This window comes from Gossypium hirsutum, chromosome A13 (assembly GCF_007990345.1).
Source record: "Gossypium hirsutum isolate 1008001.06 chromosome A13, Gossypium_hirsutum_v2.1, whole genome shotgun sequence".
Taxonomy (NCBI): Eukaryota; Viridiplantae; Streptophyta; class Magnoliopsida; order Malvales; family Malvaceae; genus Gossypium; species Gossypium hirsutum.
This window is the reverse complement of record NC_053436.1, coordinates 23,528,901-23,600,989: the sequence shown is the minus strand read 5'-3', so window position 1 is coordinate 23,600,989 and position 72,089 is coordinate 23,528,901. Positions and strand designations below refer to the sequence as shown.

At 34.8% G+C, this 72,089-nt stretch overlaps 4 protein-coding genes and 1 non-coding gene across 6 annotated transcripts; 3 read left to right on the top strand and 2 right to left on the bottom strand.

The window, feature by feature from the left end:
- Nucleotides 1-19,873: 19,873 nt before the first annotated feature.
- On the top strand, nucleotides 19,874-21,293 carry LOC107893800 (26S proteasome non-ATPase regulatory subunit 11 homolog). The gene has a single exon (XM_041086116.1). It carries the CDS (start codon nucleotides 19,874-19,876, stop codon nucleotides 20,360-20,362), a length of 489 nt encoding a protein of 162 aa, XP_040942050.1. The 3' UTR covers nucleotides 20,363-21,293.
- LOC121212731 (26S proteasome non-ATPase regulatory subunit 11 homolog) lies at nucleotides 20,648-21,293 on the top strand. Its single transcript, XM_041086118.1, has one exon. It carries the CDS (start codon nucleotides 20,648-20,650, stop codon nucleotides 21,020-21,022), a length of 375 nt encoding a protein of 124 aa, XP_040942052.1. The 3' UTR covers nucleotides 21,023-21,293.
- A 791-nt stretch (nucleotides 21,294-22,084) lies between these two features.
- On the top strand, nucleotides 22,085-31,650 carry LOC107893798 (integrin-linked protein kinase 1). Of its 2 annotated transcripts, XR_001682963.2 has the most exons (12): nucleotides 22,085-22,634; nucleotides 22,730-22,804; nucleotides 23,423-23,539; nucleotides 24,401-24,495; nucleotides 24,851-24,971; nucleotides 25,074-25,153; nucleotides 25,689-25,748; nucleotides 30,108-30,229; nucleotides 30,308-30,393; nucleotides 30,478-30,593; nucleotides 30,924-31,154; nucleotides 31,468-31,650. XR_001682963.2 is itself a non-coding variant. In XM_016818891.2 (11 exons), the coding sequence occupies exons 1-11, from the start codon at nucleotides 22,320-22,322 to the stop codon at nucleotides 31,003-31,005; spliced, it is 1,269 nt and encodes a 422-aa protein (XP_016674380.1). In that variant the 5' UTR covers nucleotides 22,085-22,319; the 3' UTR covers nucleotides 31,006-31,298. The 2 variants fall into 2 exon arrangements, 1 of the variants encoding a protein (XP_016674380.1); XM_016818891.2 differs by lacking the exon at nucleotides 31,468-31,650 and having other exon boundaries at nucleotides 30,924-31,298.
- Nucleotides 31,651-32,034: 384 nt separating this feature from the next.
- Nucleotides 32,035-34,452, bottom strand: LOC107893799 (transmembrane emp24 domain-containing protein p24delta9). The gene is made up of 4 exons (XM_016818892.2): nucleotides 33,962-34,452; nucleotides 33,646-33,855; nucleotides 32,539-32,615; nucleotides 32,035-32,413 (listed from the first exon to the last, which is right to left on the bottom strand). The coding sequence occupies exons 1-4, from the start codon at nucleotides 34,166-34,168 to the stop codon at nucleotides 32,269-32,271; spliced, it is 639 nt and encodes a 212-aa protein (XP_016674381.1). The 5' UTR covers nucleotides 34,169-34,452; the 3' UTR covers nucleotides 32,035-32,268.
- A 10,072-nt stretch (nucleotides 34,453-44,524) lies between these two features.
- Nucleotides 44,525-44,631, bottom strand: LOC121213106 (small nucleolar RNA R71). Its single transcript, XR_005908474.1, has one exon. It is a non-coding gene; the product is annotated as a small nucleolar RNA R71 (small nucleolar RNA).
- Between the last annotated feature and the right edge of the window lie 27,458 nt (nucleotides 44,632-72,089).

Sequence of the window (72,089 nt, the reverse complement as noted above, 5' to 3'; positions counted from 1 at the left end):
GGTTGTCATGCATGGTTGGTAATAAGTTGTTTAAGTTGTTTAATTGATGAATTAAGTTTAGTAACACTTTGTGCTTGACTCCGGCGATGGTCTCGGGTACGGGGGCATTACATTTAGTGGTATCAGAGCTATGGTTTAGTCGATTCTCGGACTAATCTAGCATGTGTAACGATACATGTCACCGATCCGTGCTAGTGTGATGTCTCCCGACGCGTATGAGAGCCATTTTGTTTGGACAAAGGTACTCTCCAGCCGAGCTATACCAATCATGTTGAATGTGATGCTAAAATATTCGAGTAAAGTATAGTCATGACGAACTGAAACTTGGAAAGGTGCGAATGAGGATTCATGAAATGTGTACATGGCGAAATAAGTTTATTTATGATTAATAGATAATTCCATGATGTATATGATCGATTTATTTGAACAAATGCATGTGTTTGAGTAACTTATCAAAAATATTGATAAGATGAATATTCATGTATATTGGTTGGGATGATTATGATTGGTAAGCTCGTATAACTTGAGTAATTGTATTAAATTGCTTGGATTGATATATATAATTGAATGATATGTATATGATGATGTGTAAGATAAAAGTTTAGATTGTGATATACTTATCCATGTTTGTTTGGCCCTTATATGATATTATGTGCTTGACATGTCTGATTTAATGAATGCATAAGTAATATTATCTAGGAAACATTGAAATACATGTATAAGTACACTTGTTTAAATAAGATAACTAAAAAGTGAGTGTAAAGTCAATATGAATGTTAGTTACTCCAAATGAATGACATGATTGAAATGTGATTGCTATGATGAAAACTGTGTTACATTTGTATATGAGAGTTGAGTCAGAGGCCCTACAACCCCTCCCCCTTACCAAAGTGGTGTTTTATAAGGGAATTCCTGAGATTTATGTTGAATGAGTTTCCAGGTGAGAAACCAAAGAGTTCAATGATGGAATGGTTATAAGCATGATTAGAGATTGAGAATAGGTTGATAAGTACAGACATGAACTAGAAAGATATCGGATTGATCGAAAGACTGTTTAATTTTTGCAACATCACAGTTAGCGGAAAAGTTAATTTTGGTAAAACGATCTATCCTGGTATGATGTCGAGAAATGTATTGATTGAAATTCCCCCATGAACTGGTTTTCTTAGTGAAAGGAATATTATGGAACTTGGGATGGTAGAAATAGTTAAAGGAATAATATTCGAAATAAGGAAATGTTCCTTGATCTTAACGTTAGATGAATGTGTTGTTAGTCTAATTGAATTATAATCTGCACGGTTCTGTTTTTCTCTGGTATTTTGTTATATTTCGCCTGTTGGGAATCAATGAGAAATTGTGTATGGTGCCATGATTCTATTTCTACTGATCATTGCTCTGATTGATTTTATATATATACGAGAAGCAGATAGTTCCAGTTGTATTTGTTGTCAGTGGTTTGGAATGATATTATTCTGGATTTCTTTTCTTTAAAAAAACTATTGGGGACTTTCATATTTTTATGAGTTTGGTTCTCGGTCTTCTGAAGCAGTGCTGTAAATTGGATTTTCGTATCATGGATTTCTTTATCTTGGATTTCTTTATTCTTGGCTTCTCTATTTCAGATTTCTCTATCTTGGTTTTTCTGGACATTTTATCTTGTAAATTGTTGATCATGGCTTGCATTTAGAGCATGACCTTCAGCTTGTGATTGATGTATATAAAGAACAAATATGACTATACCTCTGAATTGATCCTGATAATATGGTGAAATTTCAAGTCCCAATGTGTATGGTGAATTTCCTTTCTCAAGTAAGTTAATCAGAGTTAATGTATTCAGTTGAGGTATCAGTATTACTTATGCTAATGCATTTGTTATGGTCTTCGATTAGCATGATGAGTGAATTTGGAATGATTCATGTTGAATCGTTCTGTTGAATAGAAGAGAGAATTTCTTGAAATATCAATTACGGATGAATAAGGTCGACTTGATTGTTCAATCTGTATGGAGTATATGTCTAGAACTTAATGAGATGTGCATACTTGAGAATAAGAAGATCTGATATTGATAATATGAAGATAATCTGGGTATAAAAAAATGCTGAAACGATAATTGTTTATCTTTGAGTACAAATTCTTAAAATGTTGAAAGTTTAAAGATGTATAGCAAGAATCATCAGAATTATTTTTGTCGTCTAGGAATTAGAATGGAAATAGAAAAGGTTACTATGGATTTTCTTGTCTGAGTCATTCCTATCCTTGAAAGAGGAAAGTAATATGTAGTTTTGTTAAACGTTATGAGATATGCAAATTATGCTGGTATACCCAAATGTCTACTCAGCAGATTTATAGGATTTCATGTCTTTATGAATGTTAGATATCATGGAATTTTAATCTCCACCGATCGGATTGAGATCCGAGTTTCATATCATGATTTCTTTGGAAAGCCAGAAGAGGTTTGAAATAAAAAGTAAGTGAGGGTTGAATTGACAAATAATTGGACTGTGTGAAATTATAAAGAGTATGAGGCCGAAATGAATTGACTAGTTTTGCTATTTGAATCCAAAAAGATTCTGGTGCGAATGTATATGTAACATGATGGTATGGATCGGGCTTTTGAGTACATAAGCTTTTTAGTAGAGATTAAGTTTCAAAAAAAGTATTGTAAAGTGAATACCACTTACGATTTTTGTTTGTAAAATTTAAAGAGAGAGGTAGTAAAAGTTTAGCCTGAGTGAAAATTCTTTGACATCGATTATAGGATTGAGGAATCCATGTGACAGCCCGATTTTTACCCTAGTCGGAACGGTGGTTTCGGGACCACGAATCTGAGTAAAAAAAAAGTTATTATTTATTTATTATTTATCTATGTTTTGAATGCATGAATTTGGTTGGCGTGAAATTTTATTTTAAAATTTGCATCATTTGAATGCCGATTTATTGAATAGGGTCTAAATGCATAATATTAAAACTTAATGAGTTATTTGGTGATAACCAAATTATGAGGACTATTATTAGTGGAGGGATTTCATAGGAAATTTTGCCATTTCCAAGTGTAGTGGACGGCACTTGTTATTGTTATTAGTTTTATATAATGAATATATGCATTTTACCTATTAGTATTATTATATTATATGAAATGAAAGTAATAAAAATAAAAGAAAAGGAATAAAATAAAACCACTTGCCTTGTTCTTGTCGAAATAAAAAGAAGAAGAAAATAGAAAAGAAACAAGACATTCGGCCTTCCTTGATTCAAAATTTAGGTATGTGTTTAGCTTTAATTTGAAATTGGTTGCATTTTTGAGATGTTAGTTGTCTTTTGATCATAACCCATGAATTTATTTTCCTAATTATTGAACATTGAATGTTCGGTCATGAGGTTGATATGAAGAAATGTTTTAGTTCTTTGTTGAATGTGTTAGAAAATAAGAGTTGGTGTTTGATTATTGAGGTTTAAATTTAGATGTTAGGTGATTTTGTGTTTATGGTATGAAAATGAAATAAATTGTTAAATGGGAAGTTAATTGCAAAATGAAGATATGTAAGGATTCATATAGGCATATGGAGCATTCGGTTATGGTACATTGAAATAAAGAATTGATGTATTTTAATTATTAAATACTTTGGACTATTTAGCAAATGTTGAATACCATGAGGAGCGAATAAGTAAACTTATTAATTATGCATTAAGAATTGATTTGTTTATAAATTAAATTGAATGAGTTGAAATTGAAATTTTAATTAGATCAAGAAACGAGGAGATCAGAAGCGGATAAGAGAATAGCGAAATTAATTGAATAGCCGACAAACTTAATCCGTCGATAATCGAGGTAAGTTTTAAGCAATTGAGTTGATTGAATTTAATTATAATGTAATTCATGAATTCAATGGAAGTACATAATTATATATGTATAGTTTGGTATAATCAAAAGTGAATACATATGTATGGTTTGATATCACCGAAGGTGAATATATATATACATTTATTTGATCTAGCCGATTATGGTATAAGTATGTGTATATATATTCAAAATGGTAGTAAGCTTGAGATGAGCACTAAGTGTGCGAAGTGAAATTGGTAATGAGTACTAAGTGTAAAAAAATTGATCATTTGGCACTAAGTGTGCAAACTGAATTTATACCGAGTACTAAGTGTACGAGATCGGTTAATGAGCACTAAGTGTGCGAGTTTATCTTTACGTATCAAAGATGGATTAAGGTGAATAAATGTTTATTTGTTTGTTTGAATTAAGCCCAAGAGAAAAAGGAGCTAAATTCGGAAAGGGGGAAAGCAAAAGTAGTTGATTAATCAATCCGTAATTGTGCAATGACATTCAAGGTAAGTCCTTAAGCAATTAAATTTGATTTGCTGCGCGCTTAAGATTATATAATATGATAAGAAATTATTTTACCTTTACAAGTTCAATTTGCAATAAGTATATTGAATTTAGGCTATAAAGCCGAATATGAAATGGATGATTTATGTATATAATGTGGCCGAATGACTATTAAGTAATGATGTGAAAGTGTGTAATATGTGTGTACAATTTTACTGTACTTGTTTGTATAAAGTCGAATGTGAATTGAATGGTATATATGTGGTGACCGAATAGCTATTATGAAACAAAGTCAAAGAATGGGATATTTGTATAATTGATGAATTGTGACTATTGTTCCTACTTGATCGAGGTTGTGTGTGAAATAATTTGTGAATATGGCATATAGCCGAATGGTTATTAAAAGTGAAACTGGGATAGTGAAAAGATTATGTGTTCTTTATGTATGATTATTGAACCAAAAGTTAAAGGGTAGGTGTACATTTTGTGCTTATATTCGAATGAAGCAATTGAATTACTAATGTGATATGTTATGTGAAATGTGTTAACATGTGAAAAAAATATGCAAGATACTGGAAATGTATCTGGGCTAAAGTTCCACAGGCTTCGTGCTGGAAATGTATCCGGGCTAAAGTCTCGTAGGCTTCGTGCTGGAAATGTATCCGGGCTAAAGTCCCGTAGGCTTCGTGCAGGAAATGTATCCGAGCTAAAGTCACGCAGGCTTTGTGCTGATAATATAATTTCGGGTTTTATACCTAGCAGGCCAAGTGCTGATGAATTTGATAAAAGTATACAATTACAAGATCCTACACTAAGATGACAAATTGAAAGTGTATTACATATTAAGTTGGTCAGGTATGTATCATGTACTCGTATGCGATTTTGATTTGAATTAAATTATAAATGTATAAAGTGATGCATCTGTGAATAAGTGTTATGACTATAAATGTGATCATGATACATTCGGTAAATGTGTGAAGTTATGTGAAGTGATTCTATGTTTATATTCAAATATAAACACTTGGTCCTTGTGGAAAGGTTTGTAGAAGTATATGATTTTATTTTTAGGTGATTACGATCATGGAAAATTAAATGTGAATATGATATTGTATTTTATTCGTTTCAATTGAACTAAGTTGATAGTGAAGCATTTTAATGCCTATGTTATATGAGTTCGATCTTGAATGACATGATATACATGTTTAAATAATTTGAATGCAAGGAATGTGTGAAAGAGCAAATTTGTAATAAATCTGCTTGGGCGTGAATGTGAAAAATCACCATAAATTGTGGAAATTGAATTAGAAGCTGAATAAATTATGTAATTAAATCTTAATGAGTCTAGTTTCTTATAAAAGAAACCGTGTAAGCAAAAGAATTGTAGATAATGAGATATTTGAAGTGGCGTGACATAGAGTCAAAATGACTTCGAAATCCCCTGTTTTGTTTTTAGAAAATCATTGTAAATTGTATAATGATGATTATAAGATAAAATTTATATTCTTAGACTCCTTAATAGGTCTAGTTTCAAATGAAATAAACGAGAACATATTTTGAATTCTGTACAATGAGAAATCTGATTTATAGTGAAGAATGGTCAGAATATTCAAACAGTGAAACAGGGGAAAATTTAAGAAAAATCTGGTATTGATTGGTCAAACCAAAAATTCTGAAAATTTTAGATATATAAGATATATGAGTATATTTTCAGGGAAAATTAACAGTACATGATTTGGAGTTTTGTAGCTCCAGTTATAAATAATTTAGTGACTGCTGCTCAGCAAGATAGCTTGTAGTGATTATGTGATTATGTTGTGAACATTGAATAAACTTGGTCAGATGTATGTAGTCCATGTGAAAATGAGACGTGATAAATAATAGATAAATATACGCTATATGTGCTTGACATGTGACCTTGTGGTTCCATGAATCAAACATGGAAAAATATGACATGTTTTGGTTGGTATGTATTGGATATGTGCAAGTTTTGTTCATACGAATGAATTGACAGTTATCACACGAATTTAAAATCATAGTCATAAGTTATTTGTAAAAATAAATAAGTGCAGCTATTTAATAAGGTTATATGAACTTAAAAGTACTATGAATGTATATGCAATTGAGATTATTTTTCAATTTGGATTAGTGATATGGAATTTTCATAATCATTGAAATGATTTGTTTGCTTAAGGCTTACTAAGCTTTCAAAGCTTATTCTGTGTGTTTTTCCTATGTCTATAGGGCTTCAGAGAAATTGCTTGGGTTGGAAGTAGAGGAGATTTCATCACACTATCGAGTTATCATGTGAGTAGATAAAGTTTGTATATCATTAAGGTTTAAGGCATGTATAGAATAGACTAATAGTGGAAGGATATTTTGGTTAACGTATTTAAGCCATGCGAATATGGCATCTTTTGGATGTTTAATTTTATAAGTTAGAAATTCGATCACTGGTTGTGTCTAGCATTTATATAAAAAAAAATCTTTATTTCAAGAGAATGTTCAAAATTTTACTGTTAAGATCTGTTTTCTGATTTTCGGTAACGCCTTGTCTTATTCCGGCGACGGTTACGGGATAGGGGTGTTACAATCCAATTGAAAAACCAAAACCACTTTTCTGGTAAGATTTTCGGGGACGAAAATCCCTAAAGGGGGGGAGAAATGTAACATCCTGATTTTAGGCTTAGTCGGAACAGTGGTTTCGGGAACACAAATTCGACAAGGAAAATTTCATTTTTATTATATTTTTATGGTCTACGATTTCATGGAATGATTTCATGAAAATTTCGTTCAAAAATTTCGACGTTTGGGCACTCAATTTCGTCAAAAGGACTAAATTGTAAAAAGTGCAAAAGTTGAGTTTTACATGTTAGAAGTGTTTAATTGTTATGAGTTTTTAAATCAAAGGTCCTTAAATGGTAATTAGACCATTTTTAAGTTTGTGGACAAAAATTAGACATGGATGGAATTTTTTTGAAAGTTTAGTAGTAAGGGCATTTTGGTCATTTACATATGGAGGCCGAAATTAGCATGGGGGAAGCCACGGCTAGGGTTTTCAAGCTTTCCAAGCTCAATAGTATGTCCATTCTAGCCCCGTTTTTCAAGTTCTTTACGTTTTTGGAATCCCAGTAACTTGATTAAGCTTATGCTAGCAATAATTCAACCTAGGGTTCGTATTTGGAAAAATATCCATAGGTGAAATTTGTGTATTTTGGTATTTTATGATAGAATATGAGGTTTTAAATTATGTTAGACAACTTGTGCTACTCGGTGTTAAGTGAAAACGAGTAAAATGGCTTAATCGGTAAAAATACCTAATAGTCATAAGTGCATGTTAGAGTGAGAATTTGATGTTGTCATAGAAGGGAAAAATGATCAGCATGTCATAAAACATAAGAATAAGGGATGAAGTTAATTCCCGAGCCTAGGGGAAAAAGTGTAATTATGCAAAAGTTTAGGGGCAAAATGGTAATTTTGCCAAAGTTCGTATTAAAGGCTGTTTTGATGAATGTATGTATTAAATAAATTAATTTGGTATTATAGATTAAGAGAAACGAGATTTAAGTCGTGATCGAGGGAAAAACAAAGTTTACAAGGAATAGGCTCGATTGTTAATATTTTGTATCGAGGTAAGTTCGTATGATAATAATAATGCAATGTTATGTTTGAATTATATTTCTTACTATTATTCCATATATTGTATGATTTAATATATTGGAAAAGTTGATGGAATGGTGTTTATGATGTGGAAATATGACATGAAAGAATGTTACATTGAATGCAAGAAAATGATGATACATGACAAGTGATATATGAAATATGTGATTTATGTTATGTAAATTCTTAAAAGCTGATTTGCTATTTGAGTTGTGTCTTATTATACTATGAATGGACAATTGGTACTATGGATAGTGAGATCGACACTTCGAGTAAGTTCGTATATAAATAATCTATCGATTCTTTTTATGTCAATATATTTTGATATCATATGAAATGTGGTTGCCTATCAAATGGTTATTTGATGTAAATTATGAATTTAAATTGATTACGGACAATTTAATAAAATGTTGAAAAGTGAGGAATTTCTCGATTGAACCTTCGGAATAGAAACGATACAAATGAGCTATTGTGAGGTCACGTATGTAGTACTAAGTGCAGGCTACTACGTGTACCAGATTGTTGGTCGCATGTGTAGTACTAAGTGCAGGCTACTATGCGTACCTAATAACTTTGATCACGTGTGTAGTACTAAGTGCAGGCTACTACGTGTATCAGATGGTTAGGTCACGTGTGTAGTACTAAGTGCAGGCTACTATGTGTACCAGATAATTGGTCACATGTGTAGTACTAAGTGCAGGCTACTATGCGTACCAGATAGCTTCGGCTACAAGTGTGGAAATGAGAAAATGTACAGGCAATTGTGTATATGTTATTATTCAGATGAGTTCAACGGGAAATCAATTAAGTGAAAATAAATGTGAAAGTGATTATGTGATGAACAAATGCAAGTATATGTTTATTTAAATTTATGAGCAATATGCTCGATATTTAAGCGAACCTCGGTAAAATGGAATGGATAAAGTGAAATTGTGCAAAAGTGAACTTTAGTAGTAAAACAGTGTTGGACAGCAGTAGTGCATGAATTTGAAAATTTACAAAAAATTGTGGAAGTTGAATTAAATTTCAAATAAAATATTTAATTAAATTTTATTGAGTCTATTTTCACATAAAAGAAACAGAGAAAGCAAAAGAATTCCATATTATGTGATATTTGAATTCTTGTGAGACAGTGTCTGAATGAATTTGAGATCCCCTGTTCTGACTTGGAAAAATTGTTAAAAATTATATAAAAATAATTTTGGGGTATAATTTATATGCCTAGAATCTTGGATGAGTCTACTTTTAATAAAAACAAACGAAAACATCATCTGAGTTTTGTACTATGAGATAAATAAATTTTAGTAAAGAAAGGTCGAAGCTGTTAAACAGCGAAACAGGGGAGACTTTGAATAATAAACTGTACTTATTGGCTGGACCAAAAATTTTGAAAATTTTATTGTGGAAAGATATATGAGTCTAGTTTTTTGGAAAATTTACGGATCTTAATTTGGAGTTTCATAGCTCTAAATATAAATGATTTAGTGACTGTTACTCAAGAAAACAGCTTAACCAGAACATGTGTAAATGTACAAATAAGTTAGTTTTATTGTGGGAAGCATGTTAGTAAACTACTTATTATTATTTCATGTGAGCTTACTAAGCATAAAGCTTACCCCCTCCTTTCCATTTCTTTTAGTGTTGTCAGGTTAGCTCAGGGTTGGAGACCGTCAGAGGCAGCATCACACTATCAAGCCAACACCTTGACAGTATAAACACATATGTTAGAATTATCAAGTGAGTGGCATGTATAGGGACCTAATTTTATAACATGTGTTATTATAATTTTGCCAAATATATTGGTCTTTAGTGAGCTAATGATTCTGACTTATAAATCTAGTTATTTATGTTATGTTTGATATTGGTGATGTGCATATGCTTGGTTGTCATGCATAGCTGGTAATAAGTTGTTTAATTGATGAATTAAGTTTACTAACACTTCGTGCTCGACTCTGGCGATGGTCTCGAGTACGGGGGCGTTATAAATTTATTGTTTACAATGATGCGTCGCACATTGGCTTGGGTTGTGTGTTGATGCAAGAGGGTAAGGTGGTTGCTTATGCGTCTCATCAGCTCAAGCCTCACAAGACAAACTACCCCACTCATGACTTGGAATTAGCTGCGATGGTGTTTGCACTGAAGATTTAGAGACATTAGTTATACGGTGAAAAGACGATTATTTACACAGATCATAAAAGCCTCAAATATCTTCTTACTCAAAAGCAGTTGAATCTTAGGCAACGAAGGTGGATAGAGTTGCTTAAGGAGTATGATTGTTCAATTGAGTATCACCCTGGTAAAGCAAATGTGGTAGCTGGGCACTGATTCGTAGGGTTGTATCTGATTTGAGAGCAATGTTTGTTCGTCTCAGCCTGTTCGATGATGGTATCTTGTTAGCTAAACTGCAAGTGAGACCAACTTCGATTGATCAAATTAAGGAGAAACAGTTGCTAGATGAGTCGCTAGCTTCTCATTTTTGACAGGTTGAGAATGGTGAAACCACGGATTTTGGGCTAAATGAAAAAGAAGTATTATGCTTTCGTGGAAGAGTATGTATACCTAGGGATTCTGATCTGAGGCAGTCTATACTATAAGAGGCACATAGTAGTCCATATGCTATGCATCCTGGCGGAAACAAGTTATATCGAGATCTTCGTGAGCTGTACTGGTGGCCAGGGTTGAAACGCGAAGTTACTGAGTATGTGAGTAAGTGCCTGACATGCAAGCAAGTTAAGGCTGAGCATCAATTACCTTTTGGGTTACTACAACCAATTAAAATTCCACTCTAGAAGTGGGAGAGGGTAACCATGAATTTTGTGAGTGGGCTACCCTTGACACTGACTAAGAAGGATTCGATATGGGTGATTATGGACCAATTGACTAAATCTGCCCATTTTATACCGGTTCACACAGATTATTCATTATAGAAATTGGCCAAGTTGTATGTGGCTGAAATTGTGAGAATGCATGGTGTACCGGTTTCTATCATATCTAATAGAGATCCTAGATTCACATCTCGGTTCTAGAAAAAGTTACACGAGGCTTTGGGTACAAGGCAAGATTTCAGTACTGCATTCCACCCTCAGACGGATAGGCAGTCAGAGAGGGTGATTAAAATACTGGAAGACATGTTAAGAGGTTGTGTAATTGATTTCAGAGGCAGTTGGGAGGATTATTTGTCATTGGCAGAGTTTGCTTATAACAACAGCTACCAGTCCAGTATTTGAATGGCACCGTTCGAGGCATTGTATGGTCGTAGGTGTCATACTCCTACCTGTTGGACTAAGCTGGGTAGCGGCGAGTTCTAGGGGCAGAATTAATTTCTGATAAGAAGATAAGGTGAAACTGATTCGAGACCGGTTAAAGGAAGCATCTGATAGGCAGAAGTCTTATGCAGACTTGAAGCGTAAAGAGATCGAGTACACTGTGGGGGATTATGTCTTTCTCAAGGTCTCACCATGGAAGAAAATTTTGAGGCTTGGGCAGAAAGGCAAGCTTAGCCCTAGGTTTATTGGACCTTACTGAATACTTAGACGGGTAGGACCGATCGCGTATCAACTTGAGTTGCCTTTAGAGTTGAATAGGATTCATGACGTGTTTCATGTTTCAATGCTGAGGCGGTACCGTTCTGATCCCTCGCACATTGTATCAGTTGAGGAAATCGAGGTTAGACCTGATTGACTATTGAGGAGGAACCAGTGCAGATATTGGATCGTGATGTTAAGGTATTAAGAAAGAAATCTGTTCCACTGGTCAAACTGCTTTGGCATAATCACAGTTTAGAGGAAGCCACATGGGAGCCTGAGGAGGCGATGCGGTAGCAATACCCTCACTTATTCTGAACAGGCAAATTTTGAGGCCGAAATTTCTTAAAGGAGGTAGAGTTATAACGCCCCGAATTTGGGTCTAGAAGTATTGGGCCTTGAGTATGGGTTGATAGGGAGGTTGTATATAAGTAGTTAATTCTACAAGGAAATGATACAACTGTGTATCTGCTTCAGTGGTTAAGTGCTCTGTGAAGTGTCTGAGAAATCTTGGGTTCAAACCTGAGCTTTAGCAAAAATTTTAGTTTTAAGTGAATAAAACCCTGGATGCTTGGATGATGGCCTTTTAAATTATTGTGTTAAGTAAATGACGCAAGGAAGCATGTAGTCTAGTGGTTGTGGCGTCATTAAGGTTGCAAGGGAGCTTGGGTTCAAGTCTTGGCTCTTGCAATTTATTTTGGTTTTTCTTTTAAAGGAACCTGGACTTTGGCCTATAGACCTTATAATTAATTGAGGATATTTTGTGACACAAAAAGAGCCTGTGGTGGAGTGGCAATGTGGCGTGTTGTGTAACTGTGAGATCTAAGGTTCAAGTCCTGAGATGCGCAATGGAGTATTTATTTTGCTGTTTGAGCTATGTAGGAGGTGGAATTGGACTGGAACTCTGTGTTAAAGTGGTCATAAAAAAAGAAATTTTGGACTGGGCTATGTGGGTCATATAGCCGTAGCTAAATTTGGGCTAAGTGGGCCACAAGAGCTTGTGGGCCCACTTGGGCTAAATAATGGGTCTTAGGCCCATTTACACCGTTAGCTCTGTTTAGGTTACTTAAGTCGCTCAAGGAGACTGTGGACCTTCCGAGAAATCGATTATCTATACTGAGACCTCAGAGGATAAAATGACCAAAATACCCCTGAGGGGTAAAAATTACTACCTAATGGGCAGAAATGATTGTTATACCTTAGAGGTAGGTTAATTGATGAGTGTATGATATATGCATAGTCGTATCTAAGTATGAAACTATAACAATCTAGTTTTGACCCCAGTCAGAATAGTGGTTTCGGGACCACAAATTCGAGTCTAAAAAATATTTTAATATTATTTTCTGTGCCTGTGATATGTGAATTTACATCTGTGAAATTTCTGTGATTTAATTTGTATGTTTCTATGTTTAAATATGAAAAAGGATTAAATAGCGTATAGTGTAAAAGTTGAGTGCTAGATGCTAAAGCACCTATTTGGCTTGGCTTTTAAAATAAAAGTCCTTGCATGTCAAATTTACCATTTGTTTTAATGGTGGACAAAAATGGTCATGTAGTTGGTGAATTTAATGTTATATCATTAAGGACAAAATGGTAAAAGGTGATTATAATGCTTATTATAATAAAATGAAAACAAAAGGTGGCTTATTATCATGCATATTAGCCGAAAATCAGCCAAAGAAAGAAGGGTTTGAAGCTTTTGTACATTCGGCACTTTGGTAGCTAAATTGAGGTATGAAATTTGTTCAATTTTTGATAATTTTTACATTTCTGTGATCGTTGTTTCGTGTTCTTCAAAACCCATGTCTGAATTTCTGTTTCTGTTAAAGATTTCATGAAATGCCATTGTTGATATCATGAGTTTTTTGATTTTTTTGAATGAATTATGAAGGCTTGGTAGATGGTTCATAAGTTTTGTCTTTGAGTTTTGATGAAATTGAGCTATTTGGGTTAAATTTTGAAAATGAGGTTTTGAAGGACTAAATTGTGAATTAAACATGTTGTTTGGGCTTATATAGAAGCCATGAAAATTTGGTTAGCCATTGTTGCAAAGAAATTTTGCATATTTGTGATTTTATGAAAAATGGACTAAATTGTCAAAGTGTGAAAATGTAAGGGCTAAAATGCAAAGTGGCCTAAATATGTGTATATGGATTATATTGAATGAAATGAATGATTGAATGGTTGAATTTGTATTGTATTAGATCAAGAACAAAGAAACTCAGACTTAGATTTGGGGAAGTCCAAAATAGTTAAATAGTCGACTCGTTTTATCCGAGATCCGTCCGAGGTAAGTCAAATTACAATTACGTGTTAATTGAAATAAATTTTACACATATAAACTGTAATCTGTATTGGATGGCCTTGAGTGCCTGATGAATATCTTTGGAGTAAAGTATGATAATATGTTAATATTTGAAAAGCTCTGTATGTTTCTAAGAAAAGTTGACATCTGTCTGAGGCATCATGTAAGACCGTGTCTAGGACACAGGCCTCGATTGAGATTTACGTATAAGACCATGTCTGGGACATCGGCATCGTAGTTGATTTAGTGTAAGACCGTGTCTGGGACAGAGGCATCAATATTGAATTACATGTAAGACCACGTCTAGGACGTCGGCATTGTACTTGTTTATGAGCATCTATATCGTTTCTGACCCGTCTGATGATAGTGTACGAAATCTGAGATTGAGTATATGAAATGAATAACCTATGCAGGTACATTTGTATCGTACTAAATTTCTGAATATGCAAAATTCTGCCTCTGTGAAATATGTATGGAAATGAAACATGACATATATGCAAACAAAGGAGCATGGTTAAGTTTATGAATTATTCTATGAAATGGTTATGAATCTATATGTGTGAATTGTATTTATATGCTTTAGTAGTTAGACCAATTGTATTTGGCTTACTAAGCTCTTTGTAGCTTACTCTGTGTGTTTACTGTCTGTTTTATAGTTATCGTAGCTACTGGAGGCTCAGGGATAGTCGAGGATTGTCACCACACTATCGATCTCATTTTGGTACTTTTGAAAGTGTACATATTTTAAAGTATGGCATGTATAGGCTAGAAGGTTTATGTATTAAGTTTTGAATTGTAAATATAGGTTATGCAATGAAAGTTGGCTATCAAATGTGTGTTTGTGTTAAGTTTTGGTATGGTTTGAATGAGTTGTTGAATGATGATGAAATAGTTGTAATGAATCATGTTTTGAGCATGAAATGGCTGAATATTTTGTATGAATGTTGTTTAATTTGGCTTCTTGGAATGATCCATAAAGGGGTGGCAAATTGGCTTAAACCAAGCCTGCATTGTGCCACACGGCCATAGCATACGGGTGTGTTTGTTGGCCGTGGGCTTAAGTTAGTAGCTAGCTAAGAATCACACGGCAGTGGCACACGGGTGTGTCTGTTGGCCATGGGAATAAGTCAGTACATAAGCTCTGTTTTGGCACAGTTGGTTCACATGGGCGTGTCTGATGCTCGTGTGGGGCACACGGCCTAGTCACACGGGCGTGTGACCTCTATAGAATTGAAAATTTTTAAAAGTTCTTAACTTTATGAATGTGTTTAGTTTAGTCCCGAATGTCTCTTTTTTAGGTCTCGTAGACCATCTTAGGAGATGATTGCTTATGAAATGATGTTATATGATATCTGTGATTCTAAATTGGTTTGAAATGTACTGTCTATATGGTAATGCCTCGTAACCCTAATCCGATGTCGGTTACGGGTTAGGGGTGTTACAGAAACCTTGCATACACGAAATATTATGACATGACCTATTGCATTGGGGTTGAGACTCTGATTTGGAGGAAGTACTGCTCTGGTGGCTTTGCCACGTATTCTGATATAGTGGCTATGCTACGTTTACCGCTACTAGTAGCTTTGCTGCATTACTATTAGCAGCTACGCTGCGATATTGGTGAGTTGGCTGGGTGGGTCGATTTAATCCCCACATGGTGAGTTGGTTGGTACGGGTAGTGAGCAAGATGGATTGGGTTGGGTTGCTTACCTGTATTATGATTATACTATTTTGGGCATAGGCCCACACTGTTACTGCATATGGCTTAGGCCCAGACTGTTACTGTATGCACTGTTACTGTTGACCGATAGGGGATTACACACTGAGTTTTTGTAAACTCAACCTTCTTTTAACTGTGCAGGTAATCCCCAGCCTTAGACGATTTGGAGCCGCGAGGGACTCAGTGGTGGCCACACGTCTGCAAATTGGTTGTTAATAACTCAATTTATTTAAGCTTTCATATTTGGGTTTTAGTTATGTAATAAGGTCATTTGGGGGTTTTTAACTTTTAATGGGCTTTTGATTTCTTATATTAAACTGCTAGTCTAGGAAAACTCAAATTTTCAAACTATTGACGTTTTTCTAAAGAACACGAGCTTTAAACAACAAAGTTTTCAAAAAAGCTTCTACGATTTAAGTTGAATTAATATCCCAAAGGAAAATATTTTGAGCAAACATTTGTGACGAGATGATTTGCTAAACCCCGTACAAAAGGTTTTACTTTTAGAAATAAACTTTTACCGACAACTCGATTTTGAACAACACTTTGATGCAACACACCAATTCGGCCGTAGTGTCTAGGTCGAGTTTGGGGTGTTACAATGATCATGAAACTCAAAACCTCAAAAACCTTTGCAATTCGCACACCTGTCAATACTTCAATTAATATCAATATTAACAAGTATCCCAATTAGATTTATTTTTATTTTTTTGAAAACTAAAGTATAGATTTATTGAGAAAACTAAGAAACAAAATGTCACAATGAATTAAAAAAACATATCATTACCATTCAAAAACATGCACCAGACACACATCAATGGATTAATAATGTAAAATTACCATATAAACTCTACATGCGTCACAACTCCCAACAGATTCCTAGAACTCAAATCAAGCCAACACAGATGCACTAACCAATTTACATACTGATGATTTGCCTGTGTAGCAAAACAAAAACGAATCACCAATGTAAAAGTGATGCTAAAGACAAAGTCAACTAGACACTTAAATGGGCAATAAAAGAATCAAAATTTGTCTTTGATAAATCTAATCTAAGAAGTATTCATCTTATATAATAAGGAAATACATCAATCTAAAAGATTAGTAAAGCTTAAAAAATCACAAGACTAGTAAAACTTAGGAAAGCCTTGCCATTTCATCACCTAATTATCATAAGCAGAATTAGCAGCAATTACAATTTAAAAAAAATAGAAAAAAATCAAATAGAAGCAAGCAAACAAATCATATAATTTCAAAATGGTTCTTAATTTCTCATTATTTCCCATAGTTAATTGTCTCACCATCTATTTTGACAATTGAGTTTCGAACTTGAATCAACTAATTTCGCTTGAAGTGGCAAATCACTGAAGGGAAATGGACGAAGAAACTGAACAGAGAAAATCACCCAATTGTTGAGAGTTTCATTTCTAAAAAGAGTAGAAATGGCTAGGGTTTTTTTTTGTCAATGAAACTACTGCTTTTCTAGCACAAAGATGGAATCAAAGAAAAAAAACAAGAAAGTGAGAAACTTAACAAGAGTAGATAGAAAGACGAGATAAAATTGTGTAAAATGTCTTACGGATATTTTTTTTTCATTCTTACCTTCGAGGAAGATGAACGTCGTTGCCACTGGTGCAGTGTAAATGTCAGGGTGGCAAGGAAGAGGGAAGGAGAAGTGAGAAGGGGAAGTTTGCTGGGATGTGAAGAGAAGAAAATTGGAAAATGTCTTTAGGAAATAGAAAAGAGTAAGACATTTTCCCAAAAAAAGCTCTCATTTTCCCATGTTTTGGAAAATGGTTTATAGTGGGAATTCACTTTCCACCAAACAAATATGGAAAACAATGGAAATATTTTTCATAAAACCTTTTACAAGCAAACAAACAGACCCTAAGTCTTGATCCAAGTAAAAAAATTAAAGATTAAAGTGAAAAAGCAATAAAAACTAAAATAATGCATTAAAATTTGTCAAATTGTAATTGTTTATCCCATTGCCTAAATTTAAAAAAAATCAATCTTGAAATTTAAATTTCAAAACATTAAAATCAATTAAATAAATTGTTGAAAAATTTGTATCCCTTGATAATGTCAACCAATTTGTTACCATAACAATGAAATTAATAAACTTAATTAATTTAATCTCTTTCTAGATTTTAAAATTTTATTTTATATTTCCAAGTTATCTTTAACAAAATAAACTCAAATAACTTATATTTAATTACAGGTAAGCAAAACTCGATTCGATTTAAAAAAATCGAAAAAAACTTAAATTTCGAGTCAACTCGGATAAGTAATTCAAGTTTCGAGTTTTTAGTTCGAATCAAGTTGAATTTTACAATTCGAATAATTGAAATAACAAATTGGTGTAAATACCCTTATGGTCCCTGTTAAGTTTGAAAATAAGCAAATTGGTATCGCTTTCAACAAAAATTACAAAATATTCAAAAAAAACTATATTTTTTAAAAATTATAAAATTTTCAAAAAAAATTTTAAAAAATATATAAAGAAAGTTCAAAAAATTAAAAATTTTATAGAATAATAATTTTGGGACCTAAATAAGTTAATTAATTATTCAAGTTTATCATACTAAAGTATTTTTTATTATTATTTTACTTTGAAAAGTTTTCAAATATATATATAGTTTCAAATTAATGAGCCCTAACATGAAATTAGTTATACCGTAACAAGATTTTAATTTGACATGTTTAATTTTTTAATTTAACTCGAACAATTTCACTTGATTCGACTTAATTCGAATTTCATTTCACTCAACTCAATTCGAAAAAAAATCAAATCCAGTTAGAATGATAAAATAGGACTTGTTAACTCGATTAACTTGAAATTTTTTCACTTGTTTCGACTCAATTCAATTAAACGCTCACCCTTATATTTAATAATTGTCTATGAAATTAAATTTATTTTGATTATGTAAACTCAAATCTTCCATGCTAAACTAAAAATAAAAAAAATACCTTACAATTAATTAAATTAATTGCTTGTTTGGCATGGAAGATAAAGTTAATTAATTTAATTAAATACGAGGATTTTTTTTCTTTGCGTTTAGCTTAATACGAAAGATTTAAGATCATATAATAAAAAGAAATTTGAATTTTTTAGGCAATTATTAAAGATGAGTTATTTGAGTTGACACTATGGAGAGATAAAACAAAATTCACAATTTATTTAATTGATGTTGATATTTTGAAATTTAAATTTTCAATATTGAAAAAAATAGAACTTTTGGCAAGGTATAAACAAGTATAATTTGATAATTTTTAATGCATTATTTTAGTTTCTATAATTATTCACTTTAATCTTTAATATATTTTTTTTATCCCAATTAATACTTAAATGAAGAAATTTTTATATATGATAAAATGAAAGCGACACAGAAGTTAGGTGAGCAAATGAAACTGTAAATATGATGTAGGTATATAGTCAATCGTCATAAGAAATTTAACGCTTAAATGATTAAAATAAAAGCCTGCGGAAGATTGTAAGATGTGATTTTAAATGACGAAAATAAAAACACCTAAAATTGAGTGACCAACTGAGCAGTTTACCCATATAGAAACATAGGGTTACTCCAATTTTTTTGTTCATTTATTTGAATACCCTTCTCTGTAGTCTCTGCAAATCAGTTTTCTTCTCCTCTCATCTCAGTTCTCACCCACCGCATTGTCCGCTGGTTTTTGCCGGATCTGACCTGTGTCCCCGTGTTGACACAGGTACTGCACCCCAAATTGCCTAGTCCGAGTAACGAAGGGGCTTCTATTGATGGCTTAGCTCTTTCTTTCCATATTAGCGATAAATATAACATTTGAGGCCAACTTCAATGAGATTTGAGTGGCAAGTGGTGATCAGGAAATATTGATATGCCTTTTTATTCTTGTTCATTTGCAATATGTTGATACCAATAGCAAGTGACATGCTTTGTAGTTGAAGCTAACATGGTACATGTAACGACAAACGATTTTCTAGACCGTCAATGCATGTTCAAAGGGATTGAACAAGAAAAGTTTTTATTTTCAAAATTTAGGATGAATTGTTTTATGGCCATTGAAGTATGGAATTGGCTTTGTAAGAATACTTGTGTCTTTATCAAAAAGCCAAGTTGTTTGATGATGCTTGTCTTTTAAATTCCCATCAACTTCTGCATTCAGTGGGTTGGTTTAGTATAAGATTTACTGACTAAAATGGCTACAATCCATGCTGTCAAATTAGGTAGTAACTTCTTGGGTTACTTGTATCCCTTTTGTAATGGAATTTTGTTATTTCTGCAAGTTCATCTATGTCAAACTGACTTGTTGGTTTTGCAGGATCTGGAATTACAATGTCTTCATCATATCTCCCAGCAATCACCAATTCACTTGCACGGGCCCTAGAAGCCAAAACACCATATGAAGCCATCTCAATCCTCTATCGTGTATTACAAAATCCTTCATCTGCTCCTGATGCTGTGCGGATTAAAGAGCAGGCCATAACAAATCTGTCTGATCTTCTCAGACAAGAGACCCGAGCAGAGGAGCTCAAAAGTCTTCTGGCCCAATTGAGGCCCTTTTTTGCGTTGATTCCAAAGGCAAAAACTGCCAAAATTGTTCGTGGTATAATTGATGATGTAGCTAAAATACCAGGAACATCAGATCTCCAGATTTCTCTTTGCAAAGAAGTGGTGCAGTGGACTCGTGCTGAGAAGCGAACTTTTCTACGCCAACGAGTTGAAGCTAAACTTGCAGGCCTTTTGATAGAGAACAAGGAGTACTCGGAAGCACTTAATCTCCTTTCCGGCCTAATTAAGGAAGTGAGAAGGTTGGATGACTAGCTGCTTCTTGTGGACATAGACTTGTTGGAGAGTAAGCTTCATTTCTCTCTCCGAAACCTGCCAAAAGCCAAGGCATCTTTAACAGCTGCAAGAACAGCAGCAAATGCGATTTATGTCCCACCAGCTCAACAGGGTAATATAGATTTGCAGAGTGGAATCCTCCATGCAGAGGAGAAAGACTATAAAACTGCTTATAGTTATTTCTTCGAAGCATTTGAAGCTTTCAATGCTCTTGAAGATCCTCGAGCTGTCTTTAGCCTCAAGTATATTCTGCTGTGCAAAATAATGGTGAGCCAGGCTGATGATGTTGCTGGTATAATATCATCGAAAGCTGGGCTTCAATATGTGGGGCCTGAACTTGATGCCATGAAAGCTGTCGCTGATGCCCAAGCAAAACGTTCCCTGAAGCTTTTTGAGATTGCTCTTCGTGATTTCAAGGCTCAACTAGAGGAAGATCCTATTGTCCACAGGCACCTTTCTTCCCTCTACGACACTCTACTGGAGCAGAATCTCTGCAGATTGATTGAGCCATTCTCAAGGGTTGAGATCACTCATATTGCCGAACTCATTGAACTGCCTGTAGACCATGTGGAGAAGAAACTTTCTCAGATGATTTTAGATAAGAAGTTTGCAGGGACTCTGGATCAGGGTGCCGGATGACTTGTTATATTTAACGATCCCAAGACCGATGCCATCTACCCCACAACATTGGAAACCATTTCCAACATTGGCAAGGTCGTAGACAGCCTCTATGTCAGGTCTGCTAAGATAATGGCGTAGGGTGTGATACATAGGAATGGTTATATTATTAACCACTCTGCTTCGAGTCCGGGAAGAAAGTATCGTTTGCGGACTAACATGTTTCAATGTTTCGGTTTTAATGGTGTATTGCGGAAGAACATTTGATTCAAATATGTGGTGTGTTGCCTGATATGTTTCTACAACTTTTTCTAAGAATTTAGCTTGTTCTCTTTATTTGGCAACATTAGTTCTTTAATAGAACCATATCTTTTTAGGGATAAGAGGAACCATCTTTCTCATGACTTTAGAATTATATTCTCATCTTAACTTGGTTTTATCGGACAAGAAAAATAGGTATAGTTCAAAATTATTATTTTTGATACAATGATTAGAATTATTTATGATCCCTTTCAACTTTGAAATAGGAAGATAAGCGTGCTTCAGTGAGCTCGAACGTACATTTTTATTTGTCAATCAAGTTTTTTTCCTTAATAATTATCGATTTAACTATTAAATGTAATTTGAATTTCATACAAAGTAAATTTTAAACTTTTGATTGAATGTGTTAAAAAAGAAGATAGTAGATAGCATTAATAAAATTGAAGGCATATTAAATTTAAACTTTGCATGTGATAAATATACATGTATTTACAATTTGATATGTGTCATAAAACTGCTTTAATATAATAAGCTAAGGACTATACTAACAAATATTTTAAAGTTTGAGAACTGATTAAAAATTAAGCCATAATTTCGAGACTGTATAGTGTAACTAATCCTTCTCTCTATTCAACTCATTTTGATTGTCCTGAAATGTTTTTGTTTCCTTATTTTTCATATAGATTTTATATATACAACAAAATTATAAATGCAATAAATATATTTTTATTAAAATATTTTTTTGAAGAAATTATAGAAAGAGCCTGATAATGTGGTCCCTAATATCATATTAAATAATATGACCTCCCAGTATTTTATCCGAACAATATGTGACTGCAATTTATGATCATAGGCACAGCTTCTAATTTTAGTATGGAAAACTGAAAAATAGATCGGTCCACTGCAAAAGAAGAAGTTTTATTATTATTTTATTATTTTTACATTGACTTTGGATTCGAACGAACTTTCTCCGCCCAAATCGCACCAGAAAATATAAGCCACACAACAAAACAAACAAACAAACATTTCCGATCCGAAAAAAGTTAGATCGTTGACCATGAACTCCGGCACATCCGACGGAGAATTGGCGGCGCCTGGATCGAGCGGGAGGTTGAGCTCTACATCGTCAGCAGACAAAAAAAAGGAGAAGGCAAGAGTGAGCCGCACGTCGATGATACTGTGGCATGCTCACCAAAACGACGCCGGCGCTGTCCGCAAGCTTCTCGAGGAAGATCGGGCTTTGGTCAACGCTAGAGATTACGACAGCCGTACGCCTCTCCACGTTGCTTCGCTCCATGGCTGGATCGACGTCGCCAAGTGCCTCCTTGAATATGGTGCCGATGTCAACGCCCAAGATCGCTGGAAGAATACGGTGCCGCTTTAAAGGCTTTCTTTCGTTTTCAATGTTCTAATATGGATTTAACCTGAATTTTGTTGATTTGATTTTTATTTGCTTGATGATGATAGCCTTTAGCTGATGCAGAAGGAGCTAAAAAACATAATATGATTGAACTATTGAAGTCAAATGGTGGATTATCTTACGTAAGTTCAGAATTTTGTTTTGCAGTTTTCCATTAGAGTATTTTGCAAACTATTTTCTTTTGATATTTAGTCTAAAGTTAAAGGACTTCTCCAAATGCCTGCTCTCTTAATCGCATTATTGGTTGTAATAAACCTTGATCGTGTGATGAATGATTATTTGCGGGGAATGACACTTTGATTTTATGCGATTACTCTGACTGTATCCAGTTTATGTTTCATTTTGGTCCACATTTATGCATTTCATACTTGGTTCTAAGACTGAGGACCTAGATATGGTGGCTGACTTGATGGTTGATATTATGGATTGTTTTATTTTTAAGAATTATTATTTTTTGAATGCCTGGAAGGACATCATATTAGATGTGGCTGTTTGGTCAGAACGTTGTTTAAAGTGATCCAGATCCATAGATCTGATAACTTTTATTTTTGTTTTAAGTCATGAAAAGTTTCCTTAAAAAGTGAAATGGACCCTGCTTTTGGCTCTTAATAGTGCTTGTTAATTCTCTCTTATAATCTGATTGATTTTTGAGCTAGTAGAAATGCTTGTAATTAAGACCTTGTTAGTTTTGCATTCTAGCTTCTCTTGTGAGTTTTAAGTTAAAATTCTGTTTGTTGCAGGGCCAAAGTGGAAGCCACTTTGAACCAAAGCCGGTTCTGCCCCCTCTACCAAACAAGTGTGACTGGGAAGTTGACCCTTCTGAGCTGGACTTCTCTAGTTCAAATATCATAGGAAAGGTGTGATTTCAATTATTTAATATTGCTAACTTGCGGAGCAGAACAAAGCCCGCTTGCATGCATGCGAATTGCATTTAAGTGTAAAACGATTTTGAGAAAAACTGGTTGTTTTATTTTTGCATGATGCATCTACCTTCGTTTTTGGCTTTGCTTGGTAAAGAGGATGGAAAATGAGAAACCTAGAAATTTTTATCTAATTGTTAGGTTTCATAACCACTTCTGAACTTTGTAGCTTAAGCATTGGAATAAAACTTTTTCCTTCCTCCTTGTGATCCTCCCAACCAAGCAAAGCCATAATTCTTATCATAACTAAGACTAATGTCTTCTATCATTTTTGATGTCTGAAGTGCCTCTGATTCTTAGATAAATCAGAGGGTTTATCATGGATGTAGACATGTGGTGTGTGGCAAGAAAGGAAATAATAAAGACCTTAGGACTAGCATAATTGTAATCTTCTCCATGGAAAGATAGTAACCATTTGATGAAATCAAGATTTACCATGTTTTAATTTGACAATCATCATGGACATTTACATCAAAATTGGCCCTTATCATGAAGTGGTCTTTAGAAGTATGATATCATCTCCCCATACACAATGGCTGAATGTACATGTCCTTTTATGCTTAGTAGAAAGATTAATTACTATAAAAGCTCATACCTGAGATTATGTTTTTTGGGCTAATGGAAGTTTGAACTAGCTATCAAACTTCTTCAAATGGTTTAGATTGTTGGCGTGTCTCTCTGATGTGTAAGTTCCATTTGCCGGTTTGGAACTTGAGTTCATATGTAAGCTCCGTAATTTCTGGTTGTAAGGAAGTTTCTGGAATATGTGCTTTCTCTAATTATATCTCATATTGCCAGGGGTCATTTGGTGAGATTTTAAAAGCCAGTTGGCGGGGAACACCTGTAGCTGTCAAACGCATCCTTCCATCACTTTCAGATGATAGATTGGTCATGTAAGCCCACGATGTTTTGAATGTATCTCTATAGTTTGCATCCAAAGCTCTTTCCCATAAAAGTTTCCTTCTTTGGTTTGTGTCCTATGCTGAAAAGGTGAATATGTTCTAACTGACAACGAAAAGCAGCCGAAGGAAAAGATAAACCGATTTGAGTTCACAGAAGAAGGCATGAAACATTTTCTTTAGTGACACATGCATCTCCTTCTTGTAATTAGCTTCAATTTTTGAAAGAAACTCCCATATGTTACCAGGTTAATCTGATGCTTGTTGTAGCATGATTAATTTCCTATCTATCCTGATTTTTTACTGAATTAAGAAGGCAACTTGTGTGTTTTCTGCTATGCTGGTTCAGTCAGGATTTCCGGCATGAAGTGAATTTGCTTGTAAAGCTCCGCCATCCTAATATAGTTCAATTCCTTGGAGCTGTCACTGACAAGAAGCCCCTTATGTTAATTACTGAGTATTTAAAAGGGGTATGTGAATGTATATATGTTTCTCAATCCAGTTTCTCTTTAGAGTTTTGAAACTTTTGCTCTAATTACTATTTCTTTGATCTATATTATATTTTATTACAGGGTGATCTTCACCAGTATCTCAAGGAAAAGGGTTCGCTTAGTGCATCAACAGCCGTCAGCTTTGCATTGGACATTGCGAGGTATATAAGAATGTTTCTAGGCTAAGTTGTATAGTCGGTGCAGCGCTATGTGTCCTGCTCTTGTATCAGAGTAAACCTTGGAGTAAAAGAGTGAGAGAATGCAGAACTGTATCGTAAATCATGTTACTTTTTTAATTAGGATAAATCATTGGCTTTCTTTTATTTTTATTTTTCTAACTTCACGTCCTTTTGACTCGGAGTCACTCTGCATACAGGGACGAAGCCAGAACAAATTTTTAGGGGGGCCAGATAAAATTTTAATTTTTTATAGTTTATATCTTTATAATTTGTAAATGATTAAATTGAAATTTTATAATTTTAGAGGGTCGAAGTACAATTTTACCTTTACTAATTTAAAATTTTTAAAAAAAATTAAGGGCCAAAAGATCAAATTTATATTTTAGGGGGGCGGGGCCCATGCCAGCCCCCTGGCTTCGCCCCTATCTGCAGAAAATGTGTTGGCTATGTGATAGCATTTAATTTTCTCTCAAATGTTCGGCTATTTTTCTAATCTGGATTTTATGATTGTGGCCAGGGGTATGGCTTATCTTCACAATGAGCCAAATGTTATAATTCATCGAGATCTAAAACCAAGGCAAGTCAGTTTCTATTTCAGTTTTGCTGAGCAAGTAATTCTGGTTTTTCTTCAACTAGCTATTTTTTGAGGACTCTATGCATTTCATTGACTGCGTGCATTGGTGATATTTGAAAGTTTTCAAGAGAGCATTTAATAAAACTGTTCTATCTTTTATTAACTAAATAACTGAATTTAAGTAGAGAAAATAGTAATAACTTAATTGGGAATATAATTCCCTTATTCTAATAATCTACTAAAAGATAAAATAAAATATTCTAGAATATCTCAAATAATTTAAATTTATTTTAAGATTTATCTACCTGAATAAGATTTATCTACCTAAATAAATTTAAAATATATCTCAAAATATATGGGTTTCACATATTTCTAACACCCTCCCTCAAGTTGGTGCATATATATCAATCATGTCCAACTTGCTTACAAGAAAATTAAAGCTTGTCTTAGAGAGCCTTTTGGTGAGTATGTTAGCAATCTGTTATTGTGAAGGAACAAACGACATGCACACTTGGTCTTCTTCAATCTTCTCCTTGATAAAGTGTCTATCAATCTCAAAATGTTTAGTCTTGTCATGCTGGACTGGATTGTGAGCAATACTAATGACAGCTTTTTAATCAAAGCACAACTTCATTGGTGAAGTTATTGGTTTCCTCAACTCATCCACAATTCTTTTTAACCACATCATTTCACAAATTCCTTGAGCCATTGATCTAAACTCAGTCTCTGCACTACTTCTTGCTACAACATTTTGTTTTTTTGCTTCGCCAAGTTACAAGGTTTCCCCAAACAAATGTACAGTATCCTGATGTAGATCTTCTATCTGTTATTGAGTCTGCCCAGTCTGCATCTGTATAAGCTTCAATTCCTCTTTGTTTGAATTTCTTGAAGAATAAGCCCTTTCCAGGTAAACTCTTCAAGTATCTCAGAATTTGAAACACTGCTTCTTCATGTTCCTCCATTGGGGAATGCATAAATTGACTCACTAAGCTCACTGCAAAAGCTATGTCTGGCCTTGTATGTGATAAGTAAATTAACTTACCGACTAATTTTTGATACTGCCCTTTATCAACTAATCAACATTCTTTATTTTCGAATTTTACATTTGGATCAATTGGTGTGTCAGCTGGGCGACAACCGCTCATCCCAGCCTCTTTTAAAAGATCAATCACATATTTTTTTTGAGACCACAAGACCCTTCTTTGATTGAGCAACTTCCATTCCAATAAAGTATTTCAAAGGACCCAAGTCTTTGATCTCAAAATCTAATGCTAGATGCTCCTTAAGACGCCTTATTTCATCCACATCATCTCCTAAAAGAATGATATCAACATAAACTATAATAACTGCTATTCTACCTCTTTGTGAGTGTCGATAGAACATTGTGTGATCAGCTTGCCCTTGTAAGTAACTTTATTTTTTAACAACTTGAGTGAACCGTTCAAACCAAGCTCAAGGAGATTGTTTTAGACCATACAAAGATTTCCTGAGCTTACATACTCGAGTTCAAAATTTTTTTTTAAAACCTTGAGGAAGATCTATGTAAACTTCTTCTTCAAGTTTTCCATTTAGGAAAGCATTATTCACATCTAGCTGCTGTAAGAACCAATCAAGATTAACAGCAATTGATAAAAGAACCCTAACAAAATTTAATTTGGCTACTGGAGCAAATGTTTCAAGATAATCTATCCCGTATATTTGAGTGTACCCTTTAGCCACCAGTCAGGCTTTGTATCCATCTAAAGATCCATTCGGTTTGAATTTGGTTGTGAACACCCATTTACAGCCTACATTTTTTCCCTACAAGTAATTCTACTGTTTCCCATGTACCTGTTTTTTCAAGAGCACGCATCTCCTCTAAAATAGCTTCCTTTCACTCAGGAACTTGCAGAGCATCTTTCACATTTTTGGGTATTTTCTCAATATCGAGATATGAAACAAAGGTTGAGAATGTCGCAGACAAGGCTTTATAGACACGAAGTTAGACATGTGATATTTGACAACATTTCTAACATCTTTTCTTTTAACAATTGGAATATCTAAAACAGAAAACTCATTGGTTAGATTATGAGCTTTACCTGGACTTTTGATAAGATCTTGCGGGTCGGATTCTTGGTGATGAATCTGGTGGATTCCACTTTCTTGATTTTAATTTCTTCTTCAGTAAACAATTAACTCATTTGTTTGTTCTTTATTCTCATGATTAGACTCTACACTTTCATACTCCTTTTCATTAACAACATTAACATTATTAATTCACCTTCTCCATTATTAGAATTTCTATGTTGTATACTCCTAGTGTTTTCTTGATCAATTATAAAATCTTCCTTACTATAATTCCCTTCCTGAAGATTAGAATTAAAGTAAGATTGCGTTTCAACAAATGTGACATCCATGGTAACAATAATTTTCCTATCAATTGGATATTAACATTTGTAACCCTTTTTATTAGAAGCATAGCCAACAAAGATGCATTTTTTTCTCTAGGATCTAGTTTACCTTGGTTGTGAAGATGAACAAAAACACTACACTCGAGAACTTGGAGGGATAAATCTGTGATCAATTTAGAGTTAGGAAAGTTATCTTTAAAGAGATTGAAATGAGTTCTATAGTTTAGAATTTTACTAGGCATTCTATTAATAAGATATGTAGCTGTTAACAAGGCTTCGCCCCAAAGATAATGTGGTATCTGACTAGTGAACATCAAGGCTCTAATTACTTCCAAAAAATGTCGGTTTTTTCTTTCTGTAACCCCATTTTTGTTGTGGTGTATTTGTACAAGAGCTTTGGTGGACTATACCATGTTTGGTTAAGAAAACACCTAATTGGTCACTAAAACATTTCCTACCACTGTCACTCCGAAGTACTTCTATTCTCATTTCAAATTGTGTTTTCATCATAGCATAAAAAGACTGAAACACATTTTTAATTTTAGACTTATCTTTTAATAATAACACCCAACAAATGCGAGTATAATCATCAATAAATGTGACAAATCAAAGTTTCCCTAAAAAAATTGAGACTCTTGAAGGTCCCCAAACATCACTATGAATTAACGAAAAAGATTTGGAAGCTTTATATTTTTGAGGTGGGAAGAATGACCGATGATGTTTAGCCAATTCACAAAAGTCACAGTGGTATGAAGGACTTTTATTTTTAAATAGATCAGGTAACAAATATCTTAAATAGTAAAAATTAAGATGTCCAAGCCTATAATTCCAAATCATAACCTTATCAAAACTAGAAGCAGAATTTAAACATAAAGTAGTTGTTGGTTGACTTAGATGGTCGTCATCAAGAACGTAAATTCCATCAGATTTTTTAGCATTGCCAATCATCCTCCCCAAGACTATGTCCTAAAATTTACATACAGAGGAGTCAAATATAGCATGACAACTCGAGGACTGGGATAATTTACTGACCGATATGAGATTACAAACTAGATTTGGCACATGTAAAACATCATGTAAAACCAAGGAAGGCGAAATTTTAACAGGGCTGTTCCCGGCTATTGCCGAGAACGACACATTTGCTACTTTGATTTATTTGTTTCTTGCACAAGGTGTGTAAGTTGAAAAAAGAAAATGACTACTAGTTATGTGATCACAAGCTCTAGATTCAACGATCCACGTGTTTGTTTTACAAGGCTTGGCACTAAAAAAAACAGAAAAATCAGTACTTGATTAGGCAAAGGAGGAAGAAGGATTATTGGATGAGTTAGGAAGATAAGAATTCATCCGAAATTGTGGTGATTGAAAAAGTTTGTGTAGATGCTGTAGTTGTTCCTTAGTGAATAGAGACCCTTCTAGAGAACTTTGGCCCTCATAATTTTCATTAGTTGTTTCAACGGTAAAACTTTCTTTCTCTGTTTGATTGCTGGATCTCCTATCTCCAAGGAAGGTTGTTTTAACCATGATGCTACTAGAGATAACCTACCTCAAATGCTATGAAAGTTTTCAAGAGAGCATTTAATAAAATTGTTCTGTCTTTTATTACCTAAACAACTAAATTTAAATAAAGAAAAGAGTCATAACATAATTGGGAAAATAATTCCCTTATTCTAATAAACTAGATAAGGAAAATAATTCCCTTATTCTAATAAATTACTACAACATAAAATAAAATATTCTAGAATATTTCAAATAATTTATTCTAAGATTTATCTACCTAAATAACTTTAAATGTTTCACATATTTCAACAATATTTCGTGTAAATTTGGAAGGGTTAATGAACTTGGCCTTCTGAAAGCACAAAAATCTTCCTCATTTTCTAGTTGATTTCTTTTCCTTTTTCTTCCATGGTTGAAAGCTTTGAATTGCATCGACTTTTCATGTTATAATATTCTTTTTTTTTTTTGTCAGGAATGTGCTTTTGGTCAACTCCAGTGCTGATCATTTGAAAGTTGGAGACTTTGGACTGAGCAAACTCATCAAGGTTCAAAATTGTCATGATGTCTACAAAATGACTGGGGAAACAGGGAGTTGTGAGTGTTTGTGCAGGTTTCGTTTGGATAACATATGATCCTCAGATTCTTAGGTTCTTTACTTTGCATTTGGGACAGATCGTTATATGGCACCTGAAGTTTTCAAGCACCGGAAATATGATAAAAAAGTGGATGTTTTCTCTTTCGCAATGATACTTTATGAGGTAATCTTCTTCCTCCTTCAAAATGACATTGATGGTAATCTATTTGAGATTAGTTCTAATGCATGATGTTCTTACTTGGAGCAGATGCTTGAAGGAGAACCACCATTCTCGAATTATGAACCTTATGAAGCAGCTAAGTATGTTGCAGCAGGACACCGACCTTCTTTTCGTTCAAAATCATACCTCCCTGAACTCAGAGAGTAAGCCATCTCTATAATTCTTTTACTTTACTAGAAGGTTCATGGCTTGTGCTACACCATGTACATGGTCAAACCACAACTTGAATTTTATAATGATAAGTAGGTTATATAAGCTATAATATCTGCATGCAGATTTGCATATTGTTGACCTTAATACTGCCTTACATCTCCATATTCCTAGCATTTGGTATTATCCAACCTTTTAACTGCAAAATCTCTTCCCAAAGATGTTTAGCAATTAATGTTAATACAGTTACTTAACAAACAATTTGAGGTGCTGGACTTGGACAAGTGGAATTGCTGATTGGTTTCTTCTTGAATCTTTCTTAGCTTAACAGACAATTGTTGGGCTGCCGATATGAATCAAAGACCTTCTTTCTTGGATATTCTCAAGAGGCTTGAAAAGATGTAGGAAAAAAAATGTATCCTCAGATCATTGTTTGAGTATATACAATACATAGTATTCAAGATTTGATGTAACTGATGATAAACCTTCCGTTTCCACCAATCACCTCCAAGCTCCCCCATTTGTGCCGATGGATGGTACTGTAAATAGACTCAGTAAGTTGCTTGTTATAGATTTTACCATAACTGGTTTTCCTCTATCCTCTTTCCAAATTCAGTCATAAAAGTATGTCTGCATTTCAATTTCAACTCTTTGGAGGTCACCCGAATTTGCATATAATAAAACGTTTCCTCATCGTACACAGTTTTACTTTTCATCCTTATCGCCATTCACCATTGATTATGAAGAGCAATAATAGGCAAGAAAATATCAATGTTGTTATATTAGTACTCTTTTTTAACTGGTTGGACAAAGTTGTCCTAGTTTGAGCTTTCAGGTTGAATTTCTGGATTTTGTTTTTGTGCTTAGGTATGCTTTTAGAATCATGGCTTGTTTCATGGTAGCTGTTGCTCATTTCCTGTTGCCGGACTTTACAATTCTTATCTGTCAGCATTTGTATTATATTGTTGTCATGACCAGGTTTAAGATATTTTATATTTATGTAATTTTAACATGTTAATATCTCTATTATATAATTTTAATTATTTTTCATTTTGTATGTGTCATATGATCTTGCTATGCCTGATATTGCCAGATCTGCCTGTTGCTTTACCTTTTTTTTCCTGTTTATTTTATGAAAAATTACATATTTCTTCTTCGGCATTCAGTCTTTTCATTCTAAGGTTCAACTTGGATTTGAAGAACCTTAAGGGGTTGGGTGGGGATCTCAAATTTTGCCCTCAATCTTCATTTTGCAATCTGGTTGGGTTGCAAAATGTGATAGAAATTAGGTGATTTTCTATCATCATAATTGAGAATATAAACGAAACAAAAGTGTCGCATATGAAAATGTATCCGACGGTTTTTGTATATTTAAAAGGTCATGCTTTCATACCCACATTCAAACATGTCCGAGTATGTATTAGATATAAATGCTTTAAAAAAAATGAAGAGTATGAATAACATAGGTAATAATAACAACTACCAAGCTTGTCATTTTGTATCCCCTTACCTCACTCTCTCCCCAAACTTCATCCATTATAGAAGGTAGCCACAAAGATATTACACATTTCACATGACAGAGACCCATTCCAGCTATGAGACCTAGAAAATTATTTTTGTCAAAATATTTTGCAACAGTACAGGAAAAAAACCTATGGTCTTACAAACTTAAATAAGCTTCTTCTTCTCGAAGAAGGTTTTTAAATGCCAAAATTGTAATCCGGCTACTGATAGGCAAAGAAACAGTGAGACAAACGACAACCAGAACATTTTGGAGGTTGTAGCTTTGTTCAGTTCCTGCATTTCTTCTTCTCTGGAACACACACACACACACACAAAAAGAATCATATGCAGAACCCAAAACAGTGAGTGAAGAAATAAGATTCCTTCAAGAGGAAGAGCTATGCGACAACAACGACGGATAAGATGTTTCCTTACCTCTCACGCAAATAAAACATTTCCTCATGAATGGATTGAATGGTATCGTACAGATTCTTCAGCTCAAGTTCCATCGCCTGGTATTTACAATAGAAATAAAAGAGAAAAACAATAAGGTTTTTCTTTTTTCCATCTAGGATTCAGATAAGGGATTAGAACATAAGCACCAATTATGTTACACGGACTTGAGGTATGTGTTTGAAATGAGTATGGCAATTTTTGTGAAATGTTTCTCATACCTATTGATGACAATAAAGAATCCGAGCATCAATGTTCCAGAGGCAGGTAGGTAGGTACTACTAAAGGTATGAAAACAATAGGAAGGCAAAAAACCTAGCATGCCTAATCGTTCTTGAAGAGTGATAGTGGGTTGGTGTTTGCTATCTAGGGTTTACTAATTAGAATGCATCAAGGACTGCAACAATCTTTGCAAGCTATATGGAAAAGAGACTCAACTGCTTTAGCACTCAGGAGAGATAAAAGGTTAATGTTACTCTAACTGTATCCGGGTTAAGCATCAGGATCTTATACATATTAAACTATATTCTCAGCCTGTTTTGCTTACAAAGGGGGCAAATCAACAGCTGCAGAAACAACCATGTAAGAGAGTGTCCATCTAATTTACAAAAACCCAATCCGTAGCTCCAAAGATTGAACCGCAAGCAAGGAAGTTTTTGTTCATAGAAAAGGCCAAAGTCACAGAAATCGGCCTAGTGAACTTCATAACCAACATCTCATGCTAAGTGAACATGGTGGATCTGATGAAAAAAAAGAACATAACAAGCCTTGAACACTAAAGAAAAAGCAGTAATTTTCTATGGAACACCGTGACCGAGAGACCCTTTAGCTTAGCACTAAGCAACTAGGGTTTAAATCTTTTTCCAAGTAGTTCCAATCAACCAAGATGATCCTAATGATCATTACAATAAATCTACGTAGTTTTCAACGCTTAAAACTACAAGCACTCTAAATTGAATCGTTGTTACAAAGAACAACAAAACTATATATATTTTAGATGCAACGATTATGGTCCCTTCACCACCCAACCCCCCCCCCCTCCCTCCCACTTAAAGCAACATATTCGTGGGAAGGGATAATAATACTTACATCGACTTGGCCTTTCTTGGCAACGTTAGTCCAGTCCTTGGTGTGGACTCCAGTCCTCCAATCGAAATCAACGGTGACCGTGATCGGCGGCGAATGCTCCGGCGCCCAAAAGCAAGCCATGTAATCACCTTGCTCCGTCGCCGTGAATGCAAACTGCCCATTCTCCACCTTTTCCGCCGAGTGAAAATTATTCCCATATGAAGACGTTACCTACAACAATTTACAGCCCAAAACATCTTAAACTACTCCCAAAATTCAAAACACAAAATTAGAAAGAAAAAGGTTGGGTTTTTGGTTGGGGTTTTTTTAAGAGTACCCTGACGGTGAGCTTGTGAGTATCGGGCAAAGGATGATCTTCATTAGGTTTAACAACGTGGTACTTTCCGACAGTCATTGAATTGCTCTTGATGTCTTCGGCGATGCATTTAGTTTGTCCCGATTGCAGATCGAAACGCAAAGATTGCGATGCAGGGAATAAAACCCCCACCAACAGAACCAAGACCAATACCGACCGGAGAATCATGGTCAACGGCGAAGGTTTGATTCCACAAAACAAAGAACGCAAAATCAGTGGATGCAAAAAGAAGAAGAGATTGGGGAGGAAAAATAAAATTAATAATAATAGTAGTACTAATAGTAATAAATAGAGGTCAAAATTAATAAAGACACGTGGTGAGATGGGATTGGAAGAGACACGTAAATGTGGAGACTTTCAGATACGATTGTTTGATGTCCTAAAATCCCAGATCTGCCTTAACGTAACAGCACGTTTTATACAGATACACAGCATTGGATCTCTATATCACTGTTTTGTCTTTATTTTTTCAATAATAGTAAAAATAATTCAGGGTTAAATTAGTTAGAAAGTCCGTTTCCATAATTAATTCAGAAATTAAGTTTTTTTATTAAATTTAGAGAAATTAATTAATTTTGGAGCGAGAAACAGAAAATACATTTTGTTGCACACGTTTTCATCCAACAATAACTTTTAATATAACAGCTAATTTATTTTTTATATGTACTCTTATTTTCCTTCTTTTGCATTCAAATTTTATTATCTCAATTATTTTATTATCAAATTTTCATTTAATTTCTCTCAAATTTTTATTGTCTTAATTTTATATTTCATAATTTTTTTAATATTATTTTATTTTTATACTTTTTAAAATATCAATGCCACTTATTCGTTTGGATAATAAACACATTTCCAGGTCCAATTGCAAATGGTAAGAAAATATTATTAATTTTTTAAATTTTAATTAATATAATTATTAAATTGTTAACATTATTAATTTATAATTTTTATATTAATATAATCAGACTAAAAATTAGATTATCAAGACGTACATACACAATTTAAATGCGAGGGCATTGCTTGTTATTAAACAACACTGACAAGAGCCGAGATTCTTGCATGTGTCTCGTATGCTGGGGGGACTAAATTGGATCCCACACTTATTAGCTCTTTGGTGGAAAGATGGAGACCCGAGACACACACATTTCATCTTTCGTACGGTGAGTGCACAATTACACTTGAGGATGTAGCATTTCAACTTGGTTTACCAATTGATGGGGCAATCGTTATAGGGGTATTCGGCGTTGGTGATTGGAACGCAATTTACGACCAATTATTAGGGTGGGTTTCGATGGACAATGCGTTTACTTGCAATTTGTGTAAAAACAGTTATGGCGATGAGATTAGGTATTGTAGCGCGAGACAAAAAGTAAGCTAAACGCACCGCACCGTCCATCAAACCCATACTTAGGCAAAGTATCGAACAAGTTGAGTGGCAACCAGATAGAGATGAAATGGCTAGAAGACAATTTTAATTATATTGACAACTTCGCTAGTGCCATTGAAATACAACAATATACGCGAGTATTCATCCTGAGGTTAATCACGGGTCTTTTAATGCCAAATAAATCTCAAAATCTGGTAAACTTAATGTGGCTCCTAGAACTAGTCAACCTAAAAAAAGAGAGGTGACTCGGTTAATGATTAGTTGTGTTGGCAACATTGTACCGATAAATGTATCAGGCAACGAAAGCACAAAAATTAAAATTAATGGTTGCATACTCCTTCAGTCATGGGCATGGTACTGCCTACCATTTTTACATCCCCAAGTAAACACCCCTTATGAATTCCCACTCGTAATACGGTAAAATTCACTTAATAATATAGTTATCATAATATTTTTTTCATTTTTTTTGAAGTAACATATTATTTGAATAGGTGGAACAATAACGCGAGTCATGTGGGTATACCAGACAACCTCGAAGATATTCAGTTATTGCTAGATCAACAATCATAAACCGATGCTAGCTTTTGAATTTTTCAATTATATAATATTTACGTAAGGATTTATAATTTAATATTAGGTACATAATAGAATTTATAATTTCATACTATAGTTTGAATGAATGTCATACTCTAATTCAAGAATTCAATAATGCATCTCGACCAAATTTTTGACGAATCGCAAAATTTGGCACATCAAAGTGTCATTGATAGTTTTTGCAACGGTCGAGATGCATGAATCGCATCGAATGATGCGCCAATTTGTGTCTAAGCAAAGTATTTCATCGTCACCCCAAGAGCTCAATGAACTCACAAGATCGGCTTGCGCGGGAGGAGGGGGAAAGATAAACCTAAATTCCATGCCAAATATATCTACATTTGGGAACATAGGTATAGTTTCATACCTATACACGAACCAATTTTTCCACCGGATTTGGTGATCTCTCTAGATTCCATGACATAGTTTAGACTTCATGGTAAGCCATATCTACTTTCGGAGGAGGAAAAAAGTTGGTAATATCGTTGTAGAAGGCCAAGACGACCCCACATGAGGCTGCTATTGAGAGTACATGCATCAATAGAATCATCATCAGCTCTAACCTCACATGAAGCACTGATAGGTGCACCACTTCCCTATCAATATAGTTCATACTGTTATGGTGCTTTCACTAACCCCATTTCTTTTACACAAGCACCACATTATGCACCATCATACCATGCATCAACATATTCTCCAATTATATTTTTTGCATCACCTCCTTCCCTAAGACCATATTACACGCCACTGCCAACAACAACATCAATGTATCTATCATTACCTACAATTCCAACATTTTGTCCACAACCAGGTTATTCAACACCATACAATTATTTGTCGATATGTCACAAACACCCCCAGCATCATTTTTCTTCAAAGGTAGGTTATCTTCGCAACCACCTATTAATACTATAGACGATATATGACGAGAACCTAGTGTCACGAACCACAGTTCAAAACCCGTGACCATCGCACTAAATGTATTCGATGGAGGTCTATTGTGTAGATGGGGATCATTTGGCCCACAAGAACTGGCCCAATTCGGTATGGAGAAACCTGTTAGATTGAAGCCTGGTTGGCCTGACAATAGAGATATGACAACTTAGGATATTTTGGTAACTAATCTTAGAAGATTGATAGAGTCATATCTTGTAAAGATTAGATTAGATTTGATAAGGCATATCTTGTAAATCCCTAAAATAAGGGATATAGTTAATCTCGTCTGTCGATGTAAATGTATCTTGACCGTCAATTTTAGGGGAGCTCAACTATAAATAGAAAGCCTCCCACTCATTTGTACCCACTCCATTCATTGTTTCATTATTCTTTGTGAATAAGAGAATATTGAGAGCATTTACTCAAACACCTTGTGTGCGTTCTTTTCTATGACTTTCTGTTGTTCTTTTGTTGCTTCTTTTGGCATAAATCGCTTTCGCTATACAAATTGTTGATTCTAGTGTCGCTGTCCAATCCTAAGCTTGAAGGTCACCTGAAACGAGGCAAACAAATGTGTGAGCTTTACGCTCAGTGTATGATTTGACCCACAAAATGCAGTATAAATATATATATCAGAATGTACCTCGAATTACTAGGGGGCATTTCTTACACACTTTGTTGACAAGTACCTAACGACCCAAGGGATTTGACACCCGAATTACGAACTCAGTAGACTCAATAGGTAAAGTCTTACTGGATGCTAAGGTTTCGCATATATAAGAATGAGTAGAACCAGGGTCAATCAAAGCAATCACATTAGTATCAAAGAGAGTAAAAGTACCGGTAATAACATCTGGCGAGGAAGCATCCTCGCGTGCGCGTATAGCATAAGCCCTAGCAGGAGCACGAGCCTCAGATCTGGTCGTAGCATCTCTAGATCCTCTCTGACCACCACTAGCATTTCCCGTGTTTCTAGATGGTCTACCTCGAGCAGTGGTAGCACTCGGTTTCCCACTCTGATTTACATTCTGTTCAGACAATCTCGGGCAATCTTTGATAAAGTGGTCAACTGACCCGCACTTGTAACAGGAGCGGTCATGGAATCTACAACTTCCAGAATGCCATTTGTCACAATACTGGCACTCCGTTCTGTCTCGACGATCATTTCCAATACTGGCGACCGAAGTGACTGGTGTGCTCACAGGGGGTCGATCGCGATCTCGTCTAGAAAAGCCCGAAGTGTCTCTAGACCGGCCTAAGCCATCTCTAAATTTCTTCGATAACTGTGGGAAGGGCTTCCCCGAAGACCTTTTACGAAACTCCTTTGCTCCCACCTTAGCTTTTCTTTTCTCCATACTGAGCTCCTCGGCCTTGCAAGCTCGCTCGACAAGTGCCACAAATTCTCGGATTTCCAAAATGCCTACATACAGCTTTATATCGTCATTCAGCCCATCATCGAAACGTTTACACATCACGGCTTCTGAGGAAATGCATTCTCGTGCGTACCGTCTAAGCCTCACAAATTTTCGTTCATAGTCGGTAACCGACATGGAACCTTGTTTGAGTTCAAGAAATTCCTTCCGTTTTTGGTCAATGAATCTCTGACTGATATACTTCTTTCGAAACTCGGTTTGGAAGAACTCCCAAGTTACTTGCTCTCTGGGCACCACAGAAGTCAACGTATTCCACCAATAGTAGGCAGAATCATGTAGCAAGGAGATAGTACACTTTAGGCACTCATCGGGTGTGCAAGATAGTTCATCTAGTACCCGGATAGTGTTGTCCAACCAAAATTCCGCTTGCTCGGCATCATCGCTGTCCGTGGCTTTAAATTCAGTAGCCCCGTGTTTCCGGATTCTGTCAACTGGGGGCTTATTTGACCTTATTTGGTCAGTTACCGGAGGTATGGTAGGTGCGGGGGTGGTATTTGTCGGGAATGGAGGTTGTGGAACAGCCGTATTAGTTCGAATGTATTGGTTGAACCAATCATTCATCACGCTATAGAAAGCTTGTCTAGCTTCATCATTCGGGTTACTAGCATTAGGTTGAGAGTCTGCCGGCGCTGTCCCTTGTGCGGGAGCAGGCGCTACACTCTCAAGATCATCAGCTACCGCTCGGTCGGGATCGGGATTCATTACTATAAATAAACACATTTGCAAATGTCAGAAATCACCACACTATCAAATAATCACATAAAATGACATGTATAGCTAAACCCAACGCATTACGGTAGTCCTAGAATCGACTAAACCGTAGCTCTGATACCAATAAAATTGTAACACCCCGTACCCGAGACTGTTGCCGGAGTCGAACACGAGGTGCCAACCGACTTAATTCATTTACTTTTACAGTCCATTTTAAAAATTTCCAGGCAGTTGGCTAACTGCGTCACTGTCACCTTAAAAATCATATCTTGAGTTCTAAAACTCGAAAATCAGTTTCGTAATTTTTCCCTGAAACTAGACTCATATTTCCATCTACATATTTTTTTCTAGAATTTTTGGTCAGGCCAATTAGTACAGTTTATTAGTTAAAGTCTCCCCTGTTACAGGGTGCGACTACACTGACCTTCATGCATTACGATTTGGATATCTCCCTGTACAGGGATTCAATACTGATGCCGTTTGTTTCTATAGAAACTAGACTCAAAGAGGAATCTATACATATATGGAATAACTTCTAAATGTCTCTGGTTAATTTATAATGAATTTCCAAAGTCAGATCAGGGGATCCAGAAACTGTTCTGGCCCTGTCTCACGAAAACTTTAACATCTCATAATATACTGTTCATATGAATGTTTTGTTACTTTCCTATGAAAATAGATTCATCAAGGTTCGATTACATAATTTATTCACTATTTAATTCCATTCCTACTATTTTTAGTGATTTTTCACATCCACATCACTGCTGCTTCCAGCATCTATTTTTAAGGTAAACTTTACCTATTTCATGATCCTCCATGGATCAACTAGAGTTTGTCATACATATTCCAAAAGTGATCATGAATAACATTCCCATGGCTAACCGTTACCAGCATTTCCATACCTCTCGACGGACAACATACAAAACGATTATAATGCTATGATCAAAGTATATTTAAGCCATTTTCACATGGCTATCCAAATTTACACAAAACCGAAGGGTACATGACCAACAACAAAAGGGTAGTCCTATACATGCCATTTCAAAGTTCAACCAAAAGTGTACCGAAAGGGGCTTTGATAGTGTGGGCGACTTCGACTTCAAAAAATCCCGAGTCCGATAGCTGAAGAACCAAAATCTATAAAACAGAGAATTAAATAAACGGAGTAAGCATTAAATGCTTAGTAAGTTTTGAGCAAAGAATTTAAGCGCAACTGAAGTATAGCATTCATATAACTAAACGGATAATTCCATATATACATATTCTCAAATCATTCCTACTTCACATTCCAATCCTTATATTCACACACAAAAGATCAACTTAGCCAAAGGCCGGAAACTCATTAATCGACTGAGCGAATAATATTTAAACGGAATCATTACTCAAATGCATATACGTAGCGTACCTCATCGTTGGGATTTCACGAGCGTATTAATTGAAATTATTACAGCAAGGTTGCTCATTCCCAACCAAGTACCTTCGGGGTTTAGCCGGATATAGCTACTCGCCCAAATGCCTCGGGACTTAGCCCGGCCATAGTAACTCGCACAAATGCCTTCGGGACTTAACCCGGTCATAGTAACTCGCACAAATGCCTTCGGGACTTAACCCAGTTATAGTAACTCGCACAATTGCCTTCGGGACTTAGCCCGGAATTAGTCACTAGCACAAATGCCTTCGGGACTTAGCCCGGTTATTATCCGAATATCCATACACATATCAACAAATTATGACACATCTATATTCCAATTTCATAACTAGAATTCAAACGCAATCACTTATCAAGCATTATCATTTTCGGCTCAATAGCCACATACAAGAGCATGATTTTGATTTACTTAAGACATGATCTAATCGAATCATAATCTAAGCTCCATTACTCAAAGACTTACCTCGGATGTGGTCGAACGTTTTCAGCGGCTATTCGATAACTTTTTCCTTTCCCTTATCCAACTGTGGTCCTCTAAGCTCTTGAGCTAATTCAAACAAATATAACTTATTAAAGTCTCATTATGCTAGCTTATGGCCGAATATGACAAGGAGTTTGATTGGTCATATGGCCACCTTCTAGCTCAACTACACAATGGTCATATGCATTTTTAATCACATCAAGCAATTTAATACAATTCATTCGAACATCAAAAGAAAACCTCAAGGTACTTAGCCCATATATACTTTAGGCATTAGAGTCACATATATATATGGAATCATGAATCAAACTCAACATTTTAGCTAATATTCCCCCTTGGCCGAATTTTCTAAGCCAAGACAAAAGCATCAATATGCTTGCCTCTAATCGAATACATGCAACACCAATCTTCTTCCTATGGCCGAATATGCATGTCTATGTTGAGGCCGATTATATACTTAATACCACACATAAATGGCATACATTTTACTAACTAATGCATTACATATTATAACTCAATACGCATCCATCATTTACTCCATAACCGAAGCACCATCATGTGTAAATATATACCTTGAGATAATATATAGGTCATACCAATACATCATGTGCAATCATATATATATATGTGCAAGAGCCGAATCACAAATTTGATTATAACCAAATTTAAACATATATCCAAAACATAAATCTTACCTACCATGCAATAAGCATAAATCACACTTATGGATATACCATGGCCGATACTTCCAACAACACCAAATAAAAATATACTTCATGGATCTAAGGTAGAACCAAGAAAGAAACTCATAATCATCAAGATGTAAGCAACTACCATTGTTCATCTAGATTTAGCATGAAACACAACCATCACCCTTATTAATCTCCATAGCCGAAAACCTTACTTATTCCAAAATCACAATTTCAACATGGGTTACCAACAATAACTTGATATCTCACTCAAAATCAACTAGGATTTCAAGAACTAGTATCAACTTCCTTACCTTAATATCGACCTAAGATGACCGATTGCTTCACTCCTTCCTTCCTCCTCTCAATTCGGCCAAGAAGAACCAAAGAACACAACTTGTTTTCTTTCTTCCTTAGAACATTCGGCCAAGAGAAATGAAAAAAAGATGGACACTTTTTTTTTGTTTTCTTTCTTACATTTACGGCAATGGGGAGGGGGAGAAACAATCACACACATTCTTTCCTTTTTCCATTTCTTTATTACCCATACTCCTTATTTTATTGTTCCTAACATACATCACTAACATAACATGTTTGTGACATGTTTCCACTCATAGCATGGCCGGCCACTATGCTTTAATTTGGGTAAATTGACATGCAAACCCATCATTTTCACAATATGCATTAATAGGCCACTTTACATTTGCCTAGCACATTTCTAAATTTTCTCACATAAGTCCTATTTGATAAAATTCACTTACAATTAACAAAATTCAAACATGAAATTTTCACACATGCATATGTACATATAATGAGCATCAATTATGACGGTTAATTATTTTTATGACTCGATTTAGTGGTCCCGAAACCACTTCCCGACTAGGGTCACATTAGGGCTGTCACATGATTTCTTCAAATAAATCTCGATTCTAACCTTTTCTTTCAGCTTGTAACCACACCCCCAACCAAAGCCACATTACAACCCTCTAAAGACCTTTTTGATTGATGTATCATCTCAATTTCTAGTGGTGGAGATTTGATTTTCATGCAAGCCTATGGTAATAACTTTTCATATTGACTAATGAGTGCTTTATTTGATGTCCTTAAACACCTCGATTGATTTGAGTCAATCTTTAGTGAGGATGTTAAACTCTGTGATATTTTAATGAAAGGTGATTACTTAGATGAGGGGGGACACCTATGTTTTCATGATAAAATGCTCAACTTGGAATGTTTTAAACTTTGATGTACTTTTAGTTGAATTTTCAATGTATGGTTACTTATGGATTATTTGAGATATTATTGATAGGGATTATAAATGGAGAAGAATTTATTTTGATTGTGAGTTAAGGATTTTGCTTGAGGACAAGAAAATACTTAAGTGTGGGGGTATTTGATAAACCGTAATTTATACATATTTTATCCCATGCTTAGCACATTTATGGGTGAATTCTCCTTATCTTTGGTGAATTCGATGCTCCTAATTCTTTAATTTCATGTTTTATACTTAGGTGAGCATAGGAGAGTAAAAAGAGCAAGAAACGGGCCGAAAATGGAGAAAATGGACCCACGTGGGAAATCAACACGGCCTGGACTTCCTCACACGGGTGTGGCACACGGCCGTGTCCATTTGGTAGGATCGAAGCACGATTTACACGGGTAGACTACAAGCCCGTTGTGTCCATTTGGTAGGATCGAAGCATGATTTACACGGGTAGACTACACGCCCGTGCCTATTCAACAGCCTTGTCCACAGGCTGGAGTAATCGCACACGGGCGTGTCCCTGCCGAGTCCAAGTATAGTCTTATTCGAATAAGGCCACTTTTGAGGGCTCTTAGGCATTCTAAGGCCTATTTAAACACCTGAGGAGGCACTTAGAAGGTATAGACAGAGTAGAAGGCAAGGAATTACTCAAGGGAAGCCGATTGATCCATCTCAGAAACTGGATTCATCGTCAAGACTGAAGATCTCCTTTCAATTTCTATTCAGGGGTTTTGGTTTTTCTTTATGTTTTGTATTCATTATTCTTCTGAGATGTTTTATTTTATAATTATGAACTAAACTCCCTAAATACCTAAGGGGAATGAAACCTAATTATAGACCTTGTTATTATTATTTGAATTGTATGATAAATATTTGACTTGTTCTTAATTATGTGTTCTTAATTCTTGTTTTAATATTTTAGGATATTGATTCAAGTTAATGCTCTTATTCAGAGGAGCAATAGACCCTGTCTAAGAGTAAATTTGTTATAATTAAGCGGAGTCGATTGCGCGCCTAGAGATAGGGTGATAAGATTTTGCCTGATTAGGGTGAAACCTAATAAAGGGATCCATAGATCGAGTTAATGCAACACTAAGGCATTAATTAGAAACAGATTTCAATTAATCAACCCAGGGTTAGACGTTATTAGTCTTGAGAGAGATAATAATATAACTTAGGGATTTTTACGGATCAAGTCAAATGAATAAATCTTCTGATTCAGAGTCAAATAACAAGTGAAGTCTAGGTGGATTTTTCCTTGGGTATTGTCTTAGTCAATCGAGTTTTCCCAAAAGTTTTTTCCCAATTTTCTCTCTGTGCACCCTTAGTTTAGTTAATTAGTCTAGATAAATAAATCCCTTAATTTTTAGGTTAGATAATAAAAGGAGAGTAATTACTAGTACTCTTGGTTCCTTTGGGTTCGAAAATCCAGTCTTGGTAAAGCTATACTACTGTTCGATAGGTACAATTTCCTCCATCGTGATAATAGTTAGTTTCAAGAATGATTAATTATAAATCTTTAAAACCTATTGTGAATATCACCTCTCAACAAATGACCTAAAAATTTTTATTAAAATATTTTTTGCCGGCTAAAACTGTCAAATTACGTAATGATATCTCTTCTTTTGTGCAGATAGATTTTGAAACAGTCTATGATGCATGGGAGAGATAAAAGGACTTTTTGAGAAGGTGTCCTCACCATGGGTTACCATTCTGGCTACAGGTTCAAATATTTTACAATGGCCTGAATCCTTCGACTGGATAGATGATTGACGTAGGTGCTGGAGGAACTATCAATAATAAGACACTTGAGGATGCTTATGAATTTATAGAAGAGATGTCACTGAATAATTATCAGTGTCAAGTCATGAGGACAAAACCAACAAAAATAGACGACATTTTTAACATCGATTCGGTCACCATGCTCTCTAATCAGGTAGTACTTTTGAATAGAAAAATTGACGGTTTTCTTGGCTCTTCACAAGTTCACCCAGTAATGCAATGCGAAGCAAGTGAAGGTGGATCAAGTAATTTAGAATACCCACCCTATGGCCACAACATAGAGAACGAGTAGTTATATTACATGGGTAATAATCCTCGAACTCAAAATAATCCTTATAGTAACACTTACAATGCAGGTTGGAGGAACCATCCAAATTTTTCATGGGGAGGCCAAGGAAATCAGAGACCACCACCACCTCCAGGCTTCCAACAACCACCTTACCAATAAGAGAATAAGCCGAACCTTGAGGAGCTGCTAACAAAATTCATCTCGGTGTCAGAAACTCATTTTCAGCATACTGAGACAGCCCTTAAGAATCAAAAAGCATAGATCCAAGGGCTCGAAACTCAGATAGGACAGCTCGCCAAATTAATATCTGAATGACCACAAGGTAGCCTGCCGAGTAACACTGAATCTAACCCAAGGGAACAACTCAACGCAATTACCATTCAAGATGAGGAAGGGTCAGTTGCACCTGAACTAGAATCGAGGCAAGAAACTGTGGTAAGTAAATGTAAAGGTGAGGTGGACCACAATGAGCAAAAACAAGTAAGTAAAGAGTGCAAACCACGTGTACCATACCCAAATGCGACAAGGAAAGACCACTTAGATGAACAATTCGGTAAATTCCTTAAACTTTTAAAGAAATTACATATTAACTTACCGTTTATTGAAGCTCTTTCGCAAATGCCGAACGCAGTCAAATTTTTAAAGGAGCTTTTAGCAAATAAGCGGAAGTTAGATAAGGCGTTGCATGTGGAGTTAAATGCAGTTTACTCAGCCATACTACAGAATAAGCTGGCTAACAAATTGAAGGATCCAGGGAGTTTTATGATTCCTTGTTTAATTGGTAGCTTAGATGTTAATAATGCTTTGGCTGATTTAGGGGCTAGTATCAATGTCATACCTTATAGAATGTTTAAACAACTAGATCTTGGGAAACCCCAACAAACTAGGATGAGCATTCAATTGGCCGATAAAACTATTAGATTTCCTAGGGGTATTATTGAAGACGTACTCGTTAAAATTGACAAATTTATATTCCCAGTTGATTTCGTTGTTTTAAACATAGAGGAGGATAGTAACATGCCTTTAATTTTAGGAAGGCCCTTTTTAGCAACTGTCAAAACTATAATTGATGTTGGTACAGGTAAACTCACATTTCGTGTGGGAGACGAAATAATCACCATTCAAGCTTGTAATTCGAATAACGCATCAAAAATTGAAGGTGGTTGTATAAATCATACTATTAAAACTGACCATGTGGTGCAACCTACTTTGCAGGAAATAGGTTTAGAGAACACACCTGAGCCATGTTCGAGTAACAACAAAGGACCTATCTATGAAGAACGAAGGCTATGAATCGAGGAACTAGATGAATGGCGGACACATAAATCGAGGACACATGATAAACTAAAACCACGTCATGAGGAGCTCAATATCTCACGCAATCAACTTAAGGTTGGAGACAAAGTACTACTAGATGCAACAAACCTTCGTATTGCGACTTCTGAACCTAACGGAGCAATCCCTCTTACGATACTCAGTATTTTCCCATATGGTACAGTCGATGTAATTCATCCCAAATTTAGCACTTTTAAGGTAAACAGTACCCATCTTAAACCTTATGTTGATAAAATTGATAGCAGGGATGAGGAGTGTAAACTCTTCGCACCACCATGACCATGCAACAGAAAGGTAAGTTGAGCTTAGACTATAAATAAGCGCTTCTCGAGAGGCAACCCGAGCACTAACGATGTTAACTTCTTTAAAATTTTAGTTTTTGACATTTAATCACTAACTGAGTCATTGAAACACAGGTTTTCTAATCCATACAGCCGGGCACACGGGCGTGCCTTAGGTCGTGCTCACACTACGAGAGGAGACACGGCCGTGTGAAAACAGGGAAAAATTTTTTGTAACACAGGATGCGGTAAGTTGTCCCAGTCATGCGACGTGACCATGGGCGAGTCTGTTAAACCAACACGGGCGTGCGACACGCCCGTGTCTATAAAGTGTGGTTGAAACTGAGAATTTATCACGGGCGTGCGACACACCTGTGCCCATCAACCGTGCTCAAGAATGATAAAATATCACGGGCGTAGATGTCCATACACGGGTGTGAGAGAAGCGAATGAAGCAGAACACGACCGTGCGACACGGCTGTGTGCACCCACATGCCCAAGGAACACGGGCATGGGCCGAATGCCAAACGCGCTCAAAATTTAAAAAATCGCAAAACACACGGGCAAAAATTAGGGTACACTAGCGTGCCCCAAAATCTATATATATCCATCACTATTCATAACCCCCTTCCCCAAAATCCCTAACCCTAGCCGCTGTAACTTCACACGCCCTACCTACCACGCCCGTGCGCCGACCACAGCACCACCTTCGACGACCCAAAGCTCCTCCCACTTGTGTTTGTTCACTTTTTTCCCTCTATTCTCTTCATTCTTTTACTTATTTCATGATATTTTATTTTATTTTGAGTAAGTAATCATAGTTATAATGATAGAATACTTATGATCTTTGTTAAGAAATTTGTCATGTTAGTCAATAAATTTTACTACATTCATCCATTTTTCTTGTTTCCATAGATTTCATGCTTACCCACACCATATTTCATACTTATCAAACCAACATGCATTCATTCACTATGTAATGCCCCGTACCTGAGACCGTTTCCGGAGTCGAACACGAGGTGTTAACGGACTTAATTCATTACTTAAACAGCTCATACAATTTATTTTAAAATTTCCAGACAAGCTATCTAACTGCATCACAGTCGCTTTAAAAATCATATCTCGAGTTCCGAAACTAAAAATCTAATTCTGTAAATTTTTCCTGAAACTAGACTCATATATCTATCTAGTAATTTTTTTCTAGAATTTTTGGTCAGGCCAATGAGTACAGTTTATTAGTTAAAGTCTCCCTTGTTTCAGGGTTTGACTACTCTGACCTCTGTGTATTATGAATCAGATATCTCCCTGTACAGAGCTTTAATGACTATTCTGTTTGTTTCTAATAAAACTAGACTCAATAAAGAATCTGTACATATAAAGAATTACTTCTGATTACCTTTGTACAATTTATGGTGAATTTCCAAAGTCAGAACAGGGGATCCAGAAATCGCTCTGGCCCTGTTTCACAAAAATTTAAACATCTCATAAAATATAACTCATATACCTGTTTTGTTCCATTCATATGAAAATAGACTCATAATTCTTTAATTCCATATTTTATTCATCATCTAATTATATCTCTACTATTTTTAATTATTTTTCAAACTCACGTCACTGCTGCTGTCTTAATCTATTTTATGGTAAATTTTACCTATTTCATGGTTTCCATGGATTAGCTAGTAATTTGACATACATAACACCAAATATGATCATGATTAGCCATTCCAATGGCTAATCATTACCAAGCATTTCCACACCACTCAATAACCATATCATAAGACCATATATACAAAATGATTATAATGCTATACATGCCATACTCAAAATATACAAGCCATTATGCCAAGATGGTATACGGATAGTGTGAGCGAGCCTCTGACCGTTCCCGATTTCTGAGCTGGCTTGTCAAAACTACAAGGAATGAAAAGGAGGGAGTAAGCATAAATGCTTAATAAGTTCACATGCAAATAGCAAGTAACATAACCATATAAGCAAACATAAAACATCATTTGCATAATCATCACCAAGACATTCATATCACATTTTCATTTATCATCTTACCATATTGTTGTTATATCGATTTTTCAACCCGAGGGTTAAGTACATACCTGTTCAAAGTACCCATTTCACAACACTTACCAATACGTCCCTTTCATCTTGAGTATTCCTCCATTTCAGTAGAACTTTACCCGTTGAACACATCGGAATATAATTCGGATACACGGAAAGTTTGCACATAAGTGCCACATATGTAGCCAAGCTACCATGTAACCCGCCCATAAGCGAACTTGGACTCAACTCAACGACCTCGGACGTTCGCATCCATAAGTGAACTCGGACTCAACTCAACATGCTCGGATGCCTAGTTACATCTCACGAACTCGGACTCAACTCAACGAGTTCGGACGCTCGCATCCATAAATGAACTCGGACTCAACTCAACGAGTTCGGATGCCCAAATATCCCAGTGACATGTCACTTGTATCCTAATATATTCCTAAGGTTCAAACGGGATTTTTTCCTCGATCTCACATCTTTTCCGTCTTCCACGGAATATCGAAATCGATACTTCGGTGATAGTTCATACTCATCAAGTAATTCACACAATTACATATTATTCAACAATAACCACAAAGCATAATATTTCATGATAATAATCGGCATCATATCATATAAACAACATTAAATTGCTTAAAATTACAATTATGTTACTACATTTACACATGAACTTACCTCGTATGCGAAAATGACTACTTTTACCATTTCGTCCACAACTTGGTATTTTCCCCATTTTAGCCCGAATTTCAGTTTTCCTTGCTCTATCATTTAAAATATAGTCTAATTAGGACTCACATTATTCAAATTGACCCAAAATCATATTTTGGAAAAATTACAATTTTGCCCCTAAACTTTTGCATATTTACACTTTTGCCCCAAAGCTCATAAATTAAACTTCAGCCTATTTTCTTATGTTTTATGACATGCTGATCATTTTTTCCTTCTATGGCAACATCAAATTCTCACTCTAACATGTACTTATGACTATTAGGTATTTTTACCGATTAAGCCCTTTTGCTCGTTTTCACTTAAAACCGAGTAGCACAAGTTGTCTAACATAATTTAAAACCTCATATTCTATCATAAAACACCAAAATACACAAATTTCACCTATGGGTATTTTTCCAAATATAAACCCTTGTTAAATTATTGCTAGCATAAGCTAAATCGAACTACCGGGACTCTAAAAACGTAAAAATTATTAAAAACAAGGCTAGAACGGACTTACAATCGAGCTTGGAAGCTTGAAAAACCCTAGCCATGGTTTCTCCTTGCTATATTCGGCCATGGGGTTGAAGATGAGCAAAATTGGCTTTTAATTTTGTATTTTAATTCATTTTACCCCTAAATGACCAAAATGCCCTTACTACTAAACTTTCCAAATATTCCATCCATGTCCAATTTTTTTCCAAGACTTAGAAATTGGTAAAATTCTATTTAAGACCTCCTAATTGATATTTCAAAACAATTTCATACTAGAAACTTCTAGAATGCAAGTTTTGCAAATTATTCGATTTAGTCCCTAATTTCAATTTAAGCACTTTATGCATAAAATTTCTTCACGAAATTTTCACACAATCATGCAATCATATCATAGACCTTAAAATAATCATAAAATAATTATTTCTATCTCGGATTTTGTGGTCACGAAACCACTATTCTGACTAGGCCCAAAATCAGGATATTACAACCCTCCCCCCCTTTAGGGATTTTCGTCCCCGAAAATCTTACCAGAAAAGTGGTCTTCACTTTTAATCTCATATTCGGTGCCGAAGAACTTGCACTTAGACTATACCTCCAATACATCTCTTCAATTTCTCATATGATCTAAAAGCTTACAGTCTCAACTCTCAACTGTTCTTAAATTTTCAACCCTTCTCAGTTTCCCATGATATCATGACATAAAACCCGAATCTTAACTTGATTAATGGAGACCGGAATTCCAAGAAATCCAACAATCAAAGAGACTTGAAATTCCATGAATCTGATGAGTAGGACTTCATTCAATACAGATATGATTTATAGATCTTGCCAAACATTTAACAATAGGATACATCACATTTTCCTCTTTCCGCCATGGAAATAATTCTGATATGGCCTCAAGAATAATCCTTCTCATTTCCATCCCAATATCAACACTGACAAGGATAATTTTGATAGATCCCAATGCTCGGCTTTAACCCCTTTAACAACTCCGATTTTATGTAACATCGAATGCTCTAAACTATCACATTACCTCACTGTCTTGAAACACATCACAATTCATACAACAGTACATTACTGAAAATCAGGAAGTCTTTACTCAATGTAGACTAGTCTAGTTCAGACGCTTCGGTTACCAATATTCTCATCTATCCAAACTTTGTCAACATGTAATAAACTTTTCAGCTTTCACAAGACGAAAACCTTATCATTCGTAGTGACTTTAACTAATATCCAACTCTTTCTAATAAATATACACTTCTCGTTCAGACTATTTACTCTTTTATCAGTACAAAAATGAAATTATATTATCAGACTTGAGAAAAATAATCCTGACATAATTGTCACATGAAATCTTTCAAATAGATAATTCACCATACCAACTGAAACTCGCGATTTTATCACCTATGCATTTACTGATGTCAAATCCTTACACAGAAATTAGAAAAATCCCGATACTAAAATCACCACATTACCAAGATCAAATTAGAAGTATAGTCATATTTGACATGATTATCACGAGCTGAAGAACGTACTTCGAACATGAGTCATAATTGACAAATTATAGAACAAAGATAACAAGAAAACCGAATAAAGAAATCCAAGAGAGAGAAATCCGGAATAAAGAGATCCAGAATAAAGAGATCCAGGATAAGGAAACCCAAGATACGATACTATGTCGGAGAATCGAAAACCAAACTCATAGAGAAAATACGGAATACCCCGATAATTCTTCAAAGAAAGAAAGTCCAGAAGAAAACATCATTTAATCCTACTGAAATCAAATATAACAAGATCAATATATCTTCCCAAACATATATATCAGATGAAGCATCAAGTAGAAGAAACAGAATCATTATATCATACGTATTCTCTCATCAATTCTTATCAGACAAAATGAAATAGAATACCCGATGAAATAGAGCAATATAAATTATAAACCAGTCAGACTACCAATGCTTTCATCCAACACCAGAATTAGAAGACATTCCCATATAACAAGAATTTCTTCAGAAGATCAATAGCCATAGAAATATTTCTGAGAACGGGTAAACACATAGAACATCTCAAAAGAGACTGCTAAATCTGTCCAGTCATAACTGTCACACTCAGATAGTTCACATTTCAAATATCATTTCCCCAACTAGTTCTGTCGTCACAAATTTCATATTAAACCATTCACTAAAGAAGGCTAGTTCTGAATAAATTTCGATTTACACTTGTCTCGACCTTGCACCTGAGTAATTCGATTTACCAAAGAGAATTCCTTCTCTAACTGGGACAGTGCATAATTCCAATAATCTTTATATCAATCCGATACTTTACTGGCTCTGACTTTACTTATCAGCTCATTTTCAATCTTTGATCATACTTATAATTATTCTATCACTGAACTCTTTGGGTTCTCAACCGGAAACTTATTCAATACAAATCTCATGAAATTCCATTATAAGTACCACTTCGGTAAGGGGGAGGGGTTGTAGGACCTCTGACTCGACTTTCTTATACATACACATATGACACAACTTCCATCATCAAAATCATGTCATTCATTCAGGCAATGCAACATTCATGTTGGCTTACACAAATTTTCCTATTGTCCCATTTAGACAATATACTTATGCATACATTCTATGTTTTCTAGATAGCTTTACTTATCCATTCATTAATTAAATTAATTCATGCTCATGACATCATATAAGGCCAAACAAACATAGATATTTGCATCACAATCACAACTTTCATTTCGTGCATCATCATGTACATATCATTACAATCATATAATTCAGTCCAACAATTTAACATAGATAAGTTCATTTCATTATAATCCTTTATCTCATAAAAATTATATACCATTAACATTCATCAACATTCGACATCCAATCAAGACAAGGACATTTTCATTCGTATCATAATATTATGACATTTATTCATACCTCTACTACTTTCTATTTATTCCGTTCATCTTATCAAGTAAGCCACATACACTACATCATATGAGCATTAAGCAAATATGGATATTTATCACATATGTATCATAAACTTTTATTCATACTTTTCTGAACCGAGACTTATCATAATCATAATTTTACTCAACATAACATTGAACATGGCCGGCGCAGCTCGGTTGGAGAGTACCCTGTCTAAATAAGACGGTACTCATACGCGTCGGAAGACATCACACTATTACAGATCAGTGGCATGTATAGCTAAACTTTTACACATGCTAGGTTAGTCCGAGAACCGACTAAACCAGCTCTGATACCACTAAATGTAACGCCCCGTACCCCAGACCGTTGCCGGAGTCGAACACGAAGTGTTAACGGACTTAATTCATTACTTAAACATCTCATACAATTTATTTTAAAATTTCTAGACAAGCTGTCTAACTGCATCACAGTCGCTTTAAAAATCATATCTCGAGTTCCGAAACTAAAAATCCAATTCCGTAAATTTTTCCTGAAACTAGACTCATATATCTATCTATTAACTTTTTTCTAGAATTTTGGTCGGGCCAATTAGTACAGTTTATTAGTTAAAGTCTCCCCTGTTTCAGGGTTCGACTATTCTGACCTCTGTGTATTACGAATCAGATATCTCCCTGTACAGAGCTTCAATGACTATTCTGTTTGTTTCTAATAAAACTAGACTCAATAAGGAATCTGTACATATAAATCATGACTTCTAATTACCTTTTTACAATTTATGGTGAATTTCCAAAGTCAGAATAGGGGATCCAGAAATCGCTCTGGCCCTGTTTCACAAAAATTTAAACATCTCATAAAATATAACTCATATACCTGTTTTGTTCCATTCATATGAAAATAGACTCATAATTATTTAATTCCACATTTTATTCATCATATAATTATGTATCTACTATTTTTAATGATTTTTCAAACTCACGTCACTGCTGCTGTCTTAATCTATTTTATGGTAAATTTTACCTATTTCATGGTTTCCATGGATTAGCTAGTAATTTGGCATACATAACACCAAATATGATCATGATTAGCCATTCCAATGGCTAATCATTACCAAGCATTTCCACACCACTCAATAACTATATCATAAGACCATATATACAAAATGATTATAATGTTATACATGCAATACTCAAAATATACAAGCCATTATGCCAAGATGGTATACGGATAGTGTGAGCGAGCCTCCGACCGTTCCCGATTTCCGAGCTGGCTTGTCAAAACTACAAGGAATGAAAAGGAGGGAGTAAGCATAAATGCTTAATAAGTTCACATGCAAATAGCAAGTAACATAACCATATAAGCAAACATAAAACATCATTTGCATAATCATCACCAAGACATTCATATCACATTTTCATTTATCATCTTACCATATTGTTGTTATATCGATTTTTCAACCCGAGGGTTAAGTACATACCTGTTCAAAGTACCCATTTCACAACACTTACCAATACGTCCCTTTCATCTTGAGTATTCCTCCATTTCATTAGAACTTTACTCGTTGAACACATCGGAATATAATTCGGATACATGGAAAGTTTGCACATAAGTGCCACATATGTAGCCAAGCTACCATGTAACCCGCCCATAAGCGAACTCGGACTCAACTCAACGACCTCGGACGTTCGCATCCATAAGTGAACTCAGACTCAACTCAACGAGCTCGGATGCCTAGTTACATCTCACGAACTCGGACTCAACTCAACGAGTTCGGACGCACGCATCCATAAGTGAACTCGGACTCAACTCAACGAGTTCGGATGCCCAAATATCCCAGTGACATGTCACTTGTATCCTAATATATTCCTAAGGTTCAAACGGGCTTTTTTCCTCGATCTCACATCTTTTCCGTCTTCCACGGAATATCCAAATCGATACTTCGGTGACAGTTCATACTCATCAAGTAATTCACATAATTACATATTATTCAACAATAACCACAAAGCATAATATTTCATGATAATAATCGGCATCATATCATATAAACAACATTAAATTGCTTAAAATGACAATTATGTTACTACATTTACACATGAACTTACCTCGTATGCGAAAATGGCTACTTTTACCATTTCGTCCACAACTTGGTATTTTCCCCATTTTAGCCCGAATTTCAGTTTTCCTTGCTCTATCATTTAAAATATAGTCTAATTAGGACTCACATTATTCAAATTGACCCAAAATCATATTTTGGAAAAATTACAATTTTGCCCCTAAACTTTTGCATATTTACACTTTTGCCCCAAAGCTCATAAATTAAACTTCAGCCTATTTTCTTATGTTTTATGACATGCTGATCATTTTTCCCTTCTATGGCAACATCAAATTCTCACTCTAACATGTACTTATGACTATTAGGTATTTTTACCGATTAAGCTCTTTTGCTCGTTTTCACTTAAAACCGAGTAGCACAAGTTGTCTAACATAATTTAAAACCTCATATTCTATCATAAAACACCAAAATACACAAATTTCACCTATTGGTATTTTTCCAAATATAAACCCTAGGTTAAATTATTGCTAGCATAAGCTAAATCGAGCTACCGGGACTCCAAAAACGTAAAAATCATTAAAAACGAGGCTAGAACAGACTTACAATCGAGCTTGGAAGCTTGAAAAACCCTAGCCATGGTTTCTCCTTGCTATATTCGGCCATGGGGTTGAAGATGAGCAAAATTGGCTTTTAATTTTGTATTTTAATTCATTTTACCCCTAAATGACCAAAATGCCCTTACTACTAAACTTTCCAAAAATTTCATCCATGTCCAATTTTGTCCAAGACTTAGAAATTGGTAAAATTCTATTTAAGACCTCCTAATTAATATTTCAAAACAATTTCATACTAGAAACTTCTAGAATGCAAGTTTTGCAAATTATTCGATTTAGTCCCTAATTTCAATTTAAGCACTTTATGCATAAAATTTCTTCACGAAATTTTCACACAATCATGAAATCATATCATAGACCTTAAAATAATCATAAAATAATTATTTCTATCTCGGATTTTGTGGTCACGAAACCACTATTCCGACTAGGCCCAAAATCAGGATATTACACACTAGATATTTCCGTAGTCCTATTCATAGTAATGACTTTATATATCTTATTGGGTTATTTTTTTAGCATAGTTGTTCTTTAGTACATGGTTTCTATGAAGTATATCTATTTGTTTTACCATGCATATTTTTTTTCCATGGTATTGTTGGAGAGTAATTTTATTTTTATTTCGTCTTGCCATTGTAAGTATACTATGTCAACCTCACATGGCAAGAAGATCGCTGTCCCTACTTTGAAGAAAAGGAAATGAGCAACGTCATCCTCGGGTCCTACCTTTGAGATCCGTCACCCTTTCCTCCAGTTTCCCTTGGGACCCCAAGAAGAGCTATTTCAGATATTATGGGCCCGACCCCTAGGTGTGGGCCGCTACATTGATTGGGCCTCACTTGAACAAATTCAAATGGCTGACGCGGTTCGAGCCCTTTTGACGACTGAACCACGGGGGCTCTTCTTTGAAATCATCGAGCTGACATACCTCGAGCTCATAATGGAACTCTACTCGACCTTCCATCTTCAAGTCGTCATGACAAACTTTGACAATCCTGGAACGGTCCAGTTCCGCTTTGGTGGTACGCGAGTTGAGTGTCCCGGAGTTTCGAATTGCACTAGGGCTATACACGAAGGAGTTCATGGACGATAATAAACTCAACACCCTCCATCACCACATCTACTACTCTCCCTCAAAGTGCTGAAAGGACCTCGTCCCTGCGTCGTCCACCTATGATCCTAACCGCTCTAAGGCATCAGCCCTCGCCCCATCCCTGCGATACCTACAAGCCATCTTGGCTCACACTCTGACAGGACGGTGAGAGAGCACCGGCGTTGTCAACACTCACGATGCCTATTTTTTTTGGAGCATGGTGAACGGGTACATCTTCGACCTATCCTATTTCATTGCCCTCGCCATCCGCCATCAGACGGAGCAGCATAGGAGAGGATCCATTTCTATGAGGCCCTATGTTACTCGATTGGCTCGGCACTTTGGGCTCCTCAACACAGCGGCACAATCATCCTCCCTCACTATCATCGGCCAGATGTCCCTATAGGGCATCTCGAGCATGCTACATATGAGGATAATTGAGAAACGACGTGGAACCTACCCTCTTCAGTACCGCCTCGTCCAGTCCACCAAGGAGGAGGACCCAGAGGACATTACTGATGATGTCCCTCCACGTCATGAGGACCCACCGTCTCAGCTACCACCCATCCATCGTCCAGTTCATGCGGCGGCTTCATACTCTAACATCTCTGAGCGCCTTACTCGATTTGAGCAGTAGTTTTTTCAGCGTTTTGATCACATTGATGCCACTCTTAATCAGATTTGTCAGCACCTTTACATCTCATCGCCACCACCACCTCGCGAACCATCTGGCGATGACGATGTTTAAAGAATTTTTTATTTTTTATTTTTATTTCCACTTTTATCTTTATTTATCTTCTTTAAGTACTTTTTATTTTATTTTCCTTTAATATTATTTTAATTTTAGATTATATAATTTTTATTGAATAATTTATAGTTTCGGCTATTTCATTACGAGTAATTATGCTTCCTTATATTTCCTAAAGAGTTCTTGATTTTATCACAGTTATAAAGAGCTCCAAAGCTCATCATCACTTAGGAACTAAAAATTCCACTGAAAAAGGTTCTTTACGACTACCATGTCCTGCTCGACCATGACCATAGCTACTACTAGATATAATATTCTTTTGGCGTAGGACTTATGGACTAATGAACCTCTACCACCACTAGAGGATCCTCCTTAACTCTCATCATTTCCTTGGCCGATTATTCTCCATAACTCCAATTCAAGGAGTTCATTCATCATTCAGGAAGTTTCACTTCTCTCCCTATCTTATGATTATAGATCTATATTTTTCAATATATCTATCTTTGTACATTGAGGACAATGTACATCCTAAATGTGGGGGGTCTTTTATATCATTATCAGAAATCCCTGAATTTTGTCTTGTTCTCATGTGATCTTCTCATACCACTATCACAATGAATTTTGATTAAGTTATGATTTTTATTGATATGTCTTGAATTAAAACATAGGCATTTATGCATTGATCGTTTAAACTTTAAGACATTAGGGAATCAAGCATGATAAGTTGATTTCTGAGAATTAAAAATTTTTAGGTTGTTCCTCCAAGTTTAGATATTATCTTGAGTTGAAATTCACAAGTTTAAACATCAAAAAGCCATAATTTTTGTGAGATCTTGAGCCTTTAGAGTATATGTTATTTCTTTCATGCTCACTTTTATTATGAGTGCGTCAATATTGATTTGTTATTCTAGAACTTGCTTGGTTATGCATGTCAAGACCACACTATTTGATTTGAAATGTCGAGATGATAAAGGCACTTAAGTTTAACCCACTCACTCCACAAAAGCCTTCCTTCATAATTAACCCTTAGTGAACCCCTTTGAGCTTAACAAGCCATTAATTGATTTACCCTCAATATTAACCCATAACCCATTATTGTTGAAATCCCCTAATTTGATCCCTATTTTTTTCGAGATTTGATTTGAATTAATTTCTTAGCTATGTTTTATTCTTTGTTTCAATAATTAAGTTCTATGTTATTTAACTTGTTCTTAAAAAAACAATACTTACATACATATTAGTTGTAATTCGTCATTTTTGAGCTTAAGTGTCAATTCCATATTTTGAGAAGAAGCTCATTTGTATTCAACTGATAATTAGTTATTTTTCAAGTTAGGTGATTTTTTTTCAATTCAATCTCGATTCTAACCTTTTCTTTGAGCTTGTGACCACACCTCCCGACCAAAGCCACGTTACAACCCACAAAAGATCTTTTTGATTGATGTATCATCTCAATATATAGTGGTGGAGATTTGATTTTCATGCAAGCCTATGGTAGTAACTTTTCATATTGACTAATGAGTGCTTTATTTGATGTCCTTAAACGCCTCAAGTGATTTGAGTGAATCTTTAGTAAGGATGTTAAACTCTGTGATATTTTGATCAAAGGATATTACTTAGATGAGGGGGGACACCTATGTTTTCGTGATAAAATGCTCAACTTGGAATGTTTGAAACTTTGATGTACTTTTAGTTGAATTTTCAATGTATGATTACTTATGGATTATTTTGAGATATTATTGATAGGAATTATAAATTGAGAAGAATTTATTTTGATTGTGAGTTGAAGATTTTGCTTGAGGACAAGCAAACGCTTAAGTGTGGGGGTATTTGATAAACCGTAATTTATACATATTTTTATCCCATGCTTAACACATTTATGGATGGTTTCTCCTTATATTTGGTGAATTCGATGCTCTTAATTCTTTAATTTCATGTTTTATACTTAGGTGAGCATAAGAGAGTAAAAATAGCGAGAAACGGGCCGAAAACAGAGAAAATGAACCCACATGGGAAATCAACACGGCTTGGACTTCCTCACACGGGTAAGCCACACGGCCGTGTCCATTTGGAAGGATCGAAGCATGACTTACATGGGTAAACTTCACACCCGTGCCTATTTAAAAGCCTTAACCACTGTCTGGAGCAATCGTACACGGGCGTGTCATATAGGCGTGTCCTTGTCGAGCCCAAGTATAGTCCTATTCGGAAAAGGCCACTTTTGAGGGCTCTTAAACATTCAAAAGCCTATTTAAACACCCGAGGAGGCACTTAGGACACACACGGAGTAGGAGGCAAGGAATTACTCAAGGGAAGCTGATTGATCCATCTTAGAAGTCGGATTCATTGTCAAGACTGAAGATCTCCCTTCAATTTCCATTCAGGGGTTTTGGCTTTTCTTTATGTTTTGTATTCATTATTCTTATGAGATGTTTTCTTTTATAATTATGAACTAAACCCCCTAAATACCTAAGGGGAATGAAACTTAATACAGATCTTGTTATTATTATCTGAATTGTATGATAAATATTTGACTTGTTCTTAATTATGTGTTCTTAATTCTTGTCTTAATATTCCAGGATATTGATTCAAGTTAATACGCTTATTTAGAGGAACAAAAGTCCCTGTCTAAGAGTAAATTTGTCATAATTAAGTAGAGTTGATTGCACGCCTAGAGATAGGGTGACAAGATTTTACCAGATTAGGGTGAAACCTAATAAGGGGATCCATAGATCGAGTTAATGCAACACTAGGGCGTTATTTAGAAAGAGATTTCAATTAATCAACCTAAGGTTAGACGTTTTAGTCTCGAGAGAGATAATAATATAACTTAGGGATTTCTACAGATCAAGTCAAATGAATAAATCGTCTAATTCAGAGTTAAATAACAAGTGAAGTCTAGGTGGATTTTTCCTTGGGTATTGTCTGAATCAATCTAGTTTTCCCAAAAGCTTTTCCCCAATTTGTCTCTGTGCACTTTAGTTTAGTTAATTAGTTTAGATAAACAACTCCCTAAATTTTTAGGCTAGATAATAAAAAGAAAGTAATTACTAGTACTTTTGGTTCCTTTGGGTTTGACAATCCAGTCTTGCTAAAGCTATACTACTATTCGATAGGTACACTTGCCTTCATCATGATAATAGTTAGTTTCAAGAACAATTAATTATAAATTTTTAAAACTTGTCACGAATATCACGAATCAATTTGATTGGTGTTTCAGGTTGACAAAGACTACCATTGATATGCCTTTGATGGTGGATGTTGCGATACCCAAGGGTTGGTATCGTGACACCACTGTAGGTGATTTTCATTCCTCTTCATTTCAGGTTTGTTGGAGGTGTTGCAATATTCATGCTCCGATGTCACGATACCTCTACTTGTGGCAATGTTTTCACTCAAATTTGGGTCACCAACAAGCTCTTACAACATTTAATCAATCATTTGGGTCCAAATGACACATTTGACCAATTTGGGTATCAAAATTACACAAAGTGAGCAAAAAATGCACGAAAATTTTATTAAGGCTAAGAAACAAAAATTAAACGAAAACTATGAAAAAACATTAAATTGCTCAAGAACAAGCTCATTAAGTATAACGGAAGTCTAATTTGACATATCAAATTATGGCAGACTAGAGGACAAATCTATCCTAATATCAATGTTTTAATAACCAAACCGATGCTCAAGTTGATTAGATCATTAGTTCAATTGCCAATCCAACTATAATTAATTAAATAAAGAATTTAAAAAATGAAAAATGAAATTTTTATAAAAACCAATTCAACCATGGATTTCTTGTCCAATTTGTTTTTTACTGATTCTAAGCAGTATACTAAAAGACCAATTCAACCCTTATATCTAGATTGATATATCAATTAGTTCTTGATCCAACTGGCCCAACCAATCGATTTGTTCTAATTTAAATAAATTTTTTTTCACAAAATTTAAAATTGTTATTTAAAGTATAGTAAAATTAGGTTAAATTACCCATATATGTTGAAAAAACAATTTGAGAAACTATGTCATTTTTCTTAAAATTTAAACAATCTATGTTATTTTTGGAGAGAGAAAAGAAAACACGTCCTACAGGGCGTGTTTTCACTGATGTTCCAGAGAAAACTTGCCTTGTAGGTGATACGTTTAAATTATATAGGTTTTATTAGCACATTTTTACTCATAATTTATGTAAATTCCGAGCATGTGGGTAGCCAATTGAGTCATTTTAATTCATATTAAGACATTAGACATAAATTGAGTGAAGTGTAACAGCCTAATTTTTAGTGGTGTCGAGAACGGTGATTTGAGATCACTAAATCTGACGAGTGAGTCAAAAATTTAATAAATTAATACCTATGAGTCAAGTGTGAATATAGAAGTATTTTGAATTAATGAATTTGGTGATTTAAAAGAATTAATTAGGTAAATTGGGTCGAGAATGAGGTATCGATACCTTGACTTTATAAACCGAGCCATAAATATTTTTAGAAATATTATTTTTAGAAATATTTATGGAGTGTTAGTGAGGTAGTATTAAAATTTCGTCAGAAAATTTTGACGTTTGTGTGGTTAATTAAATAAAAGGACTAAATTGAAAAAGGTGTAAAATTTTCTAAAAGGATTAAATAGCTCAATTTTCAAATAAGGAAGGACCTAAAGTGAAAATAAGCCCAAAGGAGATATTTTGGGCAGCAATAGCCGAGAAAAATTAGGAAGATGGTGAAATAAGGGCAAAATTGGAAATTTGCCAAAATTAGCTAAATAAAAATGGGACAAAATTGGAATATCTAGAATTCTCTTCATTTTTCTTTATTTTAATTAGCTGAAAAATAGCCATGGAAGAGGGTTCAAGCTGGTTTCCATACTCTAGTTTCATGTAAGTTTAATTCTTGCTTTCTCCTTGAAATTTCTAAGATTTTGACTTTTACAATTGGGTCCAACTTACTATGTCATTAGTTTTTGATTCCATGGCTAATTTTTAAAGTTGTTATGGGTGAGTGTTGGAAGCATATGATGAATAAACATAGAATTGAAGCTTTAATTTTGATATATGATGATTTTATCAAGTAAAATTGATGGAAATTGGTTTTAGGACCTAATTGTGAAAGAGTTTGGAATTAAGGTCTAGTGCTAAAGTTTTGATTTTCAAGGATTATGAAGTAGTTTAAAATGATAGAATAAGTATTAAATGAGAAAAATTAGTTCAATTGAGGGGTTAATTGAGCAAGGATTGAAATATATGAATTGTGAAATCTAGGGCAAAATGGAAATTAACATTTTGCACTAAAACTGTTTTGGACAGCAGCAGTAGTCTAACTTTGAAAATTCATCAAAAATTTTAGAAATTGAATTAGAGAATTAATAAAGTATGAAATTAAATATTATTGAGTCTAGTTTTTTATAGAAGAAATGACATAAGCAATAGAATTATAAATCATGAGATATAATAAATTTTGTGAGACAAGGTCAGGATGATTTTAAGTTCCCTTGTTTTGCCTTTGGAAAATCATCAAAAATTGAAGAAAAATAATTAGGGGATTAAATTTATATTTTTAGAATCCTAGATGAGCCTATTTTCACGATAAATAAACAGAAACATTATTTGAATCCTGTACGAGGAGATAATTAATTTTTAGTAAAAAAGAGTCGGAAGTGTCAAACAGCAGAACAGGGATGACTTTAAAGAATAAACTGTACTTCTTGGTTTAATAAAAAATCTGAAAATTTTATGGTAAGAAGATACGTGAGTCTAGTTTTAGGGAAAATTAGAGGATCTTAATTTGGAGTTCTGTAGCTCAAGATAAAAATAATTTAGTGACTATGACAGGGATGGATAGCTTGAATATTCACATAAGTAAATAGTGAAAATTATGGATAATGTTACTTACAAGTGTGTTATTTATACTAAGAATATGGATGGAGAGAAGGAGGAGGAATATATATATGAATGACTTGTGTATAAATTGATCACATGCCCGATTATAATCGATAAATGTTGAATTAGAAATGATATAATGTTTTATTTGGAATACGTATTATGAAATTTTGATTATCGTTATAATTCAAAAATCGAACTTGTGAGTTTATATAACTAAATTTTAGTGACCATTTGTTAATTTTATGAATTTCATGATGTGTTATTTCATATGTATTGATGATAAAATCGTGAATAATGTAAAAGCATGAAAATTGAATAAATGATCAAATTGAGCACTTCAGTTCAGTGACAAGATGAATTGACGGAAAAGGATATGATTGGTCCACGGAAAAGTGTGAAACGTAGGTATAGTATTAACCATACTGAGTTGTGAAACGTAGGTATGGTATCATCCATACAGAGTTGTGAAACGTGGGTATGGTATCATCTATATTGAGTTGTGAAACGTAGGTATGGTATTATCCATACTGAGTAAAGAAATGTAGGTATGGCATTTCTCATACCGAGTTGTGAAATGTAGGTATGGTATTTCAATGAGGAAAACCATACTGAGTTGTGAATCGTGGCACTGAGTAACAACATACTCAATTTCGTAAGAAGTTTCCTAATTTGATAATAAGTAATCTAATTAGTGAGAAGTGGTAGCTCCGGCTACCTAATCAGTGAGAAGTGGTAGCTTTGGCTACAAGTGGCAATTGATTTCTGTGTAAGACCATATCTGGGATATGGCATCGGTATGACATGTGTTTAAGATGTAAGACCATAGCTAGGCTATAAAATTTTAGTAAAAAATGATGAATTGACGGATAAGTCCATGGTTTCACCATGGCATAATGATAGTGAAGATGCAAGACCATAGCTGAGCTACGGCATTTTAGTGAAAAGACCATAGTTATGCTACGACATTAGTGATTGTTAGAGAAATTCAGTGCATACCGGTGTAGACCAATGAACGTAAAACGTTCTCCAATTTGATAGTTTTGGTAATTATTATTTGAATTTATACGACAGATTTTAGTGAACATTGAAATTGAGCTCAATTATGTGATCTCATCATTTAGAGATTGTGTTTGATAGGTTATGTTAGTAAATTATGAGTATGTGAATCAAAGTGACAAAATTTAAATAGCTAATAAGGTTGAGCTCATTCACATGAATTTGTCATTTGAAATTGTGATTGACAGGAAGAAACAGTGAATTGCATGCTTATGAATGGTTACACATATTTATCTGAAAAACAAGAAAAATGACGGTTATTGATATATGGAGACATGAGACATTGATATATGAATATGGAATATGTTTGATAAATGTGTTCATTCATAATTATGGAATTATGTACCTCATGTATGCTATTTGCATAAAGATGATATTTCAAATACTTTGGTGAGTAAAGCTTAAATATGAAATAGTATGAAATCAAGACAAGTTGTTCTGAAAATATATTTAAATTATCTATAAGTGTTTCGTACTCCTCGATAATGCCTCGTACTCTATTCCGGCAATGGATACGGGTAGAAGGTGTTACATGAAGTTTGTAATTTTATGCAATTTAGTATTAATTTTATATAATTTTTCTATTTTATGTTACATGTTAATTTGTACTTAATTTGTTGCAGTTGGACCACTAAATTAATTCATGTGGGAGTTAGTAATATCACACATGAACACAAGTTAATTTCTACTTCATGTAGACAGTAAGCTCACCAATTGGATTCATAGACTCAGTTCAACCCAACTTGGAAGATGGTTGCTAAAAAGAATGAAGCCTACTCTCAATTGGGTTGTCAAAACCATCCAGTAAAGGGGGAGAATGGCCCAAATTCGGCAAAGGCATGAGAGCAGCCCAAATTAGCTTAGGGAGAATTAATTTAAAGGTCCCTACATGTGAAAAGAAATCACAAATCAGCCCCTAACTTCCACCTTGATTGTTGTCCAACCCATTCTACAAATCAAGCAAGAATCAAGCAAGAAAATCATGAAAAACTCGGCCCACTCTCCACAATTCATGGCCAGCCAAGTAAGGGAGCAAATCAAGGGCTTTTCAAGCAATTTTTATTTTAGCTAACTCCCATGCTATCCCTCTACTATAAATACCACCTTCATTTCACTTCACAATCATTCCTCATTATTCATACATCCTTTATTCACAAAATTTATTATATTTAATTTGCGAAGGAGCAACAACAAGAATTGAAGAAAGCCACCACGATCAGTCTTCGAGAATTGTCAAATTCATCAAGAGTTTCTTCTTCCTTATTTCTTTAATTTATTCTTAGTTATTCAACATGTTTGCAAATTATTTTAATTTTTTTCCATTAATGATGATGACTTAATTTTGTTTAGGCTAGAATAATTGCATTAATTTGATGAAGTTCATTTGATTCATGTTTGTGATGTTCTATACCTCAGTTGTTCATGCTTCCAATTAAAATCATTTATGTATTTCATGCAATAAAATATGTTTGAGTGCATTAGAATTACTTTATCAATCCTAACCAGATGGCAATTAACGGACGCAATAATTGGAAAGTGCATACTTAATTTAGATCCTAACCTGATTAAATTAAAGGTTCGTAATAACTCGAAAGAGCTCTATTACCTTGCATAGCTTTTGGATTTGTGTGATTAAATTATTTCAAACCTAATCCGTCCCTGTTACTTCACATAAATTCTAAGGAATCTTTAATTAAATATGGACTTAAGAAATGTACATATTATTCTAAGTATAAGACTTCGAAAGAACTTATACGAGGTTCCAAGTTAATTAATGATCGAGTTGCCATGGAATTTTTTTAGAACATTGTTAAGCATGATGAAAAATGAATCGAGTCAGATGTTGTAATTATTCTAGCCTATTAATGTTATTATTGTTAACTCATGAAATTGCTGCTAAACCGTCACATTGCATTTTATTTCATTTCATTTGCATTTAGGTTAACTTGCATTTAGTTAATTAATTGAATTTGACACCTATTATTCAAAATTATTGTGTTTTTCTTAACCAACTTGTGAATAGTAATTTTACAACTATCGATTTAAACACAGTCCTTATGGAGACAACAACCCTTATACTTACTTATTACTTGATAACAACTATGTATACTTGCACATCTTGTTGCAAACTAGTAGGATGCGTTTTCACTTTGGTAAATTATTTTTTTTCTTTTTTGTTTTTTGCGGTTTGAAATTAGAAGTTTATCTTTACCTGTGTTCCAGATAAACATTGTTATTGTTTTAAGGTACGTTTGAATTTATAATGGTGCTATAGAGTTGGGTGACTTACGAATTTCATCTGACATGTGAGCATGGAGCCATCAACCGAGAAGTTGGGTTGTGTTATGACTCAGGGTCCCTATTGATAGTGGTTATACGATCTCCGATTGAAGTGTAACTAGGGCTTCAATTTTACAAAGTTTATGCTATCAATGGATGGAGCATAAATAGAGCCCTAATTGGCAGTGGTTATGCAAGCACGATAACGAGTTTTTCATAATCAAGGGAGGATGCTATTCACAACAGAAACATAAATACAAGGAGCAAAAACACAGTGTCATTTTAGTACAATCAAGTAATTCGTTTTATCCATGTCCACTAAATTACTTGATTATACTAAAATGACACTGTGTTTGTGTTCTTCGTATTTACGTTTTTGTAGTGAATAGTTTCCTCTTTTAATGACACAAAAATTGTTATTATGCTCGCATAACCATCGCCAACTAAGGCCAAAGTTATGATCCATCCCTTGGCAGCATAACTTTTGTAAACTTGAAGCTTTAGTTACACTTCAACTCAAGACGGTATAATCATCGCGAACTTGGACCTAGAGTTGCAATGTATAATATCCCAAATTAGGGCCTAATCGGAATAGTGGTTTCGTGACCACAAATATGAGATAGAAATAATTATTTTATGATTATTTTGAGGTCTATGATATGATTGCATGATTGTGTGAAAATTTCGTGAAGAAATTCTATGCATAAAGTGCTTAATTTGAAGTTAGGGACTAAATTGAATAAGTTGCAAAACTTGCATTCTAGAAGTTTCTAGTATGAAATTGCTTTGAAATATTAATTAGGAGGTCTTAAATAGAAATTTGACCAATTTCAAAGTTTATGGACAAATATTGGACATGAATGGAATTTTTGGAAAGTTTAGTAGTAATGGCATTTTGGTCATTTAGGGGTAAAATGAATTAAAATACAAAATTAAAAGCCAATTTTGCTCATCTTCTTCACCATGGACGTGTATACCAAGGAAGACTCCATGGATAGGTTTTCCAAGCTTCCAAGCTCGATTGTAAGTCCGTTCTAGCCTCGTTTTTAATGATTTTTACGTTTTTGGAGTCCCGGTAACTTGATTTAGCTTATGCTAGCAATAATTCAACCTAGGGTTCATATTTGGAAAAATACCCATAGGTGAAATTTGTGTATTTTGGTATTTTATGATAGAATATGAGGTTTTAAATTATGTTAGACAACTTGTGCTACTCGGTTTTAAGTGAAAACGAGCAAAAGGGCTTAATCGGTAAAAATACCTAATAGTCATAAGTACATGTTAGAGTGAGAATTTGATTTTTTCATAGAAGGGAAAAATTATCAGCATGTAATAAAACATAAGAAAATAGGATGAAGTTTAATTTCCGAACCTTGGGGCAAAAGTGCAAATATGCAAAAGTTTAGGGGTCAAAATGAAAATTTTTAAAAATATGATTTTTGGACCCGTATGAATAGTGTGACTAATTATTAGGCTAAACGTGATATTATAGATGAAGGAAATCGAGATTCAGGCTTAAATCGAGAAAATACAAGGTTATGGACTAAAATGGTAAATTGCTATTTCTAGATCGAGGTAAGTTCATATGATAATAATAATGCAATGTTATGTTTGAATTATATTTCTTACTATTATTGCATATATTTTATGATTTAATATATTGGAAAAGTTGATGGAATGGTGTTTATGATGTGGAAATATGACATGAAAGAATGTTACATGAAATGCAAGAAAATAAAGATACATGACAAGTGATATATGAAATATGTGATATATGTTATGTAAATTCTTAAAAGCTGATTTAATATTTGAGTTGTGTCTTATTATACTATGAATGGACAATTGGTACTATGGATAGTGAGATCGACACTTCGAGTAAATTCGTACATAAATAATCTATCGATCCTTTTTATGTTATTATATTTTGATATCATATGAAATGTGGCTGCCTATCAAATGGTTATTTGATGTAAATTATAAATTTAAATTGATTATGGACAATTTAGTAAAATGTTGAAAAGTGAGGAATTTCCCGTTTGAACCTTCGGAATAAAAACGATACGAATGATCTATTGTGAGGTCGCATGTGTAGTACTAAGTGCAGGCTACTATGCGTACCCGAAAACTGTGATCACGTGTGTAGTACTAAGTGCAGGCTACTACGTGTATTAGATGGTGAGGTCAAGTGTGTAGTACTAAGTGCAGGCTACTACGTGTACTAGACTGTTGGTCGCATGTGTAGTACTAACTGCAGGCTACTATGCGTACCAGATAGCTTCAGCTACAAGTGTGGAAATGGAAAAATGTGCAGGCAATTGTGTATCTGTTATTATTCCGATGAGTTCAACGGGAAATCGATTAAATGAAAATACATGTGAAAATGATTATGTGATGAATAAGTGCAAGTATATATTTATTTGAATTTATGAGCAATATGCTCAATATTTGAGCGAACCTCGGTAAAATGGAATGGATTAAGTGAAATTGTGTAAAAGTGAACTTTAGTAGTAAAATAGTGTTGAACAGCAGCAGTGCATGACTTTGAAAATTCACCAAAAATTGTGTAAGTTGAATTATATATTGTGTGATATTTTAATTCTTGTGAAACAGGGTCTGAATGAATTCGAGATCTCCTGTTCTGACTTTAGAAATTCACCATAAATTGTAAAAAAATTATTGAGAGTCATTACATGCATGGATTCCTTATTGAATCTAATTTTAAGGGAAACAAACGGCATGGTCGTTGGAATTCTGTACAGGGATAAATTCGATTCGTAGTGCACAGGGGTCAGAGTAGTCATACCCTGAAACAGGGGAGACTTTAACTAATAAACTGTACTAAATGGCCAGACCAAAAATTCTAGAAAAAAATTAGTAAGTAGACATATGAGTCTAGTTTCATATAAAATTTATGGAATTGGATTTCGAGTTTTGTAACTTGAGATATGATTTTTTTTACACCGGGACTCCAGAAAATAGCCTGTCCTGAATATGTGTAATTGTACAATTATAGTGTTTTATCTTGAAAAGCATGGTAGTAATTGCTTATTATTTTCATATGAACTTACTAAGCGTAAAGCTTACCCATCCTCTCCATTTCTTTAGTATTGGCAGGTCGGCTCGGGGTTGGAGATCGTCGGAGGCAAAATCACACTATCAAACTATCATTTTGGGAAAATTAGTTCAAATATTAGAAATATCAAGTGAGTGACATGTATAGGAAGTTGGTTTGTGATATGTATTTGTATTATGATTTTGACCATACGTATCAGTCTGCATTGAGTTATCGTATAAAATCATGAGATGTGGTCCTTATCCATTATGGTTTATAAGTTTAATTAATCGTGTCATGTCCTATGTTTTGATGTGATAATATAGTTAGCTTTGTTTGTTATGCATGTGTTCGAAAAGTTCTGAATTAAATAAAATTTTATGGCCCCATTTTCGTCTATGTGTATTGTTAAGTCTGGTAATGCCTCGTACTCTGTTCCGGCCTTGGATACGGGTAAGAGGTGTTACACAATGCTACCTTGACTTCCCAGGTGATGGTTCGATGCTTACATGATAGATGAAATTTGTAGGTCACCCAACTACACGACATCACCATGAACCCAAGCATAACTTAAAACTAAGACTATGTCTCTTTCAAAGTGAGGGAAATAAATCTTCAAACCCGAATATTTCATGACGCATAAGAAAGAAAAAAATAATTTAGAGATATGGGTGATTAGGTTTAGTTTTAGTGCATTTATTTAGGGAATGGGGCAAGGTAAAATGGGAAATTTTTTATCCCGGGAATCCCGGGCTGCGGGTTTCAAACACAGAAGCAATTAACTTTGGTTGGGGTTGAAACCCCTAGAGGCAAAACGTTTCCTGCAAGAGGCATTTTCGTCTAAAATTATAGTGAAAATGCTTTCAGTAGGAGGCATTTTCTCTCTGCATTTCTGAGAGGAAAATGCCTTTTATCTTGCAAGACAAGAGTCATTTTCAGTGTATTTCTGACATGTCAGTTGAAAACACCACCTGTAGGGGGCGTTTTCTCTATAAGGTTTTCTCCAACCCAAGGTTCCAAGGATAAAATTTAAGATTCTTGAAAAATGCACCTGTGGGAGACCGTTTCCTACCCCTTAAGATTCTATAAGCGTAATACAAGCATTTGGTTTTCCATATAGATTTCGAAGCAGATTGTTGAAGGTTACTTAGCATTATAAGCAATAAGTGTTGTCGTGCAAGCTTGGATTTCATTCCTATGTTATTGTTGAAAAAAAGGTAATTCGTTAAATTACGTGTAAGTTTATAGTCTTGGATGATAGGTACTACATTTTCTTATTATTTCATCGGTTTTAGACATGTGAAACAAGGTATTTTTGTCGAAATGAGCAGAGATTTAGAGTAGTTATCCATTATAATGATCAAATTTGTGAGACCGAGATTAGCCTCATTTTTGCATCAGCATAATCTGAAGATTTGGTATTCAACTATAACCTAACGTTCAAAGAGCTTCAGAGAAGGGCATAAAGTAGGGATCCAAAGAAGAATTATGAGCCTCAAATGTAGATATATCTCATCATATGAACCTGTTAGTTATGTCATCTATGAGATCAGGAGGGACAACGATCTGGAGTAGGTGATCGAATCCTATTACTCTAGTGGGAATGCTATGTTAGAGTTGTATGTCGACTTTATCCAAGAGGATGAAGGTGGCCAGAGCTCAATGGCACAGTGTTGGCCAAGTTCCACTCTAGTTTAAGAAACTGAAAGTTCCACCACACAGTTGTATGATGGGTTCACATCATTGCTGCAAAGCTCATACCAAGACCTACCGGAACCATCATCAATGGAGAGGCATTCATCGATTTCGCCCCTTGACACTAATTTTGGGAGACAATCGGGTGTATTCGGTCATTGGGTGTGCAACATACCCGTACGACATTTCGTCAATGCCTTCAATTTTAACTTCAGAATGCCAACACCGATAGCACTTACGCGTGTACGTCATCAAGTTACTAGGATGGGTTAAACATAAGTGATTTTGGGGCTTACGTCGGATTTACAAGAACAGATGGTCTACACTTGATAACCTCAATCGGTGAAGGCATATCCCGAAAACCTTAGGAGAATAAGGTGGTCAAAGCAAATTGCGTGACAGATAATGACCTAATGGATGAACCAAGACTAGATGGTGCGAAAATGCAGTGATTTCAGAACTGGATCTCATTCTCACTAAACCGGAAGATGATGGATCTGATGGCTAGGCTTTGTACATTGCTTGATGGGATGACTCAGATTTCACGGCGTACGAACCTCTACTAATATGTGTACACTTGATCTTGCTACTCAGGATGGTTTAGAATTCCCAAACTTCCTTCGTAGAAGACTAGGGCATGCGACTTCGTCTCTAAATTTCGGCCATTTAGAGGTTGGGATGGATTTTGACTCCAAAGATGTTGTGGACGCAATCAAGCAATACAACATACAACTTAGGGTCAACTTCACCGTTACATGCTCCCGAGTAGAGAAATACAAGGCAAAGTGTGCAATACATGGAACAAGATGCTGGAAACACAAAAATAT

Coding starts and splice junctions, on each gene's coding strand:
- LOC107893799 (XM_016818892.2), bottom strand. CDS start 34,168: ATGATTCTCCGGTCGGTATTGGTCTTGGTTCTGTTGGTGGGGGTTTTA. Junction 33,856..33,961: donor CTCACAAGCTCACCGTCAGG/GTACTCTTAAAA, acceptor AAATTGTTGTAG/GTAACGTCTTCATATGGGAA. Junction 32,616..33,645: donor CCAAGAAAGGCCAAGTCGAT/GTAAGTATTATT, acceptor TGTAAATACCAG/GCGATGGAACTTGAGCTGAA.
- LOC107893800 (XM_041086116.1), top strand. CDS start 19,874: ATGTCTTCATCATATCTCCCAGCAATCACCAATTCACTTGCACGGGCC.
- LOC107893798 (XM_016818891.2), top strand. CDS start 22,320: ATGAACTCCGGCACATCCGACGGAGAATTGGCGGCGCCTGGATCGAGC. Junction 24,972..25,073: donor TTACTGAGTATTTAAAAGGG/GTATGTGAATGT, acceptor ATTTTATTACAG/GGTGATCTTCACCAGTATCT. Junction 25,154..25,688: donor TTTGCATTGGACATTGCGAG/GTATATAAGAAT, acceptor GATTGTGGCCAG/GGGTATGGCTTATCTTCACA.
- LOC121212731 (XM_041086118.1), top strand. CDS start 20,648: ATGGTGAGCCAGGCTGATGATGTTGCTGGTATAATATCATCGAAAGCT.